Source organism: Pleuronectes platessa, chromosome 15 (assembly GCF_947347685.1).
Source record: "Pleuronectes platessa chromosome 15, fPlePla1.1, whole genome shotgun sequence".
Taxonomy (NCBI): domain Eukaryota; kingdom Metazoa; phylum Chordata; class Actinopteri; order Pleuronectiformes; family Pleuronectidae; genus Pleuronectes; species Pleuronectes platessa.
Genome location: NC_070640.1, coordinates 21,531,637 through 21,603,725, shown reverse-complemented (window position 1 = coordinate 21,603,725; position 72,089 = coordinate 21,531,637). Strand labels below are relative to the sequence as shown.

At 41.1% G+C, this 72,089-nt stretch overlaps 3 protein-coding genes across 3 annotated transcripts; 2 read left to right on the top strand and 1 right to left on the bottom strand.

Moving 5' to 3' along the window:
- Positions 1 to 906: 906 nt before the first annotated feature.
- On the top strand, positions 907 to 26,484 carry mark4a (MAP/microtubule affinity-regulating kinase 4a). The gene is made up of 18 exons (XM_053442291.1): positions 907 to 1,116; positions 4,313 to 4,510; positions 5,671 to 5,724; positions 11,607 to 11,655; positions 12,008 to 12,073; positions 14,598 to 14,668; positions 14,762 to 14,818; positions 15,360 to 15,596; positions 18,962 to 19,081; positions 19,169 to 19,268; positions 19,375 to 19,484; positions 20,072 to 20,258; positions 20,452 to 20,663; positions 21,587 to 21,690; positions 23,086 to 23,370; positions 25,602 to 25,684; positions 26,274 to 26,318; positions 26,420 to 26,484. Exons 1-18 carry the CDS (start codon positions 1,063 to 1,065, stop codon positions 26,482 to 26,484), a joined length of 2,097 nt encoding a protein of 698 aa, XP_053298266.1. The 5' UTR covers positions 907 to 1,062.
- A 3,867-nt stretch (positions 26,485 to 30,351) lies between these two features.
- Positions 30,352 to 33,532, bottom strand: ckma (creatine kinase, muscle a). Its single transcript, XM_053442292.1, has 8 exons — positions 33,409 to 33,532; positions 32,445 to 32,652; positions 32,066 to 32,220; positions 31,792 to 31,924; positions 31,477 to 31,648; positions 31,266 to 31,389; positions 30,984 to 31,173; positions 30,352 to 30,845 (listed from the first exon to the last, which is right to left on the bottom strand). The coding sequence occupies exons 2-8, from the start codon at positions 32,635 to 32,637 to the stop codon at positions 30,667 to 30,669; spliced, it is 1,146 nt and encodes a 381-aa protein (XP_053298267.1). The 5' UTR covers positions 32,638 to 32,652; positions 33,409 to 33,532; the 3' UTR covers positions 30,352 to 30,666.
- A 15,826-nt stretch (positions 33,533 to 49,358) lies between these two features.
- On the top strand, positions 49,359 to 53,439 carry nccrp1 (P1, F-box associated domain containing). Its single transcript, XM_053441249.1, has 6 exons — positions 49,359 to 49,611; positions 50,686 to 50,766; positions 50,857 to 50,953; positions 51,909 to 52,004; positions 52,798 to 52,936; positions 53,013 to 53,439. The coding sequence occupies exons 1-6, from the start codon at positions 49,470 to 49,472 to the stop codon at positions 53,157 to 53,159; spliced, it is 702 nt and encodes a 233-aa protein (XP_053297224.1). The 5' UTR covers positions 49,359 to 49,469; the 3' UTR covers positions 53,160 to 53,439.
- The last annotated feature ends 18,650 nt before the right edge of the window (positions 53,440 to 72,089 follow it).

Genomic DNA, 72,089 nt, shown 5'->3' with positions numbered 1-72,089 from the left:
GTTTTTTATTATTTAAATTTAATGCTACATCCTCTGAGTAAGGTCATTGAATAAAAGTAAAGGACAAAAAAAAATACTAGTACTACAACTCAAAATAATAATAATAATGATTATTGTCATTATTAATATTATTATTATGATTTTAGTTGTTGTTGCTGCTGGAATTATTATTATTATTATTTTAGAGGCACAAGTGAAACCAACTCAGGCCACTGCAAGTAGACAACGAATAATTACCTTTAATAACAATAATAATAATAATAATAAGATATGATAATAAACATAACTGGTCAAAATAACTGAAAAGTAAAAATATGTGTGACATTTATTATGTATTTATTACTGTTTCTACAGTAAATGTTCCATATAGTTGAATGACGCCGTAGCCATTAGGGCTTTTACTTCTGAAGCAATGACCGGAAGTGCTGTGTCGGTGTCTTCTCTGTGGATGACGCTGGTGCGCATCTCACCGACCGGGACGCAGATCCGTGGACACCTCGGCCTTTTCCCCGCCGCACCGAGAGCCGCGTTTTTCCGGGAGCTGCAGCAGAGCGGAGCGGCTGGCCCTCGCTGCCGACGCGGGCTGGAGGCGGAGGCTGTTCGGTGGCTCAGTGTTATGACAGACGGAGATGACGGTCATCATCCTCATCCCGAAGCAGTCCTGTTTGTTTTGCATGGCGAAATGAGGCAGGGGGTGGAGAGACGCAACGGAGACGCTGGGCTCCGGCCAAACATCGCCGCATATTAGCGTTTTCTTCGATGCTCGAGACTTGCATTGCATCGCAACTGCTGCGCCGCTGATCGTGTTTTCTGCAAAGTGCACAGTGGAAATGCAACTCGTCTGAGGACAGCCCCCCCCCTCCAGATGTCCGTTGCTGCTGCCATGACAGGCAGAGGTCTCCTCTCGACCGCGGCTCAGCCGGTAGGAGAAGAGGCGGATTGATTCGGGACGGTGGGTCTCATCTGCGGATGTTATTCTTGTGTGCGTGGAGCCTGCTGTAAATATCATCCGCGCACACGCGCCGTGATTGTCACTCAGGGACAGGGGAGAAAGAAAGCAACATGTCTTCTCGATCTGCATTACCGTCTGGAAACGACAGGAGCACCGGAGACCATGTAAGTGCAATTAAAGCCTATAGCCTGTATGTGTGTGCGTGTGCGCGCAAGAGATAAACCGTGCACGTCCCTCCTCATGTATGTGGCCTCTGGCGCTCGCTGGCTGTATTCACGGTACACACCGGGGTCACAGATGCTGCTGTTCCTCCTCGTTAGGTGCAGGGACTGTGGACGTTGTGTCGGATGGATGCTTCAGCAGCACCACATCGTTCAGGATGTGCTAACCTTGAGTGTGTGCGCAGGGGAAGAGCCGAGGGCAGGCGAGCAGCCGGGGATCCGTCCACCCGCATGAGATAACACTCAGCGGGGAGGCGCAGAAACCCCGAAAACCAGCCGTCACCTCATATTCTAAGGCTGTAGAGAGAGTGATGTCACATTCGAGCTTCTCCCTACTGCTGCTGTGTGTGAGCGTGCGTGCGTGTGCGTGCGTGCACCCCCCCTCTAGAAATTGGATGGGTGGGACGGGAGCACAGAAGGCCAAAATAAATGTATAGAGAATATCTGGGTTGTTCGCATGAGGCGAGGGGATTACTGCGTAAAATGATGTGCAGTCCGTTGCTGCGCAGCCTACCAAGCGCCCAACCCCAGAGCCAGTGGGTGTCAGACAGAGCCGTACATTGAGTACAGTGGGGAACAGAAGCGGCCTGCAGGAGAGACAGAAGCCAGGAAGATTTATTCATATGAGGCAGAGAGAATAACAGAGTCAACTATCTATCTATCTATCTATCTATCTATCTATCTATCTATCTATCTATCTATCTATCTATCTATCTATATCTCTTCATTAATGTGCATCAAAATGGTGACATGACTGATTGACATTGCATTATGTCATTTCTCTGCCTTAAACACTTCTGGCAAGATTCCCCCCCATCTGTTTGTTAGCAGAGCTCTCAGCACAGAGGGATGGTTAAGCCAGTAGATTTGTGTTTGTGTGTCTGTGTGTTTGTGTGTGTTTGTGTGTGTGGTCTACATATATCATGTTGTGGGGACCCTAATCTCATTACACAGTCACATTATGGGGACTTGTGTTCCCTTTATAATAATAAGTGTTGCAGGGTAAGGTTAGGTCCAGGGTTAGTGTTAAGTAACTTGTAGTTCTATTTAAAACGTAGTCTGCCGGAAATGAATGCAAGTCAGTGCAATGTCCACAAACGTCATGAACAAGAGATCGTGTGTGATGTGCATATGTGTGTGAGTATCTACGACGTGCATGATCGATTATGAATGCAGATCCGTTCCTTCCATGAGAATGCATCTGGATCCGCTGTCACCACTCCACAATCGAGCGATGATGACAGCTGAGTAAATTGACCGGCTGAACCATTGTGCTGCCGTGTTGGCACAGGTGAGGCCTCTCTCCAGCAGCGTACAGTCGGTGGACTCATGTGCTCGGCTGCACGCTGCGAAAGCCTCCAACGCTCTTGGTTGGGACTTGCCGGTGAGTCGAGTGGACTGTGGAGAGAGTCCAAATTGGCTCAGAGGTGGGGCGTGAGAACAGGAGTGGGAGATTGGGAAGGAGGGAGTGTCTGAAGGTGGGGCGCAGGGCTGCGTGGTTGTGTTTGCATTTCTGAGTGTGTGTGTGTATGTGTAGGAAGCTGAGGGCAAAATGACATGCTGGGGGGATGGAAGTGCCATGCCTCAGGGCTCGGGACTGGCCAGGGACCACTGTGCCAGCATCTGCTCCCTGTTTCTGCTTTCCTCCATACATCCCTCTCTCCACTATTTATTTTTCTCTCCTTCTTTTCTTCCCCCTTTCCATCAGACATCCTGGTTTCTCCATCTTCCGTTATTTTCCTCCCCCCACCATCTATCCTCTCTCTCTCCTCCTCTTCCCAGTTTTGTCACATGACAAGAAGCCGCTTCATACTGTAGTACATCAAGCTTTGTTTGTGTAAATGCATATTGTTGTCCTCCTTTTCTCTTCTGCTCTGCTTCCTGGCTGAAAATTAGCTGTGACTCAAGCTCTGGACTCTGTCGCCGCTGCACAACAATACTGTGAAGCACTGGGCTCCAGAATCGAGCGGCGTCGAGCAGCTGACTGTTTACAGGGCAGTGAAAGCTTCAGGGCTGCCTCATGTTGCAGTGAAAGCATCACCTTTATAGTCTGTCATACTGCATGAAGACATCCTCCAGCAGTCAAGTGGTGGAGCTCTGAAGACGATGATGCGGAACCCAAAATGGAAACATTATGTTCTAGTGTTCATGAGCTGGACAACAGCTGTTAACTAAGAAGTGGAGGGCATGTGTTCACTCAGCTCAGCATCCCTCCTGCCTGTTATACTCCTATGTTACTTTCTCCGTCTTTCAATAAATAGTATTGTATATGACACTGGGCTGCTTTCCGTCACTGTGTTTACCAGTGTGGTTTATGTCAGGGATGCACACACACCTGCAAGACCAGTCGCTGCTCAGTGACTTCCACAAATGCAGCAGATACTGTAGCTGATTCAGACATACACTGAACTCCGGATAATGGACAGACATTTTCTGGACATTATCGGGGCTGTAAGCGAAAATGCAAATGTCAGATTGAGAGACCCCCAAACATTCTCAGGAGTTTCTGCGGTCAGCCCCCTATTAAATACTATGCAGAATTTCCAAATGAGCCCATGTGAGAACATGGCAGGAGATCCTCTAGAGGATTCACCACCAGTGACTTGTTAATGAAGCTTCTAACACAGGACGGATTTGAAACCGGATGAAGGGGCGGAAAAAGTGGTGCCATAAATGTAGAGGACCCTGAATAAGATGTCAAAAGAGCTTTTGGAGATAATGGTCCAAGCCGGTGTCGATGTGCTGTAAACAAACTCACATGATCTCAGCAGTGGAGGTAGGTCCCGCCTGAAGTGCCACCCTCACACTCTTCACTGACACAGGTCTGAGTGAAGAATCTCCTGCTGACTTGTTCATGTGCGAACGCAACCTCCAGAGAAACTTCATGTGTGAAAACAGCATCTGTGAGCAATGACACAGTGTGACATGAGGTTCCCTGGAACAATGTCCAACACTTCCACATTCATCAGTGTGCAGTGTGTATAACCAGCCAGCTGATACAGAAGGGGCTCGCCCACATGATTTCACCACTGTGGACCATCAGTGTTCCATGTGTACAGGCAAGCCTCCTGGAGGTCCTTGGCCAGCTCACTGCTGCTGCTGCTCTCTTTAACCCCCCCTCTCTCCCTTTTTCTTCCAGCATGTGTCGCTGGGGGCCAGCCGCTCAGACAAGGCCACCAGTCAGTCCAGCCGCTCGCTGGGTGCCCGGTGCAGGAACTCCATCGCCTCCTGCTCCGACGAGCAGCCGCACATCGGCAACTACCGTCTGCTCAAGACCATCGGCAAGGGAAACTTCGCCAAGGTCAAGCTGGCCCGCCACATTCTGACGGGCAAGGAGGTGAGACACAGGGTACTCTGGGGGTCCAGGGTGGGAGGAGGGAAAGTGGGGATGGATTAGGAGATGCTGAATGATAAACAGATGTTTGTTGACTGAGAGAAGGCAAGAATTAGGTGATGTCACTGGTGTCCTCAGGAAGTAATTATTATCTTACCTCCTCTAAAATTTCTCCGTTCAAATTTTCTCTGTTCAAATTTCTACTGTTACTTTCAATAGAAGAGATTTTTGTCCATTGTCCAGTTACTTACAGACAACTTAAAAAAGCTGAATACAAAATGATTATACAAATACATATCACTTTCTAATATCTAACATACCTTAATGAAAGGTTTATAGATTATAACTAATACATTTTTAAAGCAATTTAAGGAAGCTTTATAGATCAGTTATAAGCCATTAAGAACAACTTTTGGAAAGCCACACTGTAAAAGATTTCTTTGACTGATGTCAACATATTACCACTTACCTTCGTAATGGATTAGTCAAATTTGTTACACCACCTATAAAGGATCTGAACTGGTGAAAGGAAGTTACAACTTCCCTGGAAATCCTTTATTTGATGTTATATAGAGCTTATATCTGTTCTATAAGGCATTCATTATGTTTAGTTTACTGTCTTTGTAGTCATAAATTCCAGAATAAAACCCTTTTATAAAAGCTGCCTTCACTGAAAGTGGTACACAAAAATGAATATTATATTTATTATTTTGAGCTGGGTCTGGCAGTATTGTCTAAAATAGATTAAATAATGGAGTTTTTTACTTAGAGGTTTTTTTAGTCCATGTCTCCATGATGCCCGAAACACTTTGAAACCAGTTTTTCTATTGTTTTTCTGAAATTGGCAGTGAACCATCATTAGCCTGGGTTAGTCGTGCCAATGCAAGTCAGCGGGGATTAAAACCCACTCAAAATGGCTTTACTACAGCTTGTTGAAATAACTGTATACACGGCCCTCAGCCCACATTCACCTGCTCTGGTAAACAATTGAATAATCTCTTCTAAGCTACATTTATCTTCATTTTTGGATGCTGAGAAATGATTGTTGGATGTGGATCAGTGACATCAGTGGGGCAGGCTTCTGAGCATCGTGCAGGGAGGGGATTCTAAGCAAATGATAATGTATATGTGTTCATCTGAAACTTGGTCGACGTCTCTTCCAGGTTGCAATAAAAATCATTGACAAAACTCAGTTGAACCCAACCAGCCTACAAAAGGTGAGTTCTTCCTCTTTACACTGACTGATTGTTTATGGTGGAATATGTGCATAATGTCTTATGGTTCAAAATGAAACACACTACACACTTTTTAACACCATCTGCCTTTATCAACAGCAGCAATGCATAAAAAACGCGGTTGATTAGGTTATGTTGATGTTATTCACCCGAGTACTGATTTGCCATCGGGGATTTGTAGAGGTTAAGGTTTATCCTCCGCTGTTTCCCCTCAGAGGGGGCAGGAAGGAGAGAGTGGCTCATGGAGAGGGGGCAAATTGGATGTGATGCTGTTTGGCAGGTGCTAGGGATTGGATGGGAGCAAGAGGAGACCCCTGCACCGGAGATCATCTCTCGTCTCTCTGGGGTAATCGCTGCCCTGAGAGGGGGTTGACTCATGTCGGAAGCTGTGGTCACCTAACCTATTCAGTTTTTTGTGTGTTAATATTCTTCAGAACCAAACCTTACTTTAGATAACAAAGATGCTGTTGTAATTTCTTTGTGTTCAATGTTTGGTTAAGAGGTGTCTTTGGAAAAGCTTGTGTACAGTGTGTCACAAGGAGAGCTTTTGATGGGCTGGCTTCTTTTTTCCTGCTGGTCAGCAGGTTGAGGGTTGAGCCTGAATGGTGGGGTTGGTTGTGCGTGAAGGTCAGAGAAAGGCGGAACAGTGGACTCTTCACCAACTATCAAGGGTAGCCTCAGAGTTATACCCACACACACTAGACTCAGGTGCAGAAGCGGGAATTGTGAGCTGTGTATGAATTCAGGGGCTGCATCCGTTTGTAGGACGCGGTCTACCCAGCCCATTTAGGCTGCCTCCTTCGTTGGCTGTTTAGACTGCGATTGTTGAACATAAATGTTCTCGAGAGGCTTTCCATGATCAGTATCACCAGCTTGTCCCCCCTTCTAGGACTAAAACCTTGCGTCACCTGAACAGTTTTTTCCCTATGGCAGTGGGGCTCACAAACTAGCACGTTCCCATAACTCTCTTACTGTATATATTGTTGTTCTATTGTTGTTTTTATATTGTTGTTTGTAGAGTGCATCAACCACACCAAGGCAATTTCCTGTATGTGCAAATATTCATGGCAATAAAAATAATTCTGATTCTGATTCTGATTCTTGCCTTGCCTTGTTGCACAGCACAGCAGTGGAGCTGAAGTTGAACATGACGAGAAAGATGCCCCTTGGTTTTTAACATGTGCACTATTAGTCGTTCAGTTGAATTGAAGCCTGATACTGGCTTCCCTACCCCATTACCTCTTTGAAAAAAAAACGGGAGTCACAGAAACACAATGAATCCTGGGAATAGGTGAGACTGGGAAGGATCCAGGAGACCGAGTTTCACTGGGATTGATGGATGCCTTTGAAATGGGACAGCCTAGTCGTGACGCTGTGACACAATCGGTCTTCAAATGCAACCTCCGATGGTTGTAGCCGCAAAATTGAGAGCTGGAGAATAGATGGGTAGATACCCAGACAACATGGCTCCAGTGAGGTCTGATCACATGCTCACTTGTCTCACATCTTAGCTCCAAACTATAGGAATCCAAACCTTTCCTGCTCTGTCATGTGCCTCATGCAGCTGGATCACACAGGTGGACATCTAAGCTGCGATGAAGGAATACAGAATACAAGCTTAGAGACACGAAGGGTGCGGACAGTTTAGTCAACCCATATTTTCTGGTAATGCTGCTTATATGTACACATCCGGGCCAAAGAGTCTGCCCTCCCTCCCTCTTCTCTCTTTCTACCTCGCTTGGCCTGCCTGAGCTCCTCTGCCTGCGGGCGAGAAGTGAACAGACCAGAAGAATCAAATCAGGGATGAAATAATTGTGCTTTATATGTGCGTAGTGTGCGTGTGATTCTGTTTGACTGGAAGACGTCTGTATGTCCTGCTACATATGGTAAAAACATCAGTGTTTCACCCCATGAGGTGAAATATAGAATGAAAGTAGCAGAGGATTTCTGGACCTCTTGAAAGAATATTGCTAAGATCCCTTACCTTATGTGGCCACTAGAATTATTGTGTGCCCCATAATCATTTCTATTTTTCATTTTGCTTCATTGGAGGAAAGATTGTTGATATGTTACCAAAAAAATGTATCTTTCTGATAATATTTGAGCTCCTTTTTTTGTAACTAATCTTTTGCTAAATCTCCATATTGACAATGCAGTGGTTGCAGGGACCATGAGTAGTTGTGCGATTATCAAGGCTTTAGTCCATAAATGCAGGTTCCAATTGTTTTGTTTTTCCCACAGTTGTCCGTTGCCATTTTGATCTCTGGCTTCCTGTAATCCTGATACTTTGACTCATCATTCTGCCCCTGCTGATACCATGACAGAGAATTGATTTTATTTACCTCACCTAGCCTGAATAATCAGATACTCTTGTAGGAACTGTAAACTCAACTCATGCCATGTTCCTGTCTGAGGCTTCTCCTGGACCGGACTAGATGCTCTGAAAGACGATGGTGAAACATTTTAGGAGAGGGGCGAAGGATTGGCCACTGATCGGAGAGAATTCTCTACAATTGGCTGCTTGTGGATAGCAGGCTTCTTTAAATACCCGTGGGCTAGTGAAAATCCTTAGTACTGAAGACATGAAAGAGCCTATATTAGCATAATCTAGGGGGTGATGTATGTAGAGGGGGGAAAGGAAAGAGGGAGATGTATTGTATAGTGGTGGATACAAGAGGGAGAGGAAGGAAGGAAACCTCGAGAAAAAAAATCTAACCTCAAGAAGAACGATTTTTGTGAGCGGACAGACAGCTGAAAGCAAAACATGTGTCCGAAATGAGATTTTGTCACATTATGTTGTCCAAGATGAAATTTACGTTCTAAAGCAATTTGTTTCCATCTGCTAGATTTTTGAATAAAGCCAGGAACCTTTTTGCCACAGCGTGTGTGCCTGCTTGATTGTCGTCTATTTATTTTTTATTTGCGGTCATTAACAATGACCGGGTCGAACATGTGGCCGAGGTATCGTGTGTTGTTTTGACAGATTTGGCCACTCTGCTCTACCGGGACAAGCAGGGAATTAATGAAAGGCCAGGAAGATGAGATGGTTTGAGCACTACATTACCCAAGATTCCTTCTAGCACAGCTGGAGAGGCAGGGAAAGAGCCCGGTCTTAATACCTTGGTTGCTATGGCAACAGTGACGTTGGGGCGCTGCTAGAGGAGAAGACTGCCGGAGCAGTTGAATGAAGGAGGAGGGAATAGGGGGAGACACGTCGGAAAATAGGAGAGGGGGAGGATTGAGAAAAGAGGATAGAAAAGCTTATCGCACCATAATTTTTTTTTCCCGATAGAGTTGATGACATGGAGGAGAGTCTTTGGTTTTCAGCGATGGCCTTATACCAATGGAGTGTACTGTTATTTTACATGAAAGGGGAGCTGGCTCACAATTGATCCCCTGCTCTGCTCGGACAAATTGTACAAATGTGTCCCCCAGAGTAAACATATCACAGGCAGTGAGACATGTTTGGACAGACTGGAAGTTGGTCCTGTTTTTCACACGTTTGTGTGTGGGCCATTTTCTGTGTGTGAGGAGGTTTTATTGGTTGTTGTCACCCTCACAGATTTTCCTTTGGATGAATATCAGACACAGGAAGTGATACTGTACTTTTTTGGACAGAAGTATGAATCCTGCTTTAACTGGTCAGCCTCCAGTGTGTTAAGTCTGTTTGCACATAAGTGTGCTAATAAAAGCATAGATTTCCTTCACTAATCTGTCTGAACTAATCTAATCTCAAGTATATTTTTACTGTATTTGTACTCCTATTACATTGTTGGACTTAAAATATACATCATTATTATTACTAAACCTGGTCTTTACTATACCAACAGTGCAATTCTGATGTGGTTCAAATTGCAAATTTTTGCATCTATAAAATTTGTCAAAATTTGACATTACATATTTGTGAGCAAAGTTAGGTTTCTTACATTCTGAAAGGTGTTATCCTGTCATTGATAGTAGAGAGAATAACAGAGAATGGAAACCAAAATCACCAAACCATTGAGGGCTGGATTCAAAACCACAGCGAAAATTGTAAAAAAATAAATAAAAGGCTGAAATCACCGGATGATCCAACTTGCATGAATCTCCTCATAACAACTCATAATGTGACTCAGTAGTTTGTTTCGTTCCCATGTGCCTGTATCCACTCCCGACATCGTCTGGTCATGCTCCTGATGAATCGTAGATAGTTTCTGGTGCTTCTCCTTCCAGACCTGGATCAGGGCATCAGTGAGCTCCTGAATAGTCTATGGCGGTACTTGGCGGCAACGGATACATGGTACATAACGTCCCATAGGTGCTTAGTTGGATTTAGGTCAGGGGAATGTGAGGGCCAGTCAATGGCATCAATGTCTTGGTCATCAAGGATCTGCCTACACCCTCTGGGCACATGAGGCCAAGCATTGTCCTGCATAAGGAGGAACTCAGGAACCACTGCACCAGAGTAAGGTCTGATAATCGCTCAGGATTTCATCCTGGTACCTAACATCAGTCATGGTACCGTTGGCTATGACATGGAGGTCTTTGCGACCCACCAAGGACAAGACTCCCCAAACCATCACCGAACCACTACCAAACTGGTAATGCTGGATGATGTAACAGGCAGCATAACGTTCACCACATCGTCTCTAGACTCTCTCCTAGCAGTCACATGGGCCAACCGAGCTGCACAGTGCTGGGCTGTGAGCACAGGTCCAACTAGAGGGCGTCGGGCCCTCATGCTGCCCTCATGGAGTCTGTTTCTGACAGTTTGGTCAGAGACATGCACGTAAGTAGCCTGCTGGAGTTCATAATTATTATTATTATAGTTCGGGCCCTCTGTGGCTGCACCATGGATTACGATAGTGGATCGCGCATCAGAGGTCGCAATGGTGGATCCAGTATGGCGGATTCTATATCTTGAGGGCTGATCGTAGTGGTAATGGCGGATCCTGTGTCGCGTTGGCATCATATAATGGTGGTGGACCACGACCGACGTCGCCGGCTGATGATGGATCCTAATAGTGGACAATGACTGTGGACTATAGTGGCATCCGATCTGGATGGCGGATCATGATCTTGCTGGCTGCTGACCATAGACTATGATTGCAGCAGGACTGCTTGACATATAGTATTGAAGTTATCCTTAAAAATGTTTACCCTCATAAATGTTGCGAAAAACTTTAATCTTGATGATGTTTTCCTACACCTAACATCTATTGCACTTCTGTCCGTCCTGGGAGAGGGATCCCTCACATGTGGCTCTCTCTGAGGTTTCTACGTATTTTGACCCTGTTAAAAGGGTTTTTAGTAGTTTTTCCTTACTCTTGCTGAGGGTTAAGGACAGAGGATGTCACACCATGTTTAAAGCCCTATGAGACGAATTGTGATTTGTGAATATGGGCTATACAAATCAAATACATATACAAATCTGGCAGTGCTACAGCACGTATGGATGTAACCACCCTGGAGGAGCTTGACTACCTGAGCAAACCGATTGGGTTGCAGGTGCCACCTTATGCTACCAGTAGTGACAAGGACACTAGCAGAACACAAAACATTTCAGACTAATTCCAGCTGGTGAAAATACAAGTGTGTCAGGCTCCTTTTTACATGACAACCTGACAGCTCTCTTGGGTCAAGATAATTCTGGGACTTAAAGACGTGGAATGAGAAACTCCTCATCATCAAAGAAAATACACGATTCTATGTTGTATTGTGATGAACACGATAACAACTGAGTCTTTATGTGTACAATTTATAACACAGACTTACTGCAGTGTGGAAAGACAGTGTTCAATACTCAAAGGCAGTGATTGGATTTTATTTTATTTTATTTATGACCAGTATATTCATGACATTAAAATGACATTTCTCCTTTGCAGCTCTTTCGGGAGGTACGAATAATGAAAGGCTTAAATCACCCTAACATAGGTAAGGCAGCTACATACATCTCTATGGACTGAATCTTTGTGTATGTGCGTGTGTTTGTGTGAGAGAGATAGATTTGTTTCCATATGTGACCAGACGGATGTCTAATGCTTTGAATAAGCTTGAGAAAATTCATTGACCGAAGTCTAGCAGCCGATGTCTCAGGTCTTACACAGAGGTCATGATGTGGGATTTTCTAAAGCTGAAATGTCATATGGATCAAAACCCCCACAGCATTAACAGCAGGTTCCTCCGTATTAAGACAGACAGGCAGCCGGCTGTGCTATTATTTATAGTGTGAGCAGGATTTGCTTATATATATTTGATTTTAATCTGATTCTGTTTGGGCCTACAGTGCAGCTGTTCGAGGTGATTGAGACGGATAAGACCCTTTACCTAATCATGGAGTACGCCAGTGGAGGTGGGTATATTGGCTGTCATGCTCAGGCAATTCTATGAGTATACCTGTTTTGTTGAAGTACACCTTTTTAAATACAGTTCCAACAGGAAATGATGAGTATTTGATTGGTTTTTGGATTATTATGCAGTTAAATTCTAGCATTTGGAACAATGGTGAGGAACATGGCTCAAACACACATCACTGGTAAATTTGAGGATGTATTATTTTTTAACATAATTATAAAGCAGTTTAAAGAAATAGTTGGACATTTAGGGAAATACTCGGATATTGAGCGATATCACTGCAATGTCTGTTTGCAAAATATAAAGCTAATGCTTTGATTGGCTTGGACTGGAAGCAGTGGAAAACAGCTAGTTTAGCTAGTGCAAAGGTATTGTTATTTCTTTTTTGAACAGGACAATATGCACTGCACACAACATTATTCTAGGGATACAGGTATATACATATATGAAAACTTCACCTCCTCGGCACAGATAATAACAGTTGTTTACATAATGTAGTGTCACAGTATACTATGCTGTGAAAAGCCAGACAACAAATCATTAAAAAAAAGTAGTCATTACCTGCAATACAACTCTCACTAATTTTAATATCAGATAATCAAATAATGAAAAAGGAGGACCATGCCCTATATCCATAATATGAATACACCAATATAGATCATCCTACTTAAAAAAATGAATACTGATTGTATTTATATATCATATATCAAATGAAATTAGATTTTCATATTTTTTACAGTCTAACGATATTACCTTAAACCTGTCACTTCTTTATATGTCACTTTTTTCAAGAGTGGTCTTTTTTATTTCCCCGTAATCACTTATTCTAGAGAATTTAAGTGAAATTGACATTATTATTTTTTAGTTCCAAACCCATGAGTTTGGTAATCCTGAGACGTTGAGGCCATGTACAGTATAAAGACCATGTACAGTCAGCGTTTTTCCTGTTAATCTAATATGAAGGACAGTATCTTTAAATTAAAGATGACTGCAGACTGTCTTGTACAGTGTTACGTTCAAACTTACTAGAGTGTTGAACCTCAGCATAAATAACTGAGCAGTCCCTGTGCCGTAATGCTGCTGCTGTTTGAACAGACTCTTAACAGTTTCAGGAGCAGGGCCAGCATAGTGCATCTTAAGTCTCCTTTTCTTTTTTTTTCTCCATTAGTCTCTTTTATGTTTCTATTTGTGTCGCTTTCTTGTCACCAATCCTTTTTTTTCTATGTTCTGGCCCAGACCATATCATTTGCTCACCGTGACCTTGGAGAATGTCAGAGAGACAGTTTGAAATGTGGCCTTTTTCTCTGCTCCATATTACTTTTAAGTCACAGATAAAAAGACTATAGGGATGTGTGCCTGTGAATAACAGTTTGCTCCCTTAAATCCAACAGCGAGCACATTTCCCATGTATTCAAGGTTTCATGTTGTTGGTTGATAATGTTTTGTGATAATTTTTACACTGGTTTTGTTTCACAGTATGTCCTTTTATTTTTTAAATTTTGACACAATTTGATATTAAAGAAAAAAAAATATTATGTTACGTTTTTTGTTTTGTATCAATTAAAGTTACATAATAAAGCTGCGATAATAATTGAAATAAGGTAGAAAGAGGCATGGCATCAGTATGACAATTACTTAGCAACTTTACTAACATTAGCCACTTAGCATCTTTGCTAACGTTAGCCTGCATAAGCTTGTGATCACAGCAAAACCCCCTGGAGTACTGAACTGTGAAAGGATGCATTTTATTGTTTGTGAATTCATAAAGAATAAGGTGAATTTATTCCTTCCAAATATACAAAGCATAGTGAGTTTTTGCACATACTGTATGTGGATCATGTTACGTTTGCCTGCAACAGGCTAGCTGCTTCCCTGTTTCCTGTCTGTATGGCAGTTTAAACTGACTAGCCTCTGCTTCACAGAGAATAGACAGATATTAGAGTGATATCGATCTTCTCATCAAACCATTGGCAGGAAAATGAATAAGCGTATTTCCCAAAAATATCAATCTTTTCCTTTAAAGGTTCAGTTTATAAGATTAAGGTGAAAGGGATCTATATATAGTGTGATCATGTAATTGTAGGAATTACTGTTTTCTTTACCCTAGAATGGGCCTTTATATTTAAATTCTTTATATTTTCATCAGGAGAGGGGCCTCTCTACTGAGGCCGAAATGTTACATCAGCCCAGACTGGACACACTAAACACCCTTTTTTATGATAACTGAAGGCTACCACAGGTTCTCTTTCATGTTTGGAAGGGGAGGGTGAGGTTTGGGGTATTCGGCTGCAACATGCAACCTCCCCACTAGATGTCATTAAATCTTACACACTGAACCTTTAAGTCTTTCGTCTTGAGAAGAATAATGTTGAAATTGAAGGAGAACTTGTACCTAAGAAAAATTAAGAATTCAATTGATGTAAAATTAATTATTTCAGTAATATATGATTGAATATTGGCATTAACTGTAATGGCTTTATTATCTGATCTGACTGAGCCATTTCTCCTGTGCTCACTCCCAGGTGAAGTGTTTGACTACCTTGTGTCTCATGGAAGAATGAAGGAGGTCGAAGCCAGAGCCAAATTTCGACAGGTATGGATTAACCACCTCTCGATGCCAACATTGGACCAATCCTCACGTTTAACTGTCAGTTTTTCAGGTTTGTCCGTGTCCTCCTGTTCACAGATTGTTTCCGCTGTCCACTACTGCCACACGAAATACATTGTCCACAGAGATTTGAAGGTGAGAAAAGTTCGGAAGATGTTTTGGTCTGGATTCAGAGACATAGGATTAAGGCTAGTCCAAAACTGGGACATTTATTTTGCTGACAGATTACACTAAACGCAAAGTTAAATTCTTGGACTGGTCTTAATCTTTCCCTTTGAGAAGGGCCTTTAGCATGTGAAGCACTGGTGAGTGGAAAAGCACTTTTTTTTACCAAGATGGGAATGGTAAGGTAGTCACGGTCTGCCTCTTGTGATAGATTATAACATTTCTCATCCCATGCAGTGACACATATAAAGTATGAGTCATGTCCAGTATCTATGTTGTTGGACAACACGCTAACACCCCTCCTCCCCATCTGTCTCATTTGTGCGCTATTTTCTTTTCTTCATCACAATTCCCATTTTTGTGTCCACCCACTTTCTCATCCCCCATCCAAATATTTTCTCCACTGCTCCCCCCTTCCTTCCCTTCCTATATGTTGTTTTGTTTATGCTCTCCTTCCCTCTCTGTGGCTGTCCATCCCTGCCTCTTCTGCATCAATGTATTTATAACTCAGGCGGAGAACCTTCTGCTGGATGCCGATGCCAACATCAAGATCGCAGACTTCGGCTTCAGCAACGAGTTCACACTGGGCAACAAGCTGGACACGTTCTGTGGCTCGCCGCCATATGCTGCCCCAGAGCTTTTCCAGGGCAAGAAGTATGACGGGCCTGAGGTGGACGTCTGGAGTTTGGGAGTAATCCTCTACACATTGGTCAGCGGCTCATTGCCCTTTGATGGGCAGAACCTGAAGGCAAGTTGGATGGGAGGAGGGTCTGTGTCTGTGTGGGTATCCTCCGCTGGTGGGTCCCACAGGGGGCATGGTAACATCACTTTATTGAAGTGCATAGTTTCCAACATCATCTGACTAAGTCAATTATGACAACTGAGGCAAGTTGCTTGTTTAGATACAGAGGGTGAGAGACAGAGTGTTATTTGGTTTTACTGTCTTGAATGTGAGTGCATCTTACATAGAAAGCTTGTGGGCAGCTGTGGCACAGGGTCTCAAGCTCCCGGCGCCTGCCAAAGTGTCCTTGGGTGAAATACCGAGTCCCAAAAATTCCCCCTTCTAAAGGTGCTGCACATTGATATGCTGTATGAACGGGTGAATTGCGATAAACTGTAAAGCTCTTTGAGTGGTCATCAGGACTAGAAAAGCGCTATATAAATACAGACCATTTACCATTTGTAATATGAGGCAGTTTTCCATTTGTGAAGATGGGCTATAGAAATCAAATTTGACTGATTGATTTACCGATTGATTTATTAAATCTGCCTTTACAGTATTCACACATGTCTTTAACTTGTCTTGTATACAACTGATATACAACATTTATCTGCCAGAATTGTGTGAGACGTCCTTGTAATGTTGACACGTTATTTATTTATTTAAGTGGCCCCTAAGTGCAGATACACTTTTGCCTAAAGTCTGGATCAAGTTCAGGAATATAGGAGCATCTATTCTCATGTCAGGTTACTATCACTGCTGGAGCTGATCAAAATCTGTGTCTAGTGCAGTCATTTGACCTGGGAGTGGATTCCCATTGCAGACAAAAAACAGATGTTAGTGGGTTTTCTTGACCAGTGGAAAAGCGGCTTCACCATGCAATGTGTAGTTGTGGCTTTGTGGTCCTGATTGTGATGCACGACATTTGTCTCTGTTTATGATCTTTTTCTGATTTGATAGGTCACAATTTTCATGTCCATTAAATAGCTGCCAAATTAGTTTTTTTTTTTTTTAAATAGAATTGCATTTCTATAAATATTGGCTGTAAAATTAATTGTGGTTGAAATTGAGATTTGAAAGGAAGAAACTATACAGCCAAACCAATACTGACATTTTAAGGCTGGTATGGATTTTTGATACAAATCTGATAATGGTATTTGCGAAATCGATTCAATTTTTTACTTTGCCACATAACATTAGCAAAAGTATAATGTTATGAGCTTTTTGTCCTTTTGGGGGCAAGAACCTGTAAACACCAACATCCTATTGCCAGAAAAAGTTGACATGTAGTGAAAATGTTTGCATCACACACAAATCAAGCAGACACAAAGCACCGTTAACCTTCATTTAGGGTAATTTTTCTAGCCATCTGAATAATGTGAGGTTTTTGTTTCTTTTTTTTGTCTCCACCAGGAAATATCAGCCACTTAGCTGCTTAATGCTGCACTGTACTCTCCAGCTAGTTGCTAAACCTGTTTGCCAAAGTTTGTAATGGTTATTTAAGGTTCATGCTAATTCTTTACACAGACCAAATGTAAGATAGTTGTTGAGATGTAGATATCTTTATTATTAATTATACGATAAAAAGTATCTCCTTAATGTTTTGTTAAAACAGACAGTTAACTGTTAAAAGTTGTTTAAGGTTTAGGTAAAAAAGGGATGTATTGGCGGAAATTTTATGTAAAATAATCCTAGTGATGTTTTCACTAGTATGTTTGATGTAAATTGTACGAATTGTTGTTTTCTTTACACTAGAATGTGCCCTTTATATCTAAATACTTTATATTTACCTACGGAGCGGGTCCTATCTACGGAGGCCGCCATGTTTTTTAAAGTTGTCTAAACTAGACAAACTAAACATACTTTTAGTTTTTATGATAACTGAAGGTTGTTTCATGTTTGGAAGGGGAGGGTGAGGTGAGGGGTATTCAGCTGCAACCTGCAACTTCACCAATAGATTTCACTAAATCCTTCACACTGAACCTTTACATTACATATTCCATTACATATATCATTTAGATGATGCTTTTATCCAAAGCGACTTACAACAAGTGCATTCAAGAATTAGGGTACAAACCTAGAACAGCGAGAACCATGTAAATACATTAGCTTCAAAAAGCCAAATACATAAATGCAACTAAACATATTAATAATAATAATAATAGATTTAATAATAAAATTAAACCAGAGTTGATAGTGGATATTAGGCATCATCTCCTTAACCAAGGTGTAGTCGGAAGAGATGTGTCTTTAGCCTGGGGCGGAAGATGTGTAGACTTTCTGCTGTCCTGATGTCAATAGATGTGTGAAACACGTTACAGCATGTGCAGTATGTTCAGTATATGTGTCCTCTAAACCAGTGGTTCTCAAAGTGGGGGGCGTGCCCCGGAAACTCTCCAGGGGGGGGCGCGATGTCAGAGGTGAAAAAAAAAAAACACTGCCGAAACACTGATTTAGTAATATAATATAATATAATAATAATTGTATGTATGGGCCTAACAATAACAATAGCCTAACCTTGACATGTCAGGCCTATCAATAACAATATGCTATCTATCTATCTATCTATCTATCTATCTATACATGGTTGTGTAGTTGAGGGCTGCGGTGGCGGGCGGCGGGGGGGTGGGGGGGCACCAACTACCCCTTACCAGCTTTAGGGGGGCCCAGCTTGCAAAAGTTTGAGAACACCTGCTTTAAACTGATGAATATCATGGGTCCAGACATGGGACAAGAGGACAATGTGACTGTGGCTTCACGCTTTTTCATTCAGTTTTGTGTCGGTGTCTGTAGGTGGACCTTGGACACATCAAAAGATTTTCACCTTTGAGCATGTAGAAGAGTTGTTGTTAAAGGTTGATGATTGAATTTAAAGCCTTGTTTGTATTCAGTAATGTCAATGCACTCTGGAGTAAAACCTGCTGTTGGACAGAAAAGTAAAAGTAGTATTTTTACTTATAATCCAGCAGATGGCAATGAATGGCCCCTTAGAGCTCGACCAGAGGGTAGAGACAAATGTGTATTTGACCCCTCTCATATGTGGCTTTACCCCAGCATCGCCTGCAGCAAGGGACCTAGGGATTCACTTTTTATGCAACTTATTATGATTTTGTACTGATTGGTCTTAAACAATGATGCTCAAAATATCATGAAATACATTCATGTACTATTAGATATGTTAGTAAGTAATAACAGTTGTGAGAGGGGAAAGTCAGAATTTCTTCCATGGAGTTAAATTGTACTCTGACTGTTTCCTGACACTAAAGAATATCAACTTAGCAGCTCTTCCTTTATAATCTGTATATTTTGGTTTCACTTTGCCTCTGGTTTGTGTATGGCTTGTTGCATTTGAAATGTGCTTTACGTGTAACATACTTCTGATGTGACAATAGGAGCTGAGGGAGCGTGTGCTGCGGGGAAAGTACCGTGTGCCATTCTACATGTCCACAGACTGCGAGGGGATCCTTCGCAGATTCCTGGTGCTCAACCCTGCCAAACGCTGCACCCTTGATGTGAGGAGTGCCAAACCGCTCATGAATTCAAAATGTTACCTCAAATCTGAACGCAGCTGAAGCTTTTTTTTGTCTCTGTTTCTACAGCAAGTCATGAAGGACAAGTGGATAAATTCAGGTTATGATGGGGAGGATCTGAAGCCCCACATAGAGCCTGTTGAGGACTACAGTGATGCAGCTCGCATAGGTGAGACAGCTGCCGTGCCAACACAAACATATCATTGTTGTCAAGATATACTCAAGATGTTTCATTGTATCACCGTCTTATTCTTACCTTTGCTTGTGTTTCTCAGAGGTGATGGTGGGGATGGGCTTCACTCCAGAGGAAATCAAGGACGCTCTGCTCAATCAGAAATACAATGAGGTCACCGCCACCTACTTACTGCTGGGCCGCAAAGGCGACGTGAGTTACATAGATCTACCTAATGCAGGTTAATACAGTATTCATTCAGCAATAGGAGAATCCAGGCTCGCCAGAGTTCCCTTACTTCTGGATCCAAAATGATTATTGGCTACCAATCTCAAGGGTGTGTAGTTCTTTCTTTGAAATTGACTCAGTTTCTTGCACAATCTTTTCAAAGTCCTGCTCTGTAAAAAAGGCAAAAGTAGTAATTCACTCTTTTTTATACAAATTAGAATACAGATTCTACAAATTCCTCATTTTAACATGGGCAATAGACTGATCTTCTGAAATCTCCCCTGTCAAAAGACACATATTTTAACTTTATTGCCTTAAAATTCTGACTTTTTGAACTTTATCTCATAAAACTCTCAAAATCGTAGAATTGATTTTCATTCAAGTTATCCTTAGACTCTACTTTGAAAAGTATAGCCAAGTTTCAAGGTTTTTAGACAAAATCATCTATTGCACTTCAGTCCATCCTGGGATAAGAATCTCTCACATGTGGTTCTCTCTGAGGTTTCTACATAAGGTTATATTGGCTCAGACTTTCTGACGCTTCACTCTCCAATGTGACTGCAACATTACAGGAGGCCAGTGAGGCTCGCTCTGCCAGTAGCCTGTCCCTGGCAAGGGTACGACCCAGCCCCATCACCAACGGGACCAACAAGCACTCCTCAGCCACTGGTTCCTCTTCCTCCTCCACCTCCTCCTCACACAGCAAGACCCAGCGCAGTGCCTCCACTTACCACAGGCAGCGACGGCACAGTGACTTCTGTGAGTCTCTTCTCTAACCTCCTAATTCATGAGGTGTTACAGTTAGAAATATACGATAAGAGAATAACTCGATCAGAATTCATGGAGATTACATCTTGAATAGATAATGCGTTTTGCTGTTTGCAGACCCGCTGCAGAATACTCCTTATATGAGTCTCTGTGTGTCTGTGCTCTGCTGTCCTCCACAACAAAGGTGGGCCTTCCATGCCCGTCATGCACCCCAAACGGAGCCCGACCAGCACAGGTGACCGGGAGCTACGGGAGGGGCGAATGCCTTCACGTAAGGCCAGCTGCAGCGTGATGGGGAGCCACAGCCTCCCTCCCTCCAGCCCAATGGTCAGCAGTGCCAACAACCCCAACAAGTCTGAGATCCCAGACCGCCGCAAAGACATGACTGCCACCACAGTAAGTTTCTTATGAATTTATGTCCTACTTGCATTAAACGAAAAGGGTCCAGGCTTTTGCCATAAGGGCTCAGAGCTTTGAGACTACTTTAAAAAGCTGGTGTCTGTGGACCTCACAGTACATTAATAGACAAGGCCAATCATTTCATTTGGACCACATAAAATGATTGGCTGCCATACCTGTCTGTCACTAACCGACCTACCTGCCTGCAACCATTCTACCCATGCTCTCACTGCAAATGACCAGAGATGCCAGTCAGGAGTTAGCAAGCATGTCGCGGAAAAGTCGACTTCTTCCACTGTTCCTTTGGGGGCATAGCTTTGACGTGAGGGCTGATGGGAGGGGATGGGATGTATCGGATGCATTCTTTGAAAGTGTAGCATGCTCTTGCTAGCATGATTACCAACCTGCTTTAATTTGGACCTTTTTGCTCATCAACCCTGACACACTTCTCCACACCGGACGGTGTGATACAAATTTGTCAGAATAAATACATAAAGCATACATACGAAGATGTAGATGACCCAGGAGAGTTTCTTTAGAGACTTCTCTCCTTGTCATTGAGGGGTGGGACAGAACCAAAGGAAGTTTTCTATTTTGTCACTGTTAAAATATCCAGTTCTATTTCCCATAATCATTTCCTTTTGGATGAATAACTGTCATTATTTGATATTTATAACATGAGATTGTTCTTTTGTATATTTGTGTGCATGTATTCGTATCAGAGACATAATTAGTAGGAGAAAGTGAATAAACAGAAAAAATTGAGCGATCTAGACAATTTATTTAAACCAAGACCACTACTTTTATAGACCCATATTCCTGAAATACACAGATATAGACACCGATGCAGCTTTGCTGTGTAAGAGTCCTCTTATCGTGAGTAGTCTAATCTGCATCATAATTTATTCCTCTCTGTGTAGAATAACATCCCTGGAAGCGCCATGACACGCCGGAATACATACGTGTGCACAGACCGCTCGGGCACTGACAGACACTCTCTCCTGCAGAACGGCAAAGACAACAGGTACCACTTTTTACTGAAGGTTTTAATGTTTTAACACACAGTGGTTGCTGTTTTCATACAGTAGCTTCCATGGGATACTTCGAGTGAGTGCACCAAGTATTTGATTGAAATTCATCGGTACAAGTCATTAACACACACTAAGACTAATATAATGTAAGATGGGTGTATGTTTATTATCATTTAGAGTAATGATATTTACTTAGCAGCCATCACCTTCAGTTGTTTCAAACCAAAATATACACACAGGCTAAATATTTTGCTGAATAGGGAGTGTAGCTGTTCTGTATGCTGGTGTGTGGCTGTTGGATGTCAAGTGTGTTGTGGGGACAGTTGGGGTTCAACTCTGAGCAAGAAAATTGAAGAATTCCATCACTGAATAAATTTGGAAAAGAGTTTGCTTGAATATGGGTTAATGTAGATTTAAATGTATCTATAATTACACACATTTTACTGTTGTGAATATTATAAAACAATATTAAGACAGTTCTGCTATTTAATGGTCTGTATTTATATTGAGCTTTTCTAGTCTTGTTTACCTTGTTACAGTACAGGTTATCGCCATTCACCCATTCACACACATATTCATACAGTGCATCTGTGGGCAGCAATTCGGGGTTCAGTATTTCTGCATACCGAAGGGTAAGATTGGGATCAAACCGCTGACCTGCTGGATAGAGGACAACCACTCTACCCCCTCAGCCACGGCTGCCTTTACTGCTTAAATTAAGCATCACACTCATGTATAATTTTCAGACTAACAATTGACAAAAAAGGGATCAAATTTGATGCCACAGAACCAGAAATATTATCATTTTTACAAAACATATTCCTCTTCTTTCCACAATGCAACCATTTATTTGTTTGCGGTTATCACACCCACAACCCCGGCAGGACAATTTTATTCATCAACATTAAACCTGGCATTCTATTGTTAGGGAATTTGACAGATTCGTTGCACTAACAAATTCAGAAGAAAAAATCTGAGAGTGAGGAGAACAGCTGAAGCGCAGGAAACAGTTTCAGCACAAGTAGAGCACATTTATGCACAAGCAGGGGCTGTTAGAATGTGAGCACAGGGTTTTGATTAAAAGCATTACAAAATCCTAAAAAAAATTATGCTCAAACTGAATGATCATGCTCTCCAATAAAGATAGGGGGGAAAAAATTGTTCTGAGTGTGCCATAGTAACAGCAAATATAAGTAGCAGGCTACTAAGGTGTTCGCTCCTTCCTCACTCTTCCCTCTCAGATATTTTCTACTTTTCAAACTGTAACTGTAATCTTCTGACCCAGCCAATGCAGAAGGTGTTTTCTTGAATGAATGATTGATAGTACTGATTTTCCTCAAGACATCATTTATTAAATAATTTCTGCTGTTCCTCTCTCTTTCTTGCAGCTCTTTGAGCCACCGCTTGCCTGCAGCGTCTCCCTCCACGCTCAGCATCTCTGGGGCAGGGGCAGCCTCCTCCTCTTCCTCTTCGGACCGATGCCGCCTGACCCGAGGCTCCACAATTCGCAGCACCTTTCACGGGGGACAGCTGAGGGACCGCGGGCCTCCGGTTTATTCTGCCCCACCCACCTCACCTACCCTGTCTCACCACGAGGCTAGCCCCCTGCCCCACGCCCGCACCAGGGCGACCTCCAACCTCTTCACCAAGCTGACCTCGAAACTCACTCGCAGGTACTTCTACAGGAGCATCAGAGCACCAAACTGTCCTAGGCCTCCAAACACAAGAGGCACACCAGTTTTTAATCTAATTAGGTGTAATAGACGTAATCAGACTCCCCAGTCCCTGTTAATATGTTAAATGTAGAATAATACATTTTATTTATAGATGATGATGAAAATGTAATATTTACTTTAAAAAGGTTAACATTGTAAAGTTAATTTTGAACTTGTGGGAATATGCCTATTGAGAAGATATAATTGTTCAATTCATATGAAGCAGGAGTTATGGAGGACATCCTGTCCTGCAGTCACTTCATAGAAACTAGAGGCATGGGGGAAAACTATGTAATCAAAAGTTGAAAATACACCGGACAAATACCTTTAAATCCTATCAGTTGCACGTCATACGTATTTGAATCCATAAAGTAACCAAGGTCTTTTTGCTGGACTATTATACAAGCATAGTTAGCAATAGTAAGTGTGAGATGTAATGTGTTTAAAAAGTGAGTTTTATGTTTAAGATGTTTGTTGGTGTATTTTGAAACATCAGCCCCAGGCTAACAAATGTTGCTAGTTTGAGCTAAGCTAGCAGTCACCTGTCACTGAACTTATTATTCATATTTGAATATGCTTTTTACTACGATTTCCCCCCCCCCACAGCGCAGCTATGTAGTTGGTCAGTGAGACAATATCTCCAATGGGAAGATCAATTCCACATTTATGTTTGTGCCGGACAAGCTGTTCCTCTCTGCTTAAAACCATTGAGCTAAACTAAGCTAAGCTAACATTCTCGTAGCCTCATATTTAAACTAGAGTCTGTTTGATCTGTTCCGAATCAGTCGAATTGCAGCGTTTTACACTTGGTTCTGTTTCTTTTCACAAAAGAAAATTCCCTACAAACTTATAAAATTGGTATGATGTGTCAGGGACAGGAGCATGTAAATACTAGAAGTACTGGAAGAAGGTCCAGTACTGTCAGTGTTAATACTCCTTTGAAAGGAACATTGCTCACAGAGTAAAGCTGGTCCAATCACATTCTCAACACAAACTAGCTGTTTTGGGACCAAACTGAGACCACCCCCTCTTGAGGGTTAAGGTGTGGTTAGTTTGGTCCACACCCAAATGTGATGACTGTCACACCTGCACAAATGAATAACCGCGAGGGGGGAAATAAATTGTGCGTTCATGTGATGTCCGAATAATTGGAATATTCAGTTTGGGAAAATTGACATGAACGCCATCTCAAGTCAGGACAACGCCTGATGTTTTTGGTTCCTGAGTTACCAGATGACAAATGTTGTCACTTATATACAAATTAACGTATTTTATAATCGTAATTGTGTTTACATTCTATGTTTATCCCCACTCCAACTGCAAAGCACTTTAACACACCAAAGTCGGAACAACAACTTCACAACTGGGAACCCTGTGAGGAGCATGCGAATGCTCAAGAAGTCGGATTGCGATTTAACTGCACCAAAAATTGCATGTGTGAAAACAGTCACTGATTTTCTTATCTAACTCTCAGTAAGACAATGAATGAGCACATTTTTAAAGATGTTTAAACTATTCCCTTAACTACACATATTTTGTAAAATGTTTTTAGTAAATCTGTAGGTACTTCAGTCAGATCAAGGTTATATATTAGCATTTTTTATTTCATATCAGAACATGTAGAGGGGATCAAGTACCGCTCTCGATTTTCTTTTATTTAGTCAAGATAAAGCTGTGGTTGCATTATCAGGTGCTACAAACCTCCCTTACTCTCTAGACTGGGATGGTTTTTAGTTTATATCTTGTCCCCACATGCTGTTGCGTGGTCATTAGTGGTTAAGGCTTGTTTAGAGTTATACTAGGATTCCGTTATTCCTATTTAATTAATTTAATATACAGTACGTGAAATTAAACCATGAAGCATTGTGGTCAGCTTCTGCCTTTCAGCATGGAGGCAGGCTGACTATGGATCCATGCTTATCAGAGCATTTTATTCACCAGGGCTTTTTGGCAAGCCCTTGTTTGGCCCTGGATTATCCTCCATTCCCCGCTCCCTCCCAGTCGTCATAATCACACATGTCTAATCTTATCAAACCTCAGCTTTATCAGCTGCTGCGCTGCGCTCTTTTTCACCACTTGCTCTCCTGTGATTCATTTATCTTCTCTCTTACCCTCCTACCCAACCCCCTGCTCTCACCCTGTACTCCCTCTTTCTCTCTTGTTCTGTTTTCCCCCTGTAATGGCATCAGGGTCAACCTTGACCCGTCCAAGCGCCAGGGCTCAAACAAATCAGTCTCGGGTTGTACTCTTCCACAAGGATCAAAAACAGTTAGTAAGTTCCCATGTGTCACGCTTCTTACTTGTCTACCTGTGCCGCCCCATCTGTCTGCCTCGTCATACGGAACGTTGCTCCGGTTCATGAATGCCTGCCTGACTTTTTTATACTTCTATCTATGAATTATTGCTTGTCTGCATGCACTTGTTCGTCATCTTCATGCTGTCAAGGTCTTACACATTTGTTTTCAAGCATGGTTGCAATAAAGTTTCAGGAAGACATTGGCTTTTACTCCATGATCATCCTAGATAAACCCTTAGAAAAGTTGTTTTATGTTTTCATTAAGTATTTGTGGTTGTTGGGATGAAACCCACTGAATGTTTATTCCATATGTTGTTGGGAACAGTGGATGGTAATGTGCAGTACCATACACAACAATGATTCTGCATGCTGTGAGTGAGAGAAGAGGACATCCCTGTGAGTGCAGGAGACGGAGAAACTGTTCTACACATCTCATGCTTCTTGTTGATGCTTGCTCGGTCTCACTGTATTATATCCACTGCTGAGTACCCTCTCATCTGAGAGTTAGGGCTGCTGGTACTGTACTGCAGTGGACCACATCTTACTGACCCTGTTTGTCTTTCAGGGTCACAAATGAATCTGAGGGAATCAGGAGATTTGCGGTCACAAGGTCAGTACATGTTCCTAATGCATTGACTGCAACTAGACAATAGTTCTTTTTTCTATTATGAGAATAATGCAGTATATTTTGTTTGTCTTTCCTGCCTTTAGTTGCCATTTACCTGGGTATCAAAAAGCGTCCGAGCCCCGGGCCGTCGGACGTGGCTGGGATCTGAGAGGCGGGGGGCGGCGGGACCCTGCGGAGGTGGTACTGGCTCTGCGGGAGGCAGCGCTCGGATGTGGCTGCCAGGTCCACCACGCCGGCCCCTTTCTGCTCTCCTGTACCCACGGCGTGGCAGGGGGCCGCGTGGCTTTCGAGGCCGAGGTGTGCCATCTTTCCACGGGCAACTCCGAGACTTCTAACGGGGTGCGCTACACGCGACTCTGGGGGGCGCCGCTAGCTTTTCGGGACATTGCCACCCAAATCTCTAAGGACCTTGAACTTTGAACAAAGGGTGTGTTTTTGCGTAGGCTTGTGCTTTTTTGTGTGAGTGTTGATGCGTGTGTGTGTGTGTGTGTGTGTGTGCTTGTGCAATTTCAAAGGGGTGGAAATAGTTGAAGAAAAAAAAAAGCAGAGAAGGGGTTAGGGGCTGGACCCGAGAGAAAAGACTTCTCCTTCTGTTTCTTTCATTACAACCCCCCTTGCACACACACACACACACACACACACACACACACACACACACAAACACACACACATATACACACACACGCTTGACCCGTAAAGTCACATAGACTGATGCACCCACACTTCACCCTATCACCCCACCCAGCTCAGCCAACTTCTTCTCTGAGCTGCTGCACCCACTGGACCTGGATCAGATGGAATCTAGTTGAATATTTTTTATTGCTACTCTAGCCATAATGACTCTTAATTTTGTTATTTATTGCTCTGATAATTGTTTTTACCCACTGTCACTATCACCACTACAGGAAAAACACCATTGTGTAGTGGACGTCATTGACAAGCCAGTCCTTTTTTTTTAAACTCTTCTTTTATATGTTTATGTACACTGTTAATTTGTTTCTCCTCACAATGATTACCTGCTGACGTTTCATCACCTGGGGACAATAACATGCACAAATGTGGAGGTGGTCATATTTGGTGAGAAGATGAGCAGCAGCAGAGGGTTGCATCGCATTGATTGGTGCACACACAGCAGTGATGACTGCACTGGATTAAGGTCAGTGGGAGCAGGGTTGACAGGCCTTTGGAACAGCCAATCAGAGGCTGACACTGACACTAATGAACCAGTGACATGTTGAGCTTGATTATCCAGTAGAGTTCTCATCATCTCAATCACAGAAAATAGAAATGTAGATCAACTTTACTGTGAAAAAGACCCTCATAAATTTGGAAAAGTCATGTTGAATTCTAGATTTTTGTTGCATTAATATCTAAATTTATTTAGTTAAATAACTTACATTTGTATCTATACTGGCGCTCAGAAAGACAATGTGCACCATACATGCTGCTCCCTGATTGGCTAGATTCATGCCTGTCAGTGCTGGTCAATGACAGTAACTCCCACCTCATTCTTTACCTTTCTTCAAAAGCATCGCTCTGAAGACAAAACAGCAGTGACACAAACCTGAGAAAAATGTTCCCTAGCCCTCGACTTTTAAAAACTGTGCGAGTTGCTTAAAGTCGGCGTGAGCTCCTAACGTCATGCAGACCTGTCCCTGTGAAAGCAGTCAGTCGTCTCAAAATATGACACACTGTAAGTCTGATGTATTTTCAGTGCAATGCAATTCTATGGTTTTGTGCCATGTGACCTCGCCTCAGTCATCATGTCAGTATGTCGATGGGAAACCCCAAAAGTGGATCAGCCAAGCAATGAAAACACACGCACACGTCCAAGTATCCACCCTCCTGTTTTTGTGGCACAGTGTATAAACTGGTGTGTGCATTGTTGATGGCTGTGGGTATCAGGGAGGGGGCCTCTTCTGAATTCAGAAATGATGGAGGCAGTGTGGACGGTACTTTCTTCTGTTCAGTCCGTTGCCTTTAAAGTGAACAACCCCTAGCGCCTTCATACAGTGCATATTTAATGTAAAAAAAAAAATCAAGAAACAAAAAAAAAAAGGCTTTCTATTCTCCCCGTTTTATTTTAGTGAAAAACATACTGTGATATTTCTGTAGGCTACGGATCATGTTGTTTGGCTACTAATTTACTGTTGATACTCTCTCTCAGTTGTGGCTTTGCTCACAGTGACCCAAGACAGACACCAGTCCCTTCCCCACTGAAGTTAAACTCTTTAAATTTAACAGGCTCAGCTGTCCACACGCATATGTACCACCTACTTCTTTCTGTCGGCACAATGAGCATATGGCTTACCTCTGCTCTTTGTTGGAGGTTTTTCTCACAGGGGAGCACTATCATCATCTACACTCTCACATTTTAAGACCCATGTATGGCATCTTCTCAGTCCTGTTTGGTGCGTGCTGTTTCCTGGAGCCCGACGAGTGGGGACGGTGGTGTTGACCCGTCCTCCTCCTCATGGTGAGATGCAGAAACCATATGGGCGCTAGGAGTCTGTTGTTGTCCTCTCCCTGGACGTTTCTCATTGTGGTGTATATTAGCATTAGGTAATATAGACCTCAATGCACTTTGCTTTGACTTGAATCTGCTCCTTCCAGTGTACCTGTATAGGTAATACCCAGAACTAGCCACTGGAGGGCGCCAATGTCTTAAATGTGAAACACTTCAATTTGTGGATATTTGCACAGGTACTTTATTTATTTTTTAGAATATCATTAAAAAAACAGGATTTATATCAGTCAGTTGATGGCTGTATAAAAAATATATGAATATAGTATATATCTTAGAGCTCAAGGTTTATTTATAGCTAGAGCAAGGGAAGTAATTCTAGTTTAAAGCAGTTTCTGTCAGTGACAATGGGGAACAAAATCAACCTGCAATCCTGCATGACTTCAGAGTTTGGGTTTTAGGGTAAAAAATGAAACATGATGCACACCTAGAATCAGAAGCTTTGTGAGATGCAGATACAGTCAGTTTTCAAGACATGAATTAATACAAAGAAAATGGTGCTAGACGTAGCACCAGGTCATTCCCCCCTTTCACAAAAACAAACCGGACGGTGTGGGTGAGGCACAATGACTTCACCGTGTTGGATAAAAGATAGGTTTAGTACATTCATGAGGGCTTCTGAGGTCTTAGAAGTATTTAGATATGCCATGAAATGTACCACAATATACAGTGTGTAATTCAAATAAATCGCAATAGGGACATAGGGAATACATTTTGCAATTTTTATTGCCAATTGCTACTTGACTTGAAATTACAGCGATCCCAGTTAAGTCCTTTACACGTTGACTGCCCTGGGTTGCATTCAAGCCATAGAAATGTCTCCTGATTGCAAATACTAATCAGGTTGTTTGCAAAGCAATTCAGTGGAAATTGTTGACATGAAACAGGCTAAAAAGCAAATGACTTTGTGTAAAACAACTCAGTCTTAGCATAAGACGGATGAACATTGTCTTAAGGTGAAATCTACTGTGAAAATTCTTAAAGAGTTGAGTTTTTTTTGTTGACCTGAGTGTTGAGTAAATGCTTGTGTACCTGCTAGAGACCATGTGTAACTGGTCTGGATCAGATGGTGGATGGTACAGTATTAAGACCCCTGGGGGCTCAGTATTTAACCTGCACTGTCATTTCAAAACTGATTATGGAAACTGTTGATGTTATATGCAAAAAAGACAGAATAACAGTTTTACCTGAATGAGTAATTTTACACTGCTCTACTGTTTAATTCCTCCCCTCAGAAAGAAACTGTAATGTGAGATTGCGTCATTCTGGTATTTAAGGAGAACATGGAGCTGAAGATTAATAAAATTCACTGATATTGGCATTTTTTCCTTCATTTTGGTGTCATGTTTTCAGTTGTGACACATGATCTTATCTTGTTGATATTTTCTGAGGATCATTGTTAGTATCAACATGTAAAGATTGTTCTTGTTCTCAAAATAATTTTTCCGAGTTTCTCAATGTTGCAACAAAAAAGACCAATGTTTCATTCAGTTGTTTCACGGGGCACCTTTTATTGAGTAATATGAACGCCTTCAATAACCATTACTCTCAACTATAAAAACTGGGTGATGCCACGTCTGCTAGGCGAGCCCAGCTCAGTGGAGGCTGATCCCAGGATGTTACCAACCAACACAGGAGAACTTGAAAAAAAAAATGATGACGGAGAAAGGAAAGAAAACGTTGTAAGGAGAAAAAAGGTGAGCGGAGTCAAGAGTCTCTATGTGAGCAGCTGTTTCCTCTGCAAAGCCATCAGCTGGCTCCGTTGAACATAAATGAATGGTCACGGGAAGATGAGATTGTTCCTCTCTACTTCTGGGCAGGGATCATGCTGTCGACTGCCTCTCCCTTCTCCAGCTTCTTCTCCATCTCAACCATCAGTTTGACACCATCAACCACCAGCTGGACCTGCTCCACCTCAGAGGAGCCCAGACGGTCAGCGTTGGAGATGTCGAACACACCTCCCACAGAGGCTGTGTCCACACCACCTAAAGAGGACCAAGGACAGGGGATCAGATACAGATTACACATTAGAGCTCAGGGTGCTGAGACCCCCAGCAGAGATCTTCATGAACCGGCCATGCTGATTCACAGGTGTACGTTTTTAAAAGTGTGCAAATGCATACCTGTTCCACGCTTCTGCAGACGCAGCCTGGTGAGAATCTCGTCGAACTTGGGGTGTGTGCTCAGCTTGGGCAGCTTGACATGGACACCACCACGCAGTCCAGTGCCCAGGTTGGAGGGGCAGGTCAGGATGTACCCGAGATGCTCGTTCCACATGAAGCCATGGTTGTGCTTCTTGAAGATCTCCTCAATCTGTTAAATAAGAAAGAGGATAAGTCAGAGGAACATCCAGCTGCAATCTGCACTGCTTTCTCCAAATCAAATCAGGCTATTTGGACATTTACCCTTTTCAGGCCAACGCAGAAACGCTTGAAGACCTCCCTCATGTTGCCACCCTGCTCCATGGAGATGACACGCAGGTGATCCTCCTCATTGACCCACACCAGGAAGGACTTGTTCTCATTGTGCCTGGATGAAAACAGAAAAGCATTAACATAAAGCCCACAGATACAAAATTAACGTGTAAATCCATACTTAAGTCCGGGTTGTACTCACCAGATGCCCCTGGCATCAGGCCAGTCACGGGCCATACCAGCACAGGTCAGCAGGGGGGAGACTGGCTTGTCGAACAGGAAGTGATCAGTGATCAGCTGCTCCTGCTCGGCATCAGTCATAGACTTCAGGGGGTAGTACTTTCCCTTGAACTCACCATCCAGGCTGGCCAGAGCTGCAGAGAGAGACGCACTGTTAGGCTTCTGCATGTAGGACCATTTAAAGTGATTTAATAGAAAATTAGCAGATTGAAATATTATTGCATGTCTTGTGAAAAGCCTATGGTACACTAATGTAGTCAATTTATTCATAGTTTACCCTCAACGGACAGTTTCTCAATAGCTCTGCGCTCGCCACGACTGTTGTGGGGGGGCAGGGTGAATCCCTTGATGCTACGTCCAGTACGGACACGGCTGGACAGAACATAGTTGGGGTCCAGGTCGTCACCACCCTAATAACAAAAATGATCATGTTTGATTACAAAGTTAAAGTCTTATACAGTGGATATGTTTTCTCTGCAGATTTCTAAGTTTCTAAGAGTCTTAACACAATGAGCCATAGTGCTGTCAGCTCTTGGCTAAAAGTACTGTACCTTCAGGTTCTCAAAGTTCAAGTCGGTCTTGTGCTTGTCAGTAGGCTTGTATCCATTATGACGGTCTGAGATGATGGGGTCCAGAAGCTCCTTGAAGACCTCATAGGACTCCTCATCACCAGCGACGCAGCCAACGGTCATGATGAAGGGGTGACCTAAACATCAGAAGAGAATAGGAAAGCAGGAATTAAAAGATGGAACGAAGATAATAGCTTCTGTACAGTGTGATTATTTAATAAGGGGTTTATTCACAGGCAAATTTAAGAAATGTTTATATAACTGCAGCTCTGTACATATTTGTAGACCTAAATAGGGCAGAATGATCTTATGCTTATTATAAAAATATATATTAGTCTTGAAGTGTGTCTCTGGGCCTCACCAGGGTTGTCGACACCAGTCTGGATGACATCATCCACAGTGTAGCCACTGGGTGTCTGCCTGTCCCTAATCTTGCCATACATTTCCTTGGTAAGAACCTTGGCCATATGGTTGTTGTGGAGGCTCAGGTCGGGGAACTCCTCCTCAACCTTGTAGTTGAGCTTGAAGTTGTTGTGGGTGTTTCCGAAAGGCATGATTGCTTTCTTACACTGCAGAGAGAAAGAAACATTGATGAGAAAAATTTAAGCTGAGACTCACAGCTATTAGAAACCAAGCCTCTAAATTTGAAAGTGTCTCTGAGGGTTGTCTGAATATGTACAACAAATCTTCAGCATTGGAAGATGTGAGATATTCTGCAGGACAGCTGCAAAGCTTGAGTGGGTCAGCATTGGAATCCTGGGAACAAGTGTCGCTCGATTCTCAAAAGCTCAAATGTCCGGTTGAAATAGAATCGGGGGAGGAGTACATGTTGCCTGGGTATTTTTAGCCCCAAAACATGTGACCCTTAACCCTGTCCTTAAAATATCCCCTGCGTTTAAACGTAACATTTATATTATTATGACACAAACAAACTGAGTTTCACAGTTCACATGTTAACAAGTTACACATACCAATCACCTTCATTCTATCAAACTTAGTCTACAGTAGTCTGCATATGTTATACAAATGAACAAGTGCTGCCACTGCTCTGCTAAAACAACATGCTCATCCCCGTTTTCACTTAGCTAACAATAATCTGACAAAGTTCTATTACATCTGATACACAGCAGGGCTCTTTTCTTTAGAGAAGGCATCAAATACATTCAGACAGCCTAGAATTGTTATGTAACAATCTTTGGATTTCATCGAGGACTGCAAGTCCAATATTTATGCAATTCTAAGTGTTTCAAAGGTTCTCCGAATCCACGCATCTGCTCCTCCCCCTTTAAATCAACAAACTAATCATCGCTGTGATAAGTCTTTACCTGCACACCAGACAAGAACAAAAGGTAACAGTCCTCGGGATCAGATCCTGTTCACCACAGCAGAAATAGGGGCACCCAAATCTGGGGGTCCCTGCTGCCAGTTTATATAGCTGGCAAACGCTCTGTCATTGGTCAGGCCATTTTAGTGCCTGCTGAGCCCTCATTGGCCAGAGCCTCTGCAACGATACTCTGAACAGTTTATGAAAGGGTCACATTTACGTCTCAGTCATCCAAGACGGGTACTGCAGCTGTATCCCCACCGCCCCTCTGGCCCCCCTTGGCCCAAACATAGCACCAGTTGGTCAGTGGGAGTGATCAAGTGGGTGGGGGGCATAAAGGTGGGTGAGGGGGGTGTTGGGGGGAGTTGAAGCAGCTGAAAAAAGCTGAGCTTCCCATTTGACAAACATGCTATGGAGATCAGGCCTCTTTGTGTCAGACATAAAGGTTGGACATGCTTTTAGTTCTCTCACGCATAGGAAATGTTGACCAAAGATGCAATTTACCCATCAGGTGATTGACAGAATTTTTTTCTGACAGCTTTCTGGATAAAGGAAATGCTTTAAACATTAGATTATGTCAAACATTTTGGAAATCTAGTATTTTACCCTTGTTTCTTGATAAGAGAAGTAATATGGGTTGTCATGTAACAAAAACCACAAAGACAACAAAGCTCACAGAAACAGTAAGAAAGAATTCATTTATCATCATTTATCAATAAATTGAACAGTATATTCAACTATGAATAAGTGTTTGCTAATCCATTTGAATCTATTACAAGTTAATTAATTGCTTGATATGTTAATGGCCAATAAAAATCAACGACGAAAATAACTTATAAAATATTGGTCTTTGAATTTGACATATTAAAAAGTGGTAAATTAGAAGATAATTTACGAAGAATAACTGGATTCACAAACTGAACTAATTGTAATTTATTTAAATCAGGTATTTAAAAGTGCAACTTCCTTTTGCATTAGCATTTCCATTTCCTTGCTTTTCCTGTAAGCGATTTGATTTACTTTGTCATTTAACTGCTCTTTGGGCCCTGTACTCTTAAAAATAATGCAAATGACGCAGTTAAATAGTCTATTCATTCAGAGATGGAGAAAAAAAGCTGCCTCAGAGCTGCTGCTGAACTTCACTTAAAAAGCACAATAATCTATTTTAAGTTGACACTTAACCACTGACACTACTTTTCCTTTCGAGGGCCACAATAAATTCACTGGAGACCTGTCTAGGTAATCTAGTGTTAAAATATATATTATATTAGATAGCTAAAACATTATTTGGACTGGGTTCAAATGGTTTAAATTAGCTAACTGGTTATTCACAACATTAAATTATGGAAACGGTTGATAATATAAAGAGCTCACCTCAGTAGCAGTTAGCTGTCAATGGACAAAGGAAGTAGCTCATAGAGGAACTTCTTCTGGGATCAACAGAAACTGCTACTGATATGAAGAGGCAGCTGCCTTTGTTCCCACACTGTTTAGCGGCAGCTGCCTATGATGCTACACTGTTTAGAGGCAGCTGCCTATGATGCTACACTGTTTAGAGGCAGCTGCCTGATGCTACACTGTTTAGAGGCAGCTGCCTGATGCTACACTGTTTAGAGGCAGCTGCCTAATGCTACACTGTTTAGAGGCAGCTGCCTCTGTTGCAACACGTGTTTGGGGGCAGTTATGACTGTCACCACACTGTCTGAGAGCAAATATAATGTACCACAACTATTTTAAGTTTACACTTAAAACCCTTTTTACCCTTTTAAAAGGGTTTTTAGTGGTTTTTCCTTACTCTTGTTGAGGGTTAAGAAAGCCCTATGAGACAAATTGTGATTTGTGAATATGGGCTATACAAATAAAATTTTATTGATTGACTACCTTTCCTCGCGATAAATTCCAGTCCAGGTAATCTAGTGGTAGGTTCAATTATACTACCGAGCTAAAAATGTCATTGTACTGAGTTTAAATAGGTTAAAAAGAGCTAACTGGTTATTTTAGCTTTGAATCGGACTAAATGTGGTTTTAGTTTCCTTATTATGAACAATATATCTAATGCGCAGAATGGCCCTCCATGTACCCATACACGCCGCCGGTCAGTGACTTTGTAGAAGAACAGTGAAACACAGAGTTTCTCTGGTCACAGCTGCTCAGTGATCAGCACCACTGCGTCATGATCAGAGCAGAAGCTGCAGCTAGTTTGTACCGAGCTGGAGTTTCTGTGTCCTCCTCCACTCTGCTCTCACTTGAACTTATAAACACTCATCATGGCGGCTGTGGCTGAGGGGTAGAGTGGTCATCCTCCAACCTGAAGGTCGGCAGTTCGATCCCCATTCTGACCCATCTGCATGCCTGTTACGGTTAGATGAAAGGAGATGGACCCAGGAGCAGAGGTATTTAACAAAAAGTGTATTTAATATAAAAAGAATCTTAACTAGACAAAAACACAAAACATAAACAATAAAAGAGTGGAAAAACTGGAAGAACAAGACAAGAACAAAAGGACAAAAACACAAGGAAGCTTACAAGAGGCTCAGGAGATCAGGCCAGGGCAGAAACGCAGGAAAGGACAGCACCATGGAACATCGACAAGAGCAACAAGAGGAACCAGAACAAGAACAGCAAGACAGCAAGAACGCAAGAACAATCCGACAAGGACAAAGGGAAGGACAGAGGCTTATATCTCACCATGTTAAAGCCCTATGAGACGAATTGTAATTTGTGAATATGGGCTATACAAATAAAATTTGATTGATTGATTGATTGATTATATACACAGAGGGAAGGCAGGGCCAATTAAACACAAGTGAAACACATGAGGACTGGGGAAGACAATCACCAACAGGAAGTGAAGATAGAAACAACACACAAGGAACAGAGACTACAAAATAAAGTAGGAAACAGAAACACAGAGTGCAAACATGGAAACAACTCAAACATAAACAACAGAGATCTAACAGATAAACATACACATGACCGTACGTTTGTCACCTAAATCATCCCAATAAAAAATTTACTATGAACCTGAACTAGTTCATTTTCATCTGCATGAACTGAACTTGGAACTCGTTCTTTTTAAGTGTGAACTGGCTCAACTCTGCTTCTACAGATGGTCTCAGATTCAGATTTCACATTCACTTTAATTGTATAAAGTTTGGTTGTTTGTTTGATATAAAAAAGAAAAGAAAAAGGTTTTATTCAACCATCCTATATTTGCTAAAAAAAAATGTTTATGATAAGGGTTATCTTTGAGTTTGATAAAAAAAAGGTTAGGGTTAAATTCTAAATAACATCATCCTCTGTTTGCTCAGATGCATAGCAAAGACAGCCAAATTTAATTTTGTGTGGTATGTTTTAGTTGATTACTTACTTAATAATCCTCACTTGGACTTTTCATCTATAAAAAGCAAACGGTGAAATGGATATATCAGCATTCTGTCATTTATCTTTCTGTTCCCACAACATAATATAATATGCTAAACTCAGAAGCAGTTAGCTGTCAATGGACAAAGGAAAAGCAGTAAGGGCAATCTCAAATTGTGGCAATGGTAGCTCGTAGAGAGAGGCACTTTCCACTGTCAACAGAAACTGCTACATATGTAGAGGCAGTTGCCTCTGATGCCAGACTGCTAAAGGCAGCTGCCTTTGTCGCCACTACTTTTAAGTAGCTGCTTCAGTTGCCACACTTTTTGGAGGCAGTTGCTGCCTCTGTTGCCACATTGTTTTTAGGCAGCTGCTGCCTCGTTCTCACACTGTTTTAGGCAGCTGCCTTTGTTGCCACACTATTTGGAGGAAGCTGTCACAGTTGCCACAAGTGTTTGCAGTTGTCACTCCAAAGAGAGACTCACAAAATGTTACTTTCCAAATGCATATAAAACCATCTACAGTTTTGTTTACTATCATAAGTTTGCTTTGGCCCAAATATTTAACATAGGACAGGATCTCATAGGCCTTCGGCAAGGACTCTTCGTTAAATACACTAACATCCATAAAAACATTTAAAATAGACTTCTTGTTACTCCTTCAACCTCAAAATATTTTTTACGAGTTTTGAACTTCCATGGTGTAAAAGCATCAGTACATACCGTGTCAGTGATGGTTACAGTGTGGCAACAGAGGCAGCAGATCCCTCAAAACAAAGGTTGGAGCTGCCGCGGCAGGTGCCCTAATGCAGCCTGGCAGCACCCCAAGCTTCCGTTCAATGAGATAAAACATAGGCAAAGCATTAACAGCATTTAAGGAGAATCAGTACATATAGGACAATAAACAATAAACAAGCATGTTTCTCAGTAGGGGAGAGCGGGGTAATGTGGGACATCGGGTAATGTGAGACACCCCCTGTATATAGGCAACGGAACACATTTGCGGTCATGTGACCATTATGTTTTCAAGCCCCTCCCATTCCCCCCTTGCCATGAAGGAGAAGTTGGTGCTGGTGCTGTGGAAATAAGTTTTTTCACCAAATTTTCTTGCTTTGAACTTAATCAACTGTTGTGTCAAAACAAATTGAATCAGGTAGAAAAACTTATATCATACATGTTGGTGAACTTCCAACATATAAAACCATGTGATTGATGCTAGCTGAAGATTAGCCTGAATTGCTATGAGATGTTGTTTTTCTAAAACAGTGACTGTGGGGTAAAGTGGGACAGTGTCTCACTTTACCCCACCATGAAGCACAAGTTAAGTTTAGTCTTAAACATATTTAAGTGTTATATTACATTATATATGTTTTATTTTTAATGTCATAAACATTGTAGAAAAGCCATCATGCCAAGAAACTATATACCAGGAAGACAACCTGGGGCCAAACACGCCTCGCAGAGATGGAGAGTGCAGCCGCTGAGGTCATGCAAGGAAAGAAGTCCTTAAGAAAAGCTGGAAGGGATAGAAATATTGATAAGACAACCCTCAAAAGATTCATAAAGAAAAAAGAGAAAGGGAAAGTAAAATCAGTAGCCTGGGGTGCAGTAGCTAAGGTAAAGAGAATATTCACAGATGAGATGGAGGAGGAGCTTGCCAAACACTTGAAACAACTAGCTGACCAGTTCCATGGCCTTGCTCCAGTTAAGTGCCGTGAACTGGCATTTGAATACGGAGAGAAAAACAATATCCCTGTCCCTGCCAATTGGACAGAGAAACAATGTGCAGTTAAGCTAGGGTAAGAAAGAGATCACATCTCACCTAGTTTGATTTGTTACAAATGTCAGATTTGTATTTCTAAAACATCACACTAAATTCAGGTTTCATATCAAAATTAATTATTTCCAGAAAAATATATTCTTATGGAAAGAACTGAACAGCACATGTCCTCAAAGTTCCTCAATTAAATGTTTAATTGGGTAAACCCTTAAAAATAAGTGACCCTTTTTTTCAGATTTTCCAGCCTCCTCCCACAGCTAAAGACATGACGATTGGGTATCGGCTAACTGGCAACTAATGGATGTGACTGCATGGTCATTTGCTTCTGTATGTTGGCCCTGTGGTATGATGGTGACCTGTTTAGGTTGTACTCAGCCTTTTGCCCAGGCATTATTAATTCATCAACTCATTTTATTTGTTTACATGAACAGGACCAAACTTCAGTTTATCATGATGACCCACCTAGAAAAGGCAGCATACCCCTTTATCTCACCCACAACACAACCTAAACTGTCCCAGGGCTTCATGGTCACTCTGTCCAAATGCAACCGAGTGTGCCAGTTCTCAAGAGCACACACTCAAACCTCAACAAAACGACCCATTACTGGTCCACCTCCAGCTCACCTTGGGTTCAGCAAAAACTTAACACCCACACTTTCATAAGAATAACTGTTTGCAGGGTTTTGGATAGGATACCATGAAGTTATGCAGATCTTAATGCTGTGTTGGGGCTGATGTTAACCCCATGCAACCTGCAGAGGAAGGAATGTCAAACCAGAAGATCAAACTCAGTTCTGTTCTGATTGATATGCCGCTTATAAGAAATTGAATCTTCGATGGAATACTGACAGTCAGATGGACCGTGAGGATGAAAGATGATGCCATGTTTGACATTAGTTTCATTTGCACACGTCTTTGACACGGTTATGTCTCAAATGTTTGACACGATATTACCAGTGCTTATAACATGCAGCTGCTCTGTACACTTTATGAATTAAGTTTTGCCTGGAAGAATTTAAATGGTTTCCTGCCGGCAAGAGCCTCATTATTTTAAATTCTCAATATATCATCCATTTAATGTAGTTACATGATATCCCCCTCCACTGAAACTCAAAACCCAAGTTTAGAACCAGCTATCCCTCTCAAATTGATTGACAGGTCTTTAACAGAGACCAAAAAAGAACAAAATGTACAGGGTATCTCTGTACATTTAATTTATTATACAGTGATGTTTGTTGATACAAATTCCCTGTAATTCCAATCATGCCAAATTGACAAAAGACCCAAAAATGTTATTGTCATCATTCTGACTACATTTGCTATTTTAGAACTGAATTAAATATATATTTGTGTTGTAAAAAAGACAAAATAAAATCTATGTTTCTGTCATCAAATAAAGTCAAAACAGCCCGCTCTCTCTGTCGGATGAGGTGAGAAGGCTGGTCTCCACACTGTGTTGGTGCACTGTTGCTGTGCAAGCTACATCACCCCACGCATTTTAAGTATGTTAAGACGAAAGAGTAAAGGTGCATCAACCGTTCAACAGGGACGTTATCACAGGCACTGTACCAATAGGGGTTGGGGCTGGTGGGGGCGTCCCCGTCTGTGGGATGTCCCATCCAACTTTGACTGGTTCACACCTGCTCCTTCCAGTCCTCTGTATCATTAACACCCACTGTCATCCAGCAAGTAGATCCACACTCGTATCCCTTTCACATACCTCTGTACACGCAAGACCTTCTGCTTTCTATGCATAAATGTTCTATAACTACTTGTGTTGTACTTTGCCATGTGTTCAATTTTTCTGCTTTGCCACTGAAAGCTAGTGTTCAGAGACATAGAGGTGAGGAGAGTCAGCTGGTCACTGTGCCCTTGCCTTGAATTGAAACCCCGTCTCATGTTACCCAGCTGTCTGCTGCCATGTCCTGAGAGGGGGAGTTTTAACAAAATTAGGTTCTGTGCATGTTTTCAGGTTTCTTTCTTTCTTTCATTTTTCTCCTTGACAAACTCTATTTACTGAAAAAATATTTACAAAAACGATGAGAGACAGAATTCAACAGTTAGCAGTAAAGGTTACTTTATACTTAGAATCACCAGGAGAAATGTTTTATTGTTGCAAGTTTCCAATTCTCCATAAATCAGTCTTGCCCTTTAACCAATGGAGCGTTTTATATCACGAGTAAAGTGAACTGATTACTGCGAATACCTTTAATTTACATGGGAAGAGACTATTTTTTTACAGTTTATTTCTGATATATAAGCTACTGTTTGTAATTAACAATAAATTTGGCTAACTTTAAGTCTCTATAAGGAAGTTCTATGACCTACAAATATGTCACCAGATATTGCGGCAATACCTTCTGACATTTCACCCAGGGCAATTAAATATTGCCAGTCTGGAACACTTATGCAACAGGGCAGTAATATGATGCATGCGCTTTACGCCAATGTCACCCACATAGTTCCTCAAGCATCGCACAACACGGAAACATTCAAGCCACAGAAATATTCACCTGGCACAGCTTGGACATTATCTGATTGAGGATAGTTCTAATGTATTTTTGTCATAAGATGGAGCTGGATTATTTTTTCCCTAACCCATCTATGTACATGTGTTGCATATATTGGGCTTTTTTGTATTTTATCTGCCTCATATCCGGCCCTGTTTAAAAATTACAAAAATTATGTTTATTATGAGGACTACAATTGCTGGTTGAGTTTTCCCATCTCGGAACACTCTCTTAAGACATATAAAACCTGACCCTTGGAAAGGAATTCATGCCAACTGCACTGACCTGTGTTAGAATAGCACAGTGTCAAGCTGCAGCTGTGTGCCATAGTACCCTGAGTACTTGGTCAGAGCAAATTATGGGTCAGTTAAGTGGAAATATGCAGTTGCACTACCTCTTCCTGGAGTAATGAGACCTATCAGCTGTTCCATCAATTAGAAACCATTTCAGTGATTGGAGAAGTAACACTATGTGCTTGGCAACCAATTACAATGATGTAGTAAGCCTCTATAAATAACACCTTTATGGCAGACTATTTCAATATTCTCTCCCACATTAAATTCAACACCTGTCCATAGAGAAGTTGCTGGGAGATGCAGAAAATGCACAAGATATAAAGTTGAAGGAACCATATCATTTCCAAAAGTTTGTTTTATCTACTGACACAAACCTTTCAAACCCTGAATGAAGGCTCAAACCGTTTTGAATGATGATTTTGTTAAATTGACAAAATTAGTTTTTTATTCTATAATATAAAGTAACAATGCAGGCCTGGGTTGGTGTTCTTGTTGCAGTGCTTGTTGCAGTACTGGTGTTGGTCTTTCTCCATTGAAAGATAAGCCACTAGTGTCAAATGTACTGTACATAGTGTGGTCACGAGGAGGCTATAATTATAGCAGGCTTGCTGGTCCATCTGCACCCTGTCAAACAGGAGCCTCCGCCCACCCTGACCCCTGATTCAATTTCATCGAGTCAGTTCTCCATCAATCTCAGACTTGACTACATATCTCCAAGCTTTAGTGAAACCTGCATCAATATGGGATCTGATTAACTTGACCTTGCATAATTACTGTATTAAACAGATGTAGCTGCCTTGGTGCTGTGCCAGTCAACATTAAGCTAGACTCCTTCAAATTTCGAGTAGCTTCAAATTTGAGGTGATCAATCAGTGGTCTAATTAAACAAATGATCACTAATCATCATGATATGCACTTCATGCATGCATTGCACAGCAATCAGACAAAAAATACATTTTATCATAAAACTGTGGGTTAAGTGAGGGGTGGGACGTGGCATTTGTCCTTCACTTCCTCCCTTCACCACAGTATTAAATCATGATTCATCCAGGTGCTGTTACTAAGCAAATAGGTATGGCCCTCTCAATAGGATTAACCGGACTGAAACACATGAACACTATGTGCTCTAGTTGGAAAATATTCATCTGAGCGTATCAAATATGAATCAGTGCATCTGAATGAATGAATGAATTAAGGGCAGAGGCCGGAGTACAGAACAGTATGTAATGGTCGTTGCACATGTGATGTGACTGTTGAACTTTGCAATGTAATGTGAATCTACACCTGGCTCACTGCCATGTATATGTATATATAGTGGTAATCTAGTTTAAAGTTCAAGTTTCACATTTAAAGGTTTGTCTTCAGTTTGTGTTACACATGGCCGGTCTCAAATGTATCTGTTCTTTTTATTGTCCTTGTGAGTGATTATGGCTTTTTTTACATATTTACTTTTACATTTCTATGAGGTCATATTTTATTTTAAACCAAACTAAAAGACAAAGCAGTAGATAAATTGACTTTGAGTTGCCCGTATGATACATCCTTCAAAAACCCTGAAACTAAACCTGAAACTTCGTGGCACCAACCCTCCTCTGTCATGTCAAATATGTGTGAAATAGGCGGTGCTCTGCTCTAACTCTGATTCCAGCTGCGCGCCAGCATCGTTATTGGAGGGGATTCTTCTTCATCTGCTAAGTGCAGAGCTAATGTGTGTATCACCCCTCCAGTGAGGCTAGAGCTGATTGTTCATCTGCTTTACCACTTGAATGGATTAACTCATGAATTATCAGGCAGACAGAGTTCACCTCTAACAGACGCAGGTCAGCAAACCCACAATGCACAGGGGCACAGGGGTAGTCGACAGGTGTCGTATGACTATTTGGACATCACCATGCGAGGAAGTTCTCTCAACCTAAGTGTCTGTATGTGCATTGTTTTTCAACACTTAATGCTGCTGATATGTTTTTAAAAAACTCACTCTCCATGCTGACTTGTTACATGACTTGGTTATTTGAAATTTGAATTCAAGCTTGGATTTCCTCTATCGAATTTATAGATATTAAATAGTTGACTGCTCCCACCACAGAGCCCAACTGTTATCTGATTGGGTTTAAAAACTCTTATGTTTTTTTTTATTGTCTATCCATACAGTAACACATAACTAGCAGCTTTGCTCATGTCACTAAATGTCTGTTACATAATCTCACTGTGTGTTGACCCACTTTTCCGCCACAGCCTGTGGCCTCACTCAAGGGACATACAGCCTGTGGCCTCACTCAAGGGACAAACAGCCTGTGGCCTCACTCAAGGGACACACACTTCAAGTTCTAAGCCCTGTCATTGCAGCTACCTACATAACATACAGCACTGCTTTGTTTTTAGGGATATTTGCACAGTATGGTCGGTGCAGCAGCCCGTCAGACACACTGTCTGCCTCCCCCTGTTGCTTCCCTGGCTCACTGCCATCCATGAACCCTGCTGCCTCTGGCTCCTTATTTCATTGACAGCTGAACTATAAATTAGCCCCTGTGGCATATGCTGCTTACGTCCAACCTGCACCTGCCTTCCACTGTTTAAAGAACACACAGTGTCCTGGATGATGGACACACAATCATACAGGCTTATATTCTTTATGATCCCTCAAGTGAGGCATAGAAATTATATATTTTTGTATTCTCAATCTGAACAAGTGGAACAGCTTTTAGTGTCTATGGAGTCCAGGATATATACTATGTCTCAGCCTATAACCAGTGATAGAGATATTTGGAAATAAGGGTTTTTGTGCAAGTCAAACCATGGCTGCTGTGAGTCCATGCATGGTAATGGTCAATGTATTTGACTGAGCAAGAGCATCTACCCTTTGAAGTCTGTAGCCATAATTTCATACTTCAGACCTGTTTTCATTGCTGTCTGTCAGTTGGATCACAATTAAACTTCTGAACCCATTTTCTTGAAACCTGTGGAGGTGGGAGTGCAGGATATGAACCAAGAATTTAATGGGCAATCCATTGATTTATAGCAATAAGTTACTTAATTTGTACCTGTAGGTAGATTTGTTTTGCAGCAATAAAAAGAAAAGGCATCCATCCAAAACAGTACAAATACCTTGAGTTAAGTCGGAGTCTTTAAATATGTGACAAATACTGAGAGAATGGAGCTTGACAATTAGAGGATTTATGTAGAGCAGTCAAGCTGCATTATGGAAAATGTAGGATCCCGTGTGTATGGGGCTTCACATAAAATATCTCACCCTTAATTATTCTGATCTGGACCTTTTGTTTTCATATCTAAAGTCTGTCTTTCACAAGTCTCCCATCTTTATGGAGGTGCAATACAAAATTGCTAACAGAGATGAACTGTCAGGGTTTAAAAGTGTAGGCCTCTGTATGTTGCTGCTCGACTGAATCCAGTGAACTGTTCAGGAGCATTGTTCTTGCATTTGCTTCCTGGTTGCAGCTGCAGCAAAGGCTTTTATGCTGAGAATACAGAAATCATGGGTTCTGGAAAACATACTGTATTTGCTATATGGTTCAGACTTTAAATCTGCCAATATACACTATTCCAGTATGCATGCTAGTGTATGTGAAGTTGAGTTTCCTTCTGAGTGCATTTTCCATCCACAAGATGGAGACATTTGAAAAGTATTTGCTGTGCATGCTACTGCCCTTCATCCCATGTTCTGCTCGACAATCAAATCAGTGTAGATCACATTCACATAAATGCCACTCACAAACAAGCTATTTACACTGTCACAGTCAATCAGGGCAGTAAAATAATCTGCAACAACACCACTGATACATCTACATACATCTACATGTTTCCAATTCTTAAAGGAACACATTACTAACGAAAATCTGACTTTCCACAACCGCAAGACATAATAAATAGATATGTGTGTCAAAAGAAAGAGGGTGACATTGTCAACACTAAAAGCAAAATAATTATTTAACATGAAGCCATTGTATCAAATACTTTTTTACATACAGAAGTTTAAATATATTACTACTGTACTTTCATTTTTGTAACCAATGAACAAAACTAGCAATTATTTTATGAAGATTAACAGGTTCATTAGTAATAAACTTTTCTTTTGTGAATTTTTTGTAAATTGCATGTTTCCTCATTCCTCAGGGTGATGCATTTTTACAGTTGTTGATAACTCACTTAATTACAAAACTTTATTAATGTGCAAAACATAAAAATCCTTAGCAACTCGAGATCAGCAGCTTAGTTTGACCTTTGACCCTTCGGAATGATAGGAAAGAGAATAGTTTAAGAGTCAATGCCACCAGGAATCAGTAAAAGGTGAAGCCTTTCTGCTGGGACATAATACTTGCAACTGTGCTTAGTAAACGTCCAGACATTTATATACATTTTAAGGTCTAGACATGTTATCTAATGTAAACATGTAAAATCTTGACTCTTTATATCTGGAGCTGAAGTTCAAAGTTTATTTCAATAAATTAAGTTATTTTCAGGTTTTCTTCTAAATGCACCAAAGTACTAGATCCGAAGTATGTTTAGATATAAATAAACCGTTTGATGTCTGACTGGTTTTGGACCTTATTCAGCCTGGTTGTTGTATTTAGTCATGTTCAGAGATGTTGATACTTTAACCACAATGAAATGCTTTTAGCTTGTTAGTATGACTTTTGACATTTGTTTTGTGATTTTTAGAGATGAAAAAAGCAATTTGTTGAATTCAGTTATACCCATGGTACACTGTGCATCTGCACATTACAAACCACTGACAGTTTTGTCCAAATAAAGACAAATGTTTTTACTATTCAATAACTGCTGCTCGGTCGGTTAATGACCAACAGACTGATAACAGTTTTCCTGTCTGGAAGTTGGATTTCCCACTCTCACTTAGCTCCCATCCCATGTTTTTATTCAACCAGTTGTCCAATTGATCTGAATCTTGAATTTTGATCAAATTCAGGCTTCAGGAGTGGCCCTGTGGGCTGAGACTAGATTACAGATTAAAAAAAGTGAGAGTTAACAAGGTAATCTTCTTCTCTTCTCCTCCAATCTCGTTACCAGATATAATAATAATAATAATAATAATAATAATAATAATAATAATAATAATAATAATATATGTTCATTGATGGCACCTTTCCTGAAACTCAAGTTCACCTAAAATCAGATAATACCAACAGCAATAAATCATTTAATCATTATCAAACATAAAAACCAACAGCAAAAGTAATAAAATATCTATAGAAATATAGATAACGGGCAATAAAAAGGATTTAGAGTTAGTACGTTAGCTGAAACCGATCGGTTTGGGGAGCAGTTTTAACTTTTGTAATGGAGTCCAGTATGCGGATGCAGTGGGGAACGGAGTTTCAGAGATTGGCTGCAGCATGAGAGAAGGCCTTGGCACCTATTGTGCTGAGGTTAACAGTTTGTACCCTCAGTAGATTTGCTGATGAGGACCATAAAGAAGGGGAGTGTACATGTGTGGGAGGTCTGTGAGGTAAACAGGTGATAAAGTATGAATGGCTTTAAAGGTTAACAGAAGGATTTTGAAGTTGATGCGTTGTTATACAGGGAGCAAGAGTTATTGAATAAACAGAGGAGATTTTCAGTGGGTTTTGCACATGTAATGATCCGTGCTGCAGTTTTGGATGAGTTGGAGTTGGTGAATGAGTTTGTTGGGGATTCCAGTGAGGATTGTGTTGCAGTAATCAATGTGTGATGTTGGCTACTTTTGCATTGTTGCACTCATAACATGTTCATAATTAGTATTACTTTATAGATTCTTGAGAGGGGACACAGATATTTCACCTCATATTGGTTCATGGTGACCAACTCTGTTTGCATGTCAATTTTCAGTTGATTTCAGCTCAGAATTTCTGAAAAATTAAAGGTCAAATTAATTTATTTTTCGTAATGGCCCTCATAACTTGCTCATATTAAATATTATTCCCAAAACATCTATGAGAAGTGACACAGATATTTCACCTTACTCTTGTTCATGCCCACCTACACTATCTGTATGTCCCCTTTCAGAAGATTTTACTAAAGACCTTTATGGAAAAGCAAAGGCAAAGTTGGCTACTTTTTAATTATATCAAATATTTCTCATATTAATTATTATTTAAAAATATCCTTGAGAGGTGACACAGATATTTCTACTCAGTCTTGTGACCCCCACTGTCGGTAAGTCAAATTTCAGAAGATTTTACTGTAGATGTTTTGAGAAAATGAAAGGCAAAGTTGGCTGCTTTTTCATTAACTCCCTCATACAAGATACAAGTTACATTTATTGTCCCACACACATGCACACATGCACACACACACGACATGCAAGGGGGGAAATTTGTTTTCTGCTATGACCCATCTGGTGTACACAGGAGGACACATAGAGCAGTGGGCAGCCATGCACGGCGCCGGTGTTAGGGGAGTAAGGTGCCTTGCTCAGGGGCACTTAGACAGTGGGGTGGGGTAGGCACTTTGACAGTGTGGAACAGATCCAGGTGTTGTCCGTCCAGGTGTTGTCCGTCCAGGTATGTTGTTTTTTGGTTGTCAGTCCGTGCTTGCTTGTATGAAATATTATATATTTCTTGAGTGACGACACAGATATTTCACCTCACTCTTGTTCTTGGTGACCCCAACGGTGAATATGTCAAGTTTCAGAAGATTTTACCGTAATATATAGAGAAAATTAAAGGCAGATTTAGCAACTTAGTCATTATGGTACTCATTATCTGAGAGTTTGAGATGTGAATCAAAAAGTTTCAGTAAACTTTTCTGCAGAGATTTCGACAAAATTAAATAGAAAGTTGGCAACTTTATTTTATATGAAATATAATTTTTGTATAATTCCTTGAGAGGTGGCACAGATAATTCACCACTGTCTGTATGTCAAGTGTCAGAATACCACTTTATGGTGGAATGTTTGAGAAAACAATAGGCAAAGTTTTCTAGACTTTCATTATGGCACTCATAACTTGCTCATATTAACACTATTACCTTTTCATTTTAGGATTTTAGGAAATATAATCTGTGACACAAAAGTGAATCTATCTTGCCCTGTATACATTATACTCTGCTCCCAAAAATTAAGGGAACTGTGGAGGAGGGATTGGCACAGTAGAGAGAGAGAGAGAGAGAGAGAGAGAGAGAGAGAGAGAGAGAGAGAGAGAGAGAGAGAGAGAGAGAGAGAGAGAGACGAGACGGGACAGAGAGACGAGACGGGACACACCTGCAGAACGTGCTGGTGTATTTAAGTTTAGGTCTGAGTTTATGTTTTCTCACTTGTGTTGAAAGCTGAACAGCTAGTGGTTTGTGTCCGGCTGTGTGTGGGAGACCCCGGTGGCGTCGTCACATTCAACAGGAAACTTTAATCGTCACAGTATAACAGATAATAAACAAGTCAGTTAAACTTCATGGATATAAATCTGTCCATTTAGGAAGCACAAGTGATTGTGAATCAATTTCAACTGCTTTGATGCAAATGAAGTGACAGCAGGTGCAATGGAGAGTCAAAAGCAAGACAACTCCCCCAAAGAGGGAATGGTTTTTCATTTGTTGGCCACAGAGGTACAGTACTGGGGCACAGACGGTACCTCTCTCCTTATCCTCCCTGATGGATTCTTCTCTAGTTTTTTGTCCTGCTAGTTTTCTTGTCACTACTTGTAGCATGAGGCGGTCACCTGCAAATCCAACAAGGATAGACAAGATAGACAGGGATAGTAGTTTATAGTACTCCCTTTCAGGTGCTGCACACACTGGAAATGAATGAATTGTGCTTTAAAAAAGTTAGAAAGAGAGAACTAAATTAACCAAAAATGATATCTGGTTTGTTGTGGCGGATTTAGATCTGGTCAGTCCATCGAACTCATATTTTGTTAAGTTCAAATTACTTCAAATCTTAACATATACTGTATAATATAGCGACAAACTTCCTCCTGAACATAGACGGACAGGGAGACAGTCTGTTACCTGTATTGGGCACAGTATTAAACGCTGTGGCTTTAAGAGAGCAGGCGGCCGCTGCTTCCATTACAACACACAGGGGTGTGGCGCACAACACACAGGATAATACAAGTCCTTGTACAATTCCTGGCTGCATTAGTGTGATATTATACAACATCTGGGTCAACATGTCTACAGACGAGTGGAAGAAGAAGTTTGAGGCGGAGTGGAGCCTGCAGGGAGCTCCCCTGCCCAACAGCTTGGACTGGAAGTCCATCTACGAGGCGAAGCCGCTGGGGAGAAACTTACTGAAGAACCCTGCTCCACTCGGTACGACGACTCTTCTTCTGCTTCTGCTACTGGTTTCCTCTAATTATTAGCGTTTCCCCTCAGTTCATTGGTTCTACAGCTTTGGGAGTCTCTTTCTCAAGGTTTTGTTCTGATTCAGTTCAGCTATAAAGAAATCCAGAGGTGGTTCCAGGGCGGGTGCTGAGTTCACTGTCAGTGCTGCTGCTCCTCTTCAGTGACACGTGACGTGGCCATATTAAGCCAATAAGCGCACACGTCCTCTGAACGTGAACATCTGTCAAACTGCTGTGTCTAATCAAAAAGTACACTGTGTCAATCCTGCTCACTGCTCCTCTTGGTTTGGTTTTTATTATTATTCTACTTATCACTGCAGCATCTGCACTGATGATTGGTTCAATGCAGCCTCATCTGTTCCAGTAATACGTACACCAAAGGGGGGCACTTGTCAATGACTGTTTGTTGTTTAATCAACATAACAGAAAATTCATTTGTGTAAAGATTTCGAAAAAAGTGGAAACCACAGAAACAAACAGCTTCACAGAGGCACAGAAAAACACGAATTAGTCCTTATTATACGGCATATCACGTGTCATATATGCACTCTATCAATAAGGTCACTCGTTTTTCACAATAGATAGTTGGTTTACTTCTCACAACTGATGATTTTTTTTTTTTACCAAAGTGTTTGTGATCTCTTCTACTGAGATCAAAAAAAAAAACTGCATCTCTCTGGTCTACAAGTTTTTTTTCTTCTTTTTTTCAGAAAGCTATGTTCATTGAACAATAAACTATTGTTTCTTGCATGGGAAGGAATCGGTGAACGAGGTCAATGCACTGTAAAGCTGTGATGTTTAAACTAAAATGATCAGTGTGTTTGAATATATAATCTCTTAAATCTCAAAGGGCATACAGTATGTGAGATTTATGAGCTGCTGACTAATTCTTAAAGTGTGTGTTTTTGAAACCAGGGCACACCCACTGACCCTGTCTGAAAGATATATTCTTTGGCTTTGTGATATGAATGGTGTGATTACTGCGGCTCTAGTAGGTGTGGCCCCTTTTGACAACTGTCCGTTTGTCTTAATCCTGACACAGGAATGAGTAAAGACACTCCTCCACCTGAGCCTGAGTATCATGATATGCCAATGCGCGGACCTCCACGTTTTCAACTTGACGGTGAGAGAAACAGCTGATCAGCACGTTACGCAGCAAATGAGAGTAAAGAGAATGAATGAAGTTTTGCTGAGTTCATCTCTTAAATCTTAGGTGACTTCACCGGCTGGACCACGTCTGTCGAGATCCTCCCCTATGATACCAGTGGCATCCCACAAGGTGCCATGATCTGTGAGTTGCCTCGACTCAGGTGGGTCGGATGTTAACCATACTATTGGTTATAACGGTGATTACCAGTGAGAATTTTTTTTTTAAAACTGCCATGTCTATATTAATTCCACAAATGTCTGTCTGTATCTACTACACGTATTGCAATCAATGTTTATCCTATTGGCCTCACACTTTGCATGTGTATTCTAAGTGGCCCAGGGAAGTACAGTGTCACATTTGGTGTAATTTGGACAGTCAATATCTTCAATATTAATTCAACTTATAAACATAGTCGACCGGCGCTCTGTAGCAGGCAGTCGGAACGTAGATGAACATGTCTTCTGCTATGTCCTCAGATAAACTACAGCAGTGGTCAGTGGCTGGCAGCCTGCGGCCATAATATCTGTCCCACCAGATCATTTCAACGATATTTCACAATAACGGACTGACCGACAATCTTAGAGAGCTGACCTCTGTCGTTGCAGCAAAATTCATAGACTCAATTCCTCTTTAGCAATTGGCATTCAAAGTCAAAGCAGAATGTTCTTTTTGTTCCCGCAATTCTTTATATTTAGATGAATTACAGGGCTTTTATTTTGAAAGGCTTTGAACTTGGGTCTGAAGATTGTGTCACTTCCTTAGCAGATCTCTGAAATAGCTGACATGCAATTTATGAAAAAACACGACCAGTTCAATCAGTCATTTAAAATTACTTAACTAAAACTATTGACTATAAAATCTACATTGGACATAAGCCAGGTAGGATGAACTCAACTTTTTCAAACTTCCCTCTGCTCCATTGACCGTTTATAAAAACATCTGTCCCACACACAAATAATGAAAAGTGACACTATATTGAAGAACTGTTTTAGGAGGACTCACTAACATCAAGGAACAATTCTAAAATAGCTCCAGAGCATAAATATAGGACAAGAAATCGGCCTATTGGGTACTGTATTAGTATTTTGGACTCATGTCTGCTCTGTTGTCCTCAGCTGGTTCTCCATGGAGCAGGTTGTGGACTTGAAGGCAGAGGGACTGTGGGAAGAGCTGCTGGATACATTTCAGCCTGAAATAGTCATCCAAGACTTGTGAGTTGATGAGCACCACCACCCTGTTTTCATAATAGACAGTGTATGATTCGTTATTACTGTCAGCATGATTGGTACACACTTAGGTGACACCATACTCTGCAAAGGCCTGTGCATTTGACATTTGGAATTTCTTGGAGAAAAATAACTTGCCCTGGATTATTTACACTTTAGTTTAGCATTGAAGCACAAATCCCCGTAAACAGAATCAATGTGTTTGTGATCAGTAAAGTTGTATATAATCTAATGGGACTAAAACATATCGTTTGTAGTTGTAAGGGGAATCCAAACATGAGCAGATATATTAATAACTTCACGTAACTGTTCTCTGTGGGAGCAAACTAGACATGGCTGAACACACACACACTCACAACATAAATGTATTTGAATGTTCAGCATATCTGTTGTTCTCTGACCAAAAGACCACTCTAACGAATAAGAGTTAATATCAGTTGATATCAAACCACAGAGGTCCTTCAAGAAGCCTCTCTGAAGTTAGTACGGCTGAGACAAGGTAGCCAAATAGTCAATTTAAATTAGAATAAATAGTAATGATTAACTAATGATTTCAATAATTTTTCAATGACAAATTGATATTTGGGGGAATTTCATACACTAAAAAAACAATTGCTTGATTGAAAAATAGCAGGTTTATCAATATAATTATCAATTAGTTTCAGCTCAAGACTCTTCCATGGAGTAAACTGGAAATTACCAATTTGTAAGCATTTGCTGTGTTGCCATCTGTCTTGAAAGAGCCTGCCAATGAAATGAAATGATGTGTCACTTTCAGCTATGAAGAGAGTCAGGTGCATCAGTCCATCTACCAGCTGCATGTGAAGCTACTGGGTGCAGACAAAAGCACAGTGATCTCAGAGCACTCGGTCAACCCAACTGAAGACCTCAGCACTTACTCCCACACCTGGAAAGAGGTGAGTGGCACAGCCCTCTGCAGGACATCCGCTCGCATTCAGGTCAATCATTGCATTTTTCTGTGTTGGCCTGCAGGTGTCGCATGTGTTCTGCAACTATGGACCTGGGGCGAGATACGTCCACTTCGTGCACCGACTGAAGAATAGTTTCATGATGGAGCTCTACCCTACAAAGTTCACTGGCAGCTCAGTGATTGTCAGACCAGTCACAACCAGCTCCTAGGCTGAGTCCTGCTGAAACACTGCAAAGCACTTATAGCAGCCAACACGCTCAATCTAATCAACTTGATCAACCCATATTTGCTTTGGATTATCAATATGGGTTGGTTTGAATGCACTTTTAAATTATCAATCTTTGGCTTTACTTTTTATGCTGATTGTTTCGATTGACCAAATTGTTTATAATTTAGCATTTGCTTTTTTTTTGCAAACTGGGGATGCAGGATAGTTGCTCTGGAAGGAATTTTATACTTGTGTTTAATAAAACATTAATTTTGATTTTATTTTTAACTGTGAAATCATGTTTCTGAAACTTTCTAAAGGGCGACACTTGAATACAAATACAGACACACTACATCAATCAACAGACAAAAGGACTCGAATGAAAAAGTTTGGAGGTGGTAGTTTAAGTTAAACCCTCCTTTATAAAGCTAAATTAATCAATCTTATTTAAACTTAAAACTCGTGAAAGTTATGCAACCAGTTCTTCCATGGATTATTTTGGTAAACATAAACATTTTAATTGCATTCTGACATTATGCTGAAACAAATAATATCTTGTAATAAAACACCATTCTCTTCTTAAATCACTTAATAATTTTCTATAAATTATAAGCAATCAAAAAGAAACTCTGACTGGTGTCTGAAAAGGGACTGTATCTGACCCAGTCTATTTAAAATCTTACAGCAGCAGGCTTGATGATTAAATCCATTAATACTGACTTATCAGTTATAAATTCAGATTTAGTGGGCTAGAAAGTGTGATACCAAAAAGCATTTATTTATTACTATACCATCCCCAACTTTCAGATGTGCAAAATACCTAAATAGAATGATAAACACCAGCCAGAGGGATTTTTCACAGCCTGCCAAGACAAAAATATGCTCTCACTATAGCATAAAATACAAAGTATAATTTGTGTCTTCTTTCCAGTGTAAATTGTGGTTTGATTGCTTCCACATGCACTTTACTGACAGTCAAAATACAACCAAGAGAATATCAATTCAACAACATGAACAAACACAGAGAGAAGCTAATGTGTTTCCGCTTAAGCACTTAACAACAGTGGAGAGAAGACTAAAAACAAAACAGGAAGAAACCTCAGACAGAACCAGACTCATTGTGGGTGGAATAAGCTGAGTCACCAAGGGAAGTTCTGGAGTCAGAAACAACTGCAGAGAGAACTGATTGAATTTTGTGGATATCACATGCAGAGAATTAAGCTAACGTGGGTCCTTAATCCAACAAGAATACACTACAATGCAAACATGCCAACACATACAGCACTGTATCACAGGTTTAGCCACTTAAGATGTTGTGATTCTTATTCATCGCAACCGGATTCGTCCCAAATTTGTTCTGCAGGAGGACAAAACTGTCTTAAGGCATAATAAGGAGAGTTAGTCCTGCTGCAGGTAGTTGGGCCACTGCACAGGCCTGATCTCATCACCATGGAGTCTAGATTAAAGCCAAAGAACTTCTGTGCCAACTTTTCTGGGATGATTGGAACAATCTAAAGACAGACTCTGGATGTGTACTGCAGAGAACTGGTGCTATTTTAAAGGATAGGGGAGGATCAGAGCAAATATTGACTGAACCATTCACTGCTGTGGTGCCATGTCCTCGACCTCTTGTGACCCCAGCTGATGAAGCTCTTGCTATCGCTGTCGTCCAGGAGGTTTTGACCAAAAGCAAGACTGCACCAGCACAGCAGCCAACATCCAGCCTTAAAAAATACTTTATTTTCTGCGTTCTCCTCTTATTCCTCCTGATGAGTCTCCTGTTAAATGGCTCTGCTGATCCAGCGAAGCAGCCAACTCTGCAGTGTGATGGACATTTTCTGGAGGCAGGTGAAAGGAGAACTCCGGCAGCAGCTGATGTCTTATGCATGCATATACAAATGCTAACAGAGTAACATGAGCAATTGTGGACCCCAAGACTGAAGATGTCTCCCACAGAATCCAAATGTATGTCCCTCATCTTGCGTCACCCATTCTAGAAGCACATTCATGAAAGCATGCATACCTAACCTTTACGTCTAGCCACTGATGTAATACGCAAATGAGTTGGATCTGGTGCCTCTCTGTCTGGGCATCTGAATTTGGTATGAAAGACCATGAGCGTAGATGATACATGGTACTGTTGGTTGGCCCTGTATCTATAACCCAACCTTGGGTACTGCTTAGCCTTAGAGAGAAAAGGGAGTATCTGTGGAATGAGTCTGGCTGTGGTCTCTTCATGGTGAACAGATTTGCTGTATCAGGATGATCAAAAATTCTCTCACATGCAGCAGTATCAGCTCCAACATCTCCTCTGACACTACTTGTCTCCAGTCACTGCTGAGTCCAGCATTCCTTATTTCCAAGGAATTTGGTCAAAAGGTTAAAAAATGCTCTTGTAATAATCAATAAAAAACACACACACACACACACACACACACACACTCACACACACACACACACACACCACACACAAACACACACACAAAAGGAAGCATAACCAAAATCCTGCTTCCATCTATGCATTCAGGGTAATGGAACTGCCATGCAAGGTAGGAGACAACAAGGGCCAATAAGCAGCTGGATAGTAAGAGGACCATGTTAACAGAGGTTTTGCTATAAATTTCAACCTGAAACTGTACAAATTGAATTTCCAGCAGAAAGTAGGGTACGCTTTTGGAGTAATTACTTTGCAGCTCCACTAATGACGACTGTACAGTCCGCATACATACAGTGTCCTATTTTTCCATTGCTAACATGCATTGATCAAAGCTGAAGTCACACTGTCTTCACACAGTCAATGAAACAAAAGGTTATGTGGGCCATTTTTCATTTCTTTAGCACAAAATGCATTCAATGACCAAACTTTCCAAAAACCATGAACTCAAGGATGAGTCAAATACTCTGAATGACACCGTTTTCGAACTTGAATGTCAGGGCTCATGGACACTTGGATGACACCACAGGAGCAGTATGGAAGCATTTACATTTTACAAGGAGTCATCGTTACTTTATTTATATGAATTTCGCTGCAAGGATGTTTAGCCCTGAAAGTCCGTAAGTGTTTTGTGGATTCAAACACTCCACCCACTTCTCCATTGGCATTGTGGGGAGTAGATAACAAGTGACTTTACTTTTTTTTTTTTTACTATATCTTTAATTGTTTGGCCAATATGCTTGTTGCTAGTTGATGAAGAAAGATATTCTGCGCCGATATCTGATTATATGGCTGAATTTGTGTTAGGCAGGTGACAGATAGCAGTCTACATCACTACAAATTACAATACACTACAAGTTAGTGGTTCATTGTGTAAGATGTAGGTGGAACGATCTAGTGGCAGAAATTGAATATGAAATAATCCTAGTGAAGTTTTGTTTACTTGTTGTGATCATCTAAATTGTACAAATTGTTGTTTTATTTACCGTTAGAATGGGCCCTTTATATTTAGATACTTAATATTAACATCAGAGGTGGATCCTCTCTACGGAGGCCGCCATGTTTTTGACAGTAGCCCAAATTGTACAAACTAGACACCTTTTGAGTTTTTATGACAACTGAAGGCTACCACAGGTTCTCTCTCATGTATGGAACGGGAGGGTGAGGTGAGGTGAAGGGTATTCAGTTGCAACCTGAAACTTCACCACAAGATGTCACTAAATTCTACACGCTGAACCTTTAATGTCCATTACCGTCATAAGATACAGACTGTGGTTGTTAAGCAAACACCAGAGACGTGATGGTCACTCCAAACACAAAACATAAATATGAAATATAATACAATATTCACATTCTACATAAAACTAATCTAAAGTCTGCTCAGGTCGACCTTCTGTTAATTTAGGTTAGACACATATTTTGTCATACTTAATATTATAGATATCAAAATGTGTATAAGTAACATTCCCTGACAATACTGCTAGAAGAGTTTTGAAAAAGTGGCTTCACTATTGTTTGATAGTAATTGGAAGAAAAAAACTCTGTGTGCTTAATACTGCGTGAGCTGCTTTCACGTGCTCTCAGTAACAATTAGGACGAGGTGGCCATGTATTATGTATAAGTTTATAAACAAACCACCTCTACCTGCATCTTGTAACTGTAACAACAACAAAAAAATACTGCAAAGTTAATGGCAACTATAGCAGCAGGAAGTTTTGGAAGGAGACCGTGAAGGCAGCACGTCAGCATATCATAGCCCTCCCCTCCTCCTCTCCACTCCTCCCCTCCCCCCATGTTAGCTCTCTCTCTCTCTCTCTCTCTCTCTCTCTCTCTCTCTCTCTCTCTCTCTCTCTCTCTCTCTCTCTCTCTCTCTCTCTCTCTCTCTCTCTCTCTCTCTCTCTGGCCGCAGCAGCATCACCGTGCTGAGTATACAGGGATGTGAGTAGACAGGAAAGTTCAACTGCATGAGTTCAGCTGCGGGCACAGTTTTACCGGGAGACTTCTCTGAGAAGCGATGGCATCCTGTGGTGGAGCTGGACCCTAAAGCAGAAGGTAAGAGGGTGAAGGAGGCACAGAGCAGGTTTATTCAGCGGGAGACATGCTGAAGGCTACGCCCTCGACTGTGACCCATCTGTGGTCCTGATTGATAATGTGAGCCCGATGACCGACAGCATTAGTCACATAAAGTATTTTATCTACCGTCTATGGTTATTACAAGTGTTTTATCGACAGTCTAGTGTTACTACAACTTTTTTTATATACAGTCTATGGTTACTACGGGTGTTTTATATACAATATATGGTTACTAAAAGTTTTTTATATACAGTCTCTGGTTATTAAGTTGGTTAAATTATGGTGTTTTTACATGTAGCCTGTGGTTATGACAAGTGTTTTTATTTAAAGCTTAGTTATACAGTTCTTATAGTATACATTTGTAAATAGGATGAATGAGGTCAGTAACACAAAAACAAGTCAGATCTTTAATCATATGATTTTAGTATAACCTTTTGATCGTTTTGAAGCCCGTTTAGCATATTCCAGTGTGAACTGGTGCCACAGGACATGCAGTCCTAACCATATACTTTATATTTCAACAAGTCAGCACTGAAAGAAAATTGAATGTCCCATATGAATGAGGAGAGGAATCTACAAGCTGCAACACATGTATGTTAATGATAAATAACAGAAATATCAAATAATTTTCTGCCAGCTTCTTCTTAATGAATGAGGAAATAACAACTGCTCTGCCACTTTAGTCTTAAAGTGAAGTCTGTCCCCAAGGGAAACTTTGAGGTTCCAATTGATTTGTTTTATTCAGAAACATCCCCCATGCATCAGGGCTGAACTTCAGAGCTGACATTTAACTGACAGCATTCATTTAGCAGGTGGGCAGAGCCGTGTACCACATCCTTACTCGCCCATCTCCTGTGTCCATGGCAGTGCTGGCTGCCCACAAGCTGTGTTAAGAGTTGGTGATGTGTGAGACAGGAGAGGTTGAGGGAAGATACACCTCCAGTGCCAGGCAATTCTAATTGAATACATAGGCTACATACCTCTTATATCACTTTGCACATGGCATATAGTTTCTCATATCTTATAAATATGGCATTTAAATTGAATCAAGGTGTTTAAGAATGATATCAGGAAAGTCTGGATCATTGGCCAATAACACATTAAAACAGACATATATTATAATTGAACAGAATAATGGCAAACCTATTCAACAAATGACGAGAGTCTTTGTTATATTATTAGAATAGAATGTATTTTGTTGGTTTTAGTGGGTGCACATTTGGAGCTGAAATTGTTATTAACAAGATTGATTTGTTCCATGATAATCAGAAAATATTCCGATAAATGTTTATAATTTTTTAAACACTTAAGTAGAAATGTCAAACATTTGCTGATACCAGCTATTTGAATGAGTATTTTGTCTTGTTTTGTTTTGGACCGGTGACGTTGATGTTTGTGTCCTTAAGCTTTTAATAATTGCGGCAGGAAATTCTTTTTTTGATATTTTATGGTGAAAACAATGAATCAAGAGCATAAATAGAAGGTTTATCCCTGTATACACGCTGGCTGTCGATATGTGTTGGGCGATAATAAGCTAAATCCAAACAATCCACCTCTGATGCTCTGTGACATCCTGTAATGCAACCTCCTCCCCACGTATGTGACAGCACACGTAAACCAATGCTGGGGCTTTGTGTGCAGGCACCGATATGCTCGGCAGTTGCAGGTGCCACCGGACAAAGGGCTATACTACACCTAACTTTTCTCTCACGTTTCCCCCCACAAACTGCCTGTCAAACTGTACAATTGATCAGACTCCCCCCTCAAAACCTTTCATCCCCTTCATTTAGGGAATTAAATACCTATGGATTGGTCTCCTTTACCTCGGGTGAGTTAGATTACTGTACTTCATTTTGTAACGTATATGTAATGTACTTATTTAGTTCAGAATCCCCTGTCATGGACAGTTGGAGCAGAGAAGTGATGTAGATTTTTATAGTTAAATAATAATGATCATGTCTACCTTTATCTTTATGTCTAACAGTTTAATGCTGTAATGGACAGTATTTACCAGTCTCTCTCTCTCAGTTTATGTGTGTGTGTGTGTGTGTGTGTGTGAGTGTGTATGTGTGTGTGTGTGTGTGTGTGTGTGTGTGTGTGTGTGTGTGTGTGTGTGTGGAGAGGAGAGTCAGTGCCTGTGGGGGTCTGTTTTGTTTTCATTGACTCCCTGCTCTATTGTGTGTTCAGGCCTGCCGGCTGCCTCTGCACATTTTGTTAGCATTTTGTTGGTCTAAACTCGACTGATGCCCTGAATTCGAGCGCTCACTCATGGTGACAACTTAAAGGCGCCACTACATCTGCATCTGCCGTGTTAAAAAGGGTTTGAAAGGGAAATGTTTGTAAGTGCTTTTTTGCATTTCCCTCTTGTGTTATTCTTTAGGTTGTGTTTTCTCACCCAGTGAACGATCAGCATGAGCAACATGTTCACTCAGACTGGGTAATAAGTAGAGGTGTTCTTCTTAATGTGTCACATCATGGAAATTTCAGAGATTAGAGATTGCTCACAGAGCTTAAATAGTTAGAGCCCAGCTCTAGTGCAGTTTCTGTAAAGTGCATGCAGTGCCTGTGCATATGATCAGTGGTGGAAAGTAAGTCCTTTAACTAAAGTACCGTAGTACAATATTAAAAAAAACGCAGTACCAGTGTAGCAATTAAAAAATACTTGCAAGTCCTGCAATCAAAATCTTACTGAAATAAATGTACAGATGTACCTCTACTTTTGATATTTATATCAGTAATAGTACATTTTGATGATAATACTTCTGTACATTTACTTGTGCACAATTCTTGAAGCAATTTGAGCTGTATTTGAGTGTTATTAAACTGTTGTACTTTACTTAAGTATGGGGTTTGAATACTTCTTCTACCACTGATATTGACACGTCACTCGTTGACAGCCAGCAACAGCCCTGTGTTTGTATATTCTAAGTCAGCTGTTGATGTTTCTGACAGTATCCTGAATATTGCATAACAGGTGTCCCTGTCTGGGTTCATTCTGAAGTTGAGAATGCTGTTCCTTCTAAGGTGACAGGGCCGCCAGTGGCTGGCCAGGGTGTCTCAGGTAATGGAAACCTCAGGAGCTGCTGTCTGCTGGCTGACAGTCGTAAGTCTGACCGCCCCATGCAGCCTCGCTCCATCCCCGGGCCTCCTCCTTCACAGGGAACCTGTACTGGAGATTGCCTAGGAAAAGGAGGTGTGTGACGATTTCAGTAGAGGCACAATGACACGAGGGGGAGAAACGAGAGACTGGCTTAAAGATGTCAAATGGATTGTTTCCCTTGGAGTCAAACTGAGATGCTAAACTTTCTAATCACCAAGAGGCCCTCGTGTGAAACATTACAGGATTGAATTCATGCTTAGACCTGAAGTCACCCTTAGACGTATCGAGTAGGGATGGGTGAAATGACAACACAAACGGATGTTTTAGACACAGAGTAAGAGTGAGCATACTATCAAATAAGTGAATGAGTAGTTCTTCTTAGTCATTTAAGTTCCTGCATCTTTAAAAACTGTTTGGCTCGTCTTGGCAGTTTGTTCCAAGTAACTCAGAGAATTTGTTCTGTGGATTTAGTCTCAGTATCTTCTTTCTCATGTGATCCCACACTGATTACAAGATGTTGAGGTCGGATGACTCTATGATGGGATTGATGATGTTTAAGAACACAAATATCTGAAGTGGCTGAAACCTTTGCAATGTATAGATATTTTTTTAATGAACCATTTTCCAGATGTGAAATAGAAGCAGTCATTTAAGAAGGACATTTCTGTTCATTTACATTTCTGTTGATCAACCATCAATCAACTTATTACATGTCAATTTTAGCTGACGCTTTTGTCCAAAGCGACTTACATTTTTAGTTCACTCAACATTTATGAGGGGCCATTTATAATTATAATTTCAGCTCTTACAAAGATACCATTATCAACTCCACATCTTGCCTTCTAACGAAGCAACATTTCTTGTCTTCAAGAGTTACTTGGCTGAGGAGGTAGAAGAGGTTGTCTTCTGACAAGAAGGTTGGCAGTTTGATCCCAGTCTCCACCATTCCACGTGCCTATGTGTCCTTGGGCAAGATAATTAACCCCAAATTGCCCCCTCACGGCTGTGCCATTGTGTGTGATTGATGTGTGATAGATGCACTATATACATATGTGTGTGAGTGGGTGAATGGCAAAACTTTACTGCAAAGCGCTTGATTGATCATCAAGACTAGAAAAGCACTGATGGACTTCTAATCACTTTCTTCTGTGTGAGCTTTCCATGATGGCAGTGCTAACAGTCCATCAGAAGGATGTGTTCATTCATGCACAGAAAATCCTCAATGTGTCTGTTTTTCACATCAGAGGACAGAGTGAACTCCTCATGTTTCTATCTTTTGCAGAGTGTAGTTGCTTCTGTGAAACAAAATAGACCAAAAAAAAAAAATTACTTGGAATTTTTTTGGGGATATTAAGGAACCAAAAAGACTAACTGTTGTTTACTTTTAGCCACTTTATTATAGGAACTCAAGTTGTTACACCTTCATCAGGCATAATTGTTGTTACATGTTAAGATCATTGTTGTTGAATTTACCATTGGACAGAAACCGATTAGAGGAGTGGGGCTGAACTGAGGCGACTGAGAGTAGATCAGCGAGCAGTGTGGCAGCGCTTCCGCTCCGCTGTAAACTAAACCTTGTGCTCAGTCAAGCTTTCACTGAAGCTGTCCAGATTGATGGTGATTTTAACCCAGTGGACACAGTGGGAACAGAGACTGTGCTCGACTTGGCCTATCTCTCCGCCGCCACGTGAACCGTTCACCTAACCGTCAAAAACAAATTCATTCCTCTGAGGGACTGATTGAGTCAGTGTAGTTAGTTTATACTGCACTGATAGACTTTACACATAGCAAACATTTGCCTAAAGCACTTTGAGTGACAGCTGCTGATGAAGTTTGTTTTTATGACATGTACTTGATAACTAAATGCTAAGCAGACGCATAGTGGGTATGCACACAACTGCAGCTGAAACTAAGAGGATCAGTCTGCATGGAGGTTAACAACTTTATGGACGACAGCTCGAGCAAGCGTGCCTCAAATGGTGCTGCACACTGTCATGCAATACAACAGTGGAGCAAAACGCTATGTTAGGGATCTCTAATGTTATCATGAGTGTAAAATAAATGTTATGCAAAGTGTAAAACAAATGTTGGCTCATTATGAAAGTGTCATTGGTGACCCATCATATTTTAATTTGTCCAGTGACAAATGAATTATCGTTATTAATTATCATTACGTTATCATGCAATTAAGACGTGTATTTGTCTAAATAACGTTGTAATAATTCAAATTAGGATTGTCATAATACCAAAGTTTTAGCCTTCAATACTATACAAAAAAAATTGATACCAGTTTGAGCAATATTGTTCATGGAAAACTTTTTTCTAAGCAATACATATTTATTTAATTAATCAATTGAGACAATGAATGGGTGGCCGGACCAGTCTGTAGAAAGCCACAGATTGAGGATCAGTTGATTTACCTCTGTGTTGTTGCAGCCTAGGGTGATATCTGATTGTAGATCTGTTTTGGTAATTTCAAAACAATTGTAATTTAAGGTTACGAAGATTTTATAATTTTTATTGAAAATAATTTCTTTTGAAAATCCTTCAATGATTGTTTATTTTGAGTATGACCTTATTGAGGTCAGAATATGCTCAGTGCAGTGTCAGGCTATTGTCTTAATGAGGCTAATAATGGAATATTGATGTCCATGTAAACATTTCTAGTGTTGGGTATAAGAAATAATTTTAGAAAAACCACAGACTTATCGTAATCATTTTTGCAACCAACACATAGGTTATTGTACCTGAAGTCACAGAAAAGGCAAGAGTTGGTCTTTTCAGTGGCGGATCTTTATAAAAAATCCAAACTCCAATTTTTACGTTTTTTTTTTTTGTAGCAAGTCATGGAAATTGAAACCATGGCTCTGAGGTCTTGTGTGGATCCATGTGTTCAGGGTGTAATCTGATGTGCAAACCTCCCGCACAGACTCTATTTCATCAGTCTGTCAAAGCGTTAGGTGCATTCTTACATCCGGCCCTGTACTGAGCAACTAACATGACTAAACCTGTTTGTGTGAGAGATGTGGTAAAATAGTTTAAACATTTGCAGAGACTGTGCTCTGGAAAGTTTGAGTTGTAATGGAAACAACTTAACCAGATAACTCTTTAACTCTTTAACAGACCCCGGTTTCCTCTGCCTCTTCCTCTCTCTACAGGACCTAGCGTCTTGGTGTGTATTTAAAAAGTATTGTTACTTGTTTTTTTTGTGGAAAAGACTGATATGATTTAAATTCAGATAAATTAGACAATAGACAATAAATCCACACACATAAAAAAACAAGTGCGAATACTGACATCTATAAATACAGACCATCTTAGGAAAAACTAAACTTATTATTAATTACCTTAAGCGTGCGGTTTAGATAAATAATAAGTCTTCTTAAATATTTTTAGAATATCTTAACATTTTGGGGAAATTGGTTGTTTCCTTTTCTTAAATTGTTTTTATTTTAAAATGACAAGCATCAAGTCATGATGTGAACAAGTGCCTCACTGATTCCCTCTTTAAATGTGTACACACCCAGGTAAATGTTAAAAAGGAAAACGTTTTTTCAGTAAAAGTTAAATGGTGAAAAGTAAGAAATGTTAATTATAAAATAGATGACATTGGTTTATCATGAAACCTCTAAACAAGATATTCTCAGAGCCACATTTGTGGTTTGGTCCAGTGCTCATGTCTGTCTGTATGTCTCTCTGCCTGTCTCTCTGTGCGACCTAGTGGATTATTTTACACTCTGATTCATCTGCTTCATTATAAAACCCACAGCAGCAAGCCAAACCCCTGTGTTACTTATTAAAGGGACGTATCCCTTTCCTTTCTTTAACTGCAAACAGAGATAGTTGATTTGTGTGTAACTTGAACAGATGTTATTGTGCTTTAATGGATGTGCTTTAGACTGTTCTGTTCAAATCCAATGAATCATCTGTGGGGGGAATAGTTTGAAGGTGTAATAATCCATGACACCTCCACAGGAAGACAAATTCAGATTGCCACGCATTCATTTCCTTAAATAGTGTAAGAAGCGTCACAACTTTTATTCTGAAAGTGACTCTTCCACCTTATCCAATAGTATTTTACTCTGATTATCCACGGACACTGAACACAAAAGATCATCCAGAGAAAAAGATAACAACACCAAACTTTATCAACACATCATCCAAGGACAAGCTGACAACACTGAGAGGAAAAAAAGTTTTGAGGAAACACAAGAAACATGAACATGCATTTGAAACAAAAAAATAGACATCACGATGCAACAATTCCATACACTCTCAGCTCATTAAACCAGTACTGATGTGCAGTAGTAGATGCTATCAAAATTGCTGTAAAGACTTCTGTTCTAAAGGTTATCAGGATTATTCCAGTGCTGTAAAACTTAAGAGTGTTGTCGAAAAGAGGTGAAAAACACGTAAAGCGTATTTGATATCAAGACTATTATTACTGGCTAGTAAAAAGTCATGAAGACTCAGGTCCTCTTTTCCTGTAAATCCTACACAATTATCAAATCTTGTTTATACAGACAGTAATGTAAATGAAAATACAACATGTAAATTCATATTTGTATGAAGGGCTAAAATGTTCTGCTTGAAAATATTCACATATACTTTTCGTTAAGAGTATATTCTTTTTAAAGTCCTAGGGGCGTTTGCAGCTCATTTCGACACAATCTGGGGATTTAAAATCAGGCTAATATTAAAGCCTGGTTATGTTTCTCCATCTGTGGAACAGAAGCCACCAAATGAATTATTTAAAGCTGCTTTGGTCAATGTCTTTAAATTTATAACTTATTAAATGATGAATCCAGAATGACCTAGGAACTGACAATGGTGTGTGTCGTAATGTCTTTTAGCTCATTGTTTAGTTTGGTTTGTTTTTGAAAGAAACACTGTAACCTACCTGCTCAGCATCAATTAGTTAACAGATGAAGCTAGCGACTTTAGCAGGTGAATATAGTGGATTATTTTGCCGCTAAAAAGCCAGACATTTCCCTCAGGAGTTCATGGACAGAGTGAATGTTAGACTTACATTCACAAGATAAATAAAAACTCAAATGAGTTTGGATGTATGTTCAGTAAATGCTAAAATGTTTACTCACGTGTTCTCCTGATCAAAGGAGTTGCAACCATATAGCTACTGTATATAAAGATGGATGATGTATCTGCACTTTCTCCCACTATTCAGAAATGAAGCCAAGACATCCAGGATACGAACACTGCCATTTTGAACTGATGAATTCATATGGAGCCAGAGTCTACGCAGTAGTATAGTTTGGTCCATGTCCCATCCACTAACTTGAAGGAGGCAGGTTTTATAAATCAATCAATCAAATTTTATTTGTATAGCCCATATTCACAAATCACAATTCGTCTCATAGGGCTTTAACAAGGTGTGACATCATCTGTCCTTAACCCTCAGCCAAAGTAAGGAAAAACTACTAAAAACCCTTTTAACAGGGTAAAAATACGTAGAAACCTCAGACAGAGCCACATGTGAGGGATCCCTCTCCCAGTAGACAGAAGTGCAATAGATTTTATGACCTATACTGCAGCCACCAGGAGGTGATCAGGACTCTTTAGCTTTACTTTTGGGGAGATGTCATGTCGTCCTTCCTTATATATTCTATGATCAGAAAAATTAAGTTGTAACTGCACAGAGAAACTCATTTAAAAATGTATTCACTTATGTTGTGGCTGATGTTTTGTTTTTTGGCATTTGGAGCTTTCTCTCTTTCAAATGACAAAGCTAACACCGTGATTCATAAGGATAAACTTGGATACACAATTCCCTCTTGTGGTGGCACCAGAGCAGCTCTTGAACAAAGCTTGTGAATAGCAGTGGAGTCACTCATGTATAAATTAACTTATTTGTTTATGGAAAGTTGCAGTAATGTTAGACTCACATGAGTGTGACCTGTGTTATCTGGATTTTTGCATGGGGCTTCACTGGGTGACTGACTGTTTAAGATTAAGTACAAGTCTGTTAAACTGATACATGGTTTACCTGGGCACAGAGTTGACTTCCTGAAAAGGTGATCATTGTGAATCTACACACAGGTTAATGTTCAAACTGCATGGCCAATGCATCATCACCTTTTGGTGGTCGATTGATGAGGATTTAGGGTGTGTGTGTGCATTCATGCATGTTTTAGGTTAAGTTTTGGGTAACATTGCGGTTAGGCAATAGTCACTCTGGTTATGTGACATGACGTGGTGTGTGTATCTGCATATGTGTCTTTTTTCTTGTTACTTTAAGGAAATTTACCAATTTGACTGAAGCTGAAACCATGTGAGTAAAAGGATAATTTGAGCTGTAGAGTACACTTCTTGTACAGATGTTCACTGAATAGTGCCCGTTAGCTGCCTGACAATAATCAAACCCAACTTGTTAAGGCAACGAAAGCTCTTCTGCTCTGCATGTCCGAAGGAGCATCCCTCATCCGACTGTACACCACCGACAGGGTACAAGCAGGAAATATTGAACGGTCACCGGTGCTAACTCTCTTTTTTGGGGCCGCTCACTCTATCAGTGTAAGATAACCCCCGGGCAATCACTTATCGTTAGTGCTGACTGATAGTGGCCGTGTCAGAGGCATTAGGGGAGGTGAGCTGTCGCCCAGGTCACAGCTCCTGTGTAAGAAGTGAACAAGGAGACCACATTTATGTCAACACCTTACGACCCCCCCCTTCCCGCCAGTCATAAGAGAGGCTTGTAAGAAGAGAGAGATTCTTTTCTTTTACATGATCATCTACTATAGAGCTTTTCCCCGAAGCAGCAGCAGCTTGATATCAAAGATGCCAGTGAAAGTGACTTTTGGAAGACAATCTGAATAGAGTTGCTTTGAATCAGAGTTACTGCAGAGGAAAGTTCTGTACTACCTCAGTGGTCTGCTGATATACAGTGCCTTGCATAAGTATTCACCCCCTTTGGACTTTTCTACATTTTGTCATGGTATAACCACAGATTAAAATTTATTTCATCGTGAGTTTATGTAATGGACCAACACAAAATAGTTCATCATTTGGAAGTGGGGGGAAATATTACATGGATTTCACAATTATTTACAAATAAAAATCTGAAAAGTGTTGAGTGCATATGTATTCACCCCCTTTACTGTGAAACCCCTAACAAAGATCTGGTGCAACCAATTGCATTCACAAGTCACATTTGCAAGTCACATAATTAGTAAATAGGGTCCACCTGTCTGCAATTTAATCTCAGTATAAATACACCTGTTCTGTGACGGACTCAGAGTTTGTTGGAGATCATTACTGAACAAACAGCATCATGAAGACCAAGGAGCTCACCAAACAGGTCAGGGATACAGTTGTGGAGAAATATGAAGCAGTGTTAGGTTATAAAAAAATATCCAGAGCTTTGAACATCTCTCTGAGCACCATAAAATCCATCATAAGAAAATGGAAAGAATATGGCCCAACCGCAAACCTACCAAGAGGAGGCCGTCCACCCAAACTGAAGAGTCGGACAAGGAGAAAATTAATCAGAGAAGCAACCAGGAGGCCCATGGTTACTCTGGAGGAGTTGCAGAGATCCACAGCTGAGGTGGGAGAATCTGTCCACAGGACAACTATTAGTCGTCTACTCCACAAATCTGGCCTTTATGGAAGAGTGGCAAGAAGAAAGCCATTGTTGAAAGGGATCCATAAAAAATCCCGTTTGGAGTTTGCCAGAAGCCATGTGGGAGACACAGCAAACATGTGGAAGAAGGTGCTCTGGTCAGATGAGACCAAAATTGAACTTTTTGGCCTCAATGCAAAACGCTATGTGTGGCGAAAACCCAACACTGCCCATCACCCTGAGCACACCATCCCAACAGTGAAACATGGTGGTGGTAGCATCATGCTGTGGGGATGCTTCTCTTCAGCAGGTACAGGGAAACTGGTCAGAATAGAGGGAAAGATGGATGGAGCCAAATACAGGGAAATCCTTGAAGAAAATCTGATGCAGTCTGCAAAAGACTTGAGACTGGGGCGGAGGTTCATCTTTCAGCAGGACAATGACCCTAAACATACAGCCAGAGCTACAAAGGAATGGTTTGGATTAAAGAATGTTAATGTCTTAAAATGGCCCAGTCAAAGCCCAGACCTCAATCCAATAGAGAATCTATGGCAAGACTTGAAGATTGCGGTTCACAGACGGTCTCCATCCAATCTGACTGAGCTTCATCTTTTTTGCCAAGAAGAATGGACAAACCTTTCCATCTCTAGATGTGCAAAGCTGGTAGAGACATACCCCAAAAGACTTGCAGCTGTAATTGCAGCGAAAGGGGGTTCTACCAAGTATTGACACAGGGGGGTGAATACTTATGCACCCAACAGATGTAAACTTTTTTGTTCTCATTATTGTTTGTGTCACAATAAAATTTATTTTGCACCTCCAAAGTACCATGCATGTTTTGTTGATCAAACGGGAAAAAGTTTATTTAAGTCTATTTGAATTCCAGTTAGTAACAGTACATAATGGGAAAAAGTCCAAGGGGGGTGAATACTTATGCAAGGCACTGTATCGTCCTGTATCCTTGCTGCAAAGACTAAGAGGTAGTCCCTTTCAAATCTACCAGCACTCCATCTCAAAGATTACACAGCTATTTGTGGCTGACATTAAAGGAAACGACACACTGCTATATTTAGGTGAATGCATTTATCAATAATTCATCCAGCTCATCCAGTTTATTGGTTAGCCAGCACCCATAAACTGTATTGCCTTGGAATTGGTGCATTATACAGATTCACCACTTACCAGATAGAACAAATCTGTATTTGGATCTTAAGTGTATCATACAGCATTGGACTCTTGCTAAGTTAAAATACCTTATTATAGAAAAAGCCAGTTGGTAAAAGTTTAAAAGTTTTGATTAATGTTGATTTACACTAATCCTAATTGTTAAGGGAGTGTGTAGTGTGTGTTTGTATCTCTGTGTTGCATATTGCAGGTTTATTAGTAAAGTGTTGGCTGTTATGATAGAAACAAGGCAGATACTTTCATTAAAGCTTAGCAATATTAATGAGAGCATCATACAATAATTGATTAGACATTACGGATGTATTTAGCTGTTTTCATTATGAACTGCTGTGTTGTGACACGTGACCATTCTGTGCACCATTGTTCTCCAAATATGAATGTAGAGGGAGTTATTTTTGGTGAGCCAACCCCCCATCAGCAACCTCTGGTGTAAGGTGGCCCTCTGTCTGAGGTCGTGGTAACCATAGCAGGCCTTGGAAAGTGAAATGTGATGCGGCTGGCCCTTTGGGCTGTGCTTCTGAATCACAACTCCATAATGAGCTGGCCGAGCTCAGGCTGCATCAAAGATGCAGCGCCCAAGTATCTGTTTCAACTCACAGCGCACAATGGTGCAGTGTCACCTGTGCAGGTGGAGTGGAGGTGGGGAGTGAAGGCTCTCTGCCATCATGGTGTATGTCATCCATACATCCTCAGATTAGCTCACTGTAAAATATCTGTTACTAACGAACCATTAGAGTTCGACACATCTGCACCATCACATTTAAATAGCATGATACTTACGAAGCATAGTAATAACATTGCCCCCCGTGGCTGCTACCTTGCCGTGGTGGGGAGGCTTGCGTGCCTCCGTGACTCTAAAGGCTATACCGGCGGGTATTCATACCCCCCGTAGGTGCAACCATGCCGGGCAGGTTTTAGAGTAGAGGCCGGACGAAAAGCAGCACCTGGTCCTCCAGGTTGGGGGTTGGGCGTGGGGCCAACAACCCCACCCTGTAAAACACTTGCAGTTACAGAAACGTCGACAAGAGAACTACGAGAGGACACGGCCCTGGGAGAGAGTAGCTCTTCAGCTAGAAGACAAATGACGTTGTGTGGTGAAAGCCAGGAGCCCCTGGAAGCCACAGGACCGACCATCCTTCTCTCAACCAGGAAAAACATTACCATTGGAACATGGAATGTAAGAACAATGTACCAAACAGGGAAAACCTTTCAAATAGCACAAGAGATGAAAAACTATAATCTTGTACTAATGGGCATCAGTGAGGCAAGATGGACACAATCAGGCCAGAAAAGATTAATGAGTGGAGAGCTGCTGATTTACTCGGGCCATGAAGATGACCATGCCCCACACACAGAAGGGGTAGCCCTCATGCTATCAAGAGCCGCACAGAGAGCACTGATAGAATGGGAGGCCCATGGACCAAGGATCATCACAGCATCGTTCAGAACAACAAAGGAGAAGATAAAGATGAATGTCATCCAATGCTACGCACCAACGAACCCCAGTGAAGAAGAAGAAAAAGAGGAGTTCTACGACAGGCTTCAGAACATCCTGGACAAATATCCAGAGAAAGATACCACCGTCCTCATGGGTGACTTTAATGCAAAGGTAGGAAAAGTAAACATCGGATATGAGGAGGTGATGGGAACACATGGACTTGGAGAAGCAAGCGAAAACGGAGAGAAGTTCATGGATATCTGCGCACTGAACAAGCTTGTTATCGGAGGCAGCATCTTCCCACATAAGAGGATACACAAAGCAACATGGGTATCACCAGACCACACAACAGAGAACCAAATAGATCACATCTGCATAAGCAAGAAGTTCAGAAGATCACTACAGGATGTGAGAGTTAAAAGGGGGGCAGATGTAGCATCTGACCATCATTTGTTAACTGCTAGACTGAAACTCAAGCTCAAGAAGAACAAGACGGAGACAACAGCTAACAGACAGAAATACAACGTGAGCCTATTGAGGGACGCAGAAAAACAAGGGGAATTCAGACTGAAACTATCAAACAAATTTGACGTTCTCCAGGACCTACTTGAAGACGAAAACAGCATCGACAGTCAGTGGCAACATATTAAAGACGCACTAATATCCACATGCCAAGAAGTGGTTGGCTACAGGAAATTCCAGCAAAAGGAGTGGATATCTACAGAAACCCAAAAAAGAATCCAAACAAGAAAAGAGAAGAAAGCACTAGTGACAAACAGTCGTACAAGAGCATCCAAGGCAAAGGCACAAGAAGAGTATACTAATATCAATAGAATGGTTAAGAGGAGCATTAAGGCGGACAAGCGGAAATACATCGACAACCTAGCCGAAGAAGCAGAGGAAGCAGCAAGAAATGGAAACATGAAACAGTTGTATGACACCACCAGAAAGCTGTCGGGCAAATACAGCAGGCCACAAAGACCGGTCAGGGATAAAGAGGGAAACAGCATTAAAACAAAGGACGGACAACTACACAGATGGGCAGAACACTTTGAGGAACTGCTAAATAGACCCCCAGCAGTAAACCCACCAGATATCCCACCAGCACAGACCGACCTCCCC

What these genes read in the sequence shown, in the direction of transcription:
- ckma (XM_053442292.1), bottom strand. Translation starts at nt 32,637, where the DNA reads ATGCCTTTCGGAAACACCCACAACAACTTCAAGCTCAACTACAAGGTT. An exon ending in TGAGAAACTGTCCGTTGAGG is followed by an intron (nt 31,649 to 31,791) that starts GTAAACTATGAA and finishes CTCTCTCTGCAG; the next exon opens with CTCTGGCCAGCCTGGATGGT. An exon ending in CCTGATGCCAGGGGCATCTG is followed by an intron (nt 31,390 to 31,476) that starts GTGAGTACAACC and finishes GTTTTCATCCAG; the next exon opens with GCACAATGAGAACAAGTCCT.
- nccrp1 (XM_053441249.1), top strand. Translation starts at nt 49,470, where the DNA reads ATGTCTACAGACGAGTGGAAGAAGAAGTTTGAGGCGGAGTGGAGCCTG. An exon ending in TGTGAGTTGCCTCGACTCAG is followed by an intron (nt 50,954 to 51,908) that starts GTGGGTCGGATG and finishes TGTTGTCCTCAG; the next exon opens with CTGGTTCTCCATGGAGCAGG. An exon ending in ACTCCCACACCTGGAAAGAG is followed by an intron (nt 52,937 to 53,012) that starts GTGAGTGGCACA and finishes GTTGGCCTGCAG; the next exon opens with GTGTCGCATGTGTTCTGCAA.
- mark4a (XM_053442291.1), top strand. Translation starts at nt 1,063, where the DNA reads ATGTCTTCTCGATCTGCATTACCGTCTGGAAACGACAGGAGCACCGGA. An exon ending in CAGTGATGCAGCTCGCATAG is followed by an intron (nt 19,269 to 19,374) that starts GTGAGACAGCTG and finishes TGTGTTTCTCAG; the next exon opens with AGGTGATGGTGGGGATGGGC. An exon ending in GCGACGGCACAGTGACTTCT is followed by an intron (nt 20,259 to 20,451) that starts GTGAGTCTCTTC and finishes TCCACAACAAAG; the next exon opens with GTGGGCCTTCCATGCCCGTC.